At 53.1% G+C, this 60948-nt stretch overlaps 2 protein-coding genes across 2 annotated transcripts in view; both read right to left on the reverse strand.

Annotated features, from left to right (window-relative positions):
* The window catches only part of LOC148834068 (serine/threonine-protein kinase TAO2-like), an 87722-nt gene extending 83232 nt beyond the window's left edge, over positions 1–4490 (reverse strand). Inside the window, exons 1-2 of the mRNA XM_088917061.1 lie at positions 4148–4490; positions 1–5 (exon numbers count right to left, since the gene is read on the reverse strand). The exon at positions 1–5 is cut by the window's left edge and continues 136 nt beyond it. The gene's annotated coding sequence lies outside the window, so the exon portion shown is untranslated. The remainder of the gene's footprint in view (positions 6–4147) is intronic.
* A 5766-nt stretch (positions 4491–10256) lies between these two features.
* On the reverse strand, positions 10257–60516 carry nlk1 (nemo-like kinase, type 1). Its single transcript, XM_088917804.1, has 11 exons — positions 60206–60516; positions 57830–57959; positions 57677–57732; positions 55952–56058; positions 55558–55643; positions 54039–54248; positions 51878–51979; positions 27544–27630; positions 26333–26531; positions 22517–22613; positions 10257–17543 (listed from the first exon to the last, which is right to left on the reverse strand). Exons 1-11 carry the CDS (start codon positions 60514–60516, stop codon positions 17495–17497), a joined length of 1434 nt encoding a protein of 477 aa, XP_088773930.1. The 3' UTR covers positions 10257–17494.
* Between the last annotated feature and the right edge of the window lie 432 nt (positions 60517–60948).

Below are 60948 nucleotides of genomic sequence, written 5' to 3' on the forward strand. Positions count from 1 at the left end.
AGCGCCTGGACAGGAGGCACAGGGGCGAGGAGAGGGGGGGGGGGAGAGGGGAGAGAGAGGGGGGAGAGAGGGGAGAGAGAGGGGAGAGAGGGGAGAGAGGGGGGAGAGAGAGAGGGGGGAGAGAGAGAGAGGGGAGAGAGGAGAGAGGGGAGAGAGGGGGGAGAGGGGGGAGAGGGGGGAGAGGGGAGAGGGGAGAGAGGGGAGAGAGGGGAGAGAGAGGGGGGAGAGAGAGGGGAGAGGAGAGAGAGGGGAGAGGAGAGAGGGGGGAGAGAGAGGGGAGAGAGGAGAGAGGGGGGAGAGAGGAGAGAGAGGGGGGAGAGAGGAGAGAGAGGGGGGAGAGAGGGGGGAGAGAGAGGGGAGAGAGAGGGGGGAGAGAGGAGAGGGGGCAGAGAGGGGGGAGAGAGAGGGGGGAGAGAGAGGGGGGAGAGAGGGGAGAGAGAGGGGGGAGAGAGGGGGGAGAGAGGGGGAGAGAGAGAGAGAGGGGAGAGAGAATTGAATTGAATTGAATTGAATTGAGAGGGGAGAGAGAGGGGGAGAGAGAGGGGGAGAGAGGGGAGAGAGGGGAGAGAGGAGTTCATCATTTACACACCAGAGACAGCATCTCTCCCCCAGTATAGAGACACCAGAGACAGCGTCTCTCCCCCAGGAAAGAGACACCAGAGACAGCGTCTCTCCCCCAGGACAGAGACACCAGAGACAGCGTCTCTCCCCCAGGACAGAGACACCAGAGACAGTGTCTCTCCCCCAGGACAGAGACAGCGTCTCTCCTCCAGGAAAGAGACAGCAGAGACAGCATCTCTCCCCCAGGACAGAGACACCAGAGACAGCGTCTCTCCCCCAGGACAGAGACACCAGAGACAGCGTCTCTCCTCCAGGAAAGAGACAGCAGAGACAGCGTCTCTCCCCCAGGACAGAGACACCAGAGACAGCGTCTCTCCCCCAGGACAGAGACAGCGTCTCTCCCCCAGTACAGAGACACCAGAGACAGCGTCTCTCCTCCAGGACAGAGACAGCAGAGACAGCGTCTCTCCCCCAGGACAGAGACAGCAGAGACAGCGTCTCTCCCCCAGGACAGAGACACCAGAGACAGCGTCTCTCCCCCAGGACAGAGACAGCAGAGACAGCGTCTCTCCCCCAGTACAGAGACACCAGAGACAGCGTCTCTCCCCCAGGACAGAGACACCAGAGACAGCGTCTCTCCCCCAGTACAGACACACCAGAGACAGCGTCTCTCCCCCAGGACAGAGACAGCAGAGACAGCGTCTCTCCTCCAGGACAGAGACACCAGAGACAGCGTCTCTCCCCCAGGACAGAGACAGCAGAGACAGCGTCTCTCCCCCAGTACAGAGACACCAGAGACAGCGTCTCTCCCCCAGGACAGAGACACCAGAGACAGCGTCTCTCCCCCAGTACAGAGACAGCAGAGACAGCGTCTCTCCTCCAGGAAAGAGACAGCAGAGACAGCGTCTCTCCCCCAGGAAAGAGACACCAGAGACAGCGTCTCTCCCCCAGGACAGAGACACCAGAGACAGCGTCTCTCCCTCAGGACAGAGATACCAGAGACAGCGTCTCTCCCCCAGGACAGAGACACCAGAGACAGCGTCTCTCCCCCAGGACAGAGACACCAGAGACAGCGTCTCTCCTCCAGGAAAGAGACAGTAGAGACAGCGTCTCTCCCCCAGGACAGAGACACCAGAGACAGCGTCTCTCCTCCAGGAAAGAGACAGTAGAGACAGCGTCTCTCCCCCAAGAAAAAGACAGCAGAGACAGCGTCTCTCCTCCAGTACAGAGACACCAGAGACAGCGTCTCTCCCCCAGTACAGAGACAGCAGAGACAGCGTCTCTCCCCCAGAGTATAGCAGTATAGGGGTGCGGGCAGGGGGGTGTCAGCAGTATGGGGGTGATCGCAGGGGGGTGTCAGCAGTATGGGGGTGCGGGCAGGGGGGTGTCAGCAGTATGGGGGTGATCACAGGGGGGTGTCAGCAGTATGGGGGTGATCACAGGGGGGTGTCAGCAGTATGGGGGTGATCGCAGGGGGTGTCAGCAGTATGGGGGTGCAGGCAGGGGGGTGTCAGCAGTATGGGGGTGATCACAGGGGGGTGTCAGCAGTATGGGGGTGATCGCAGGGGGTGTCAGCAGTATGGGGGTGATCGCAGGGGGTGTCAGCAGTATGGGGGTGCAGGCAGGGGGGTGTCAGCAGTATGGGGGTGATCACAGGGGGGTGTCAGCAGTATCGGGGTGCGGGCAGGGGGGTGTCAGCAGTATGAGGGTGATCGCAGGGGGGTGTCAGCAGTATGGGGGTGATCACAGGGGGGTGTCAGCAGTATAGGGGTGATCACAGGGGGGTGTCAGCAGTATGGGGGTGCGGGCAGGGGGGTGTCAGCAGTATGGGGGTGATCGCAGGGGGGTGTCAGCAGTATGGGGGTGCGGGCAGGGGGGTGTCAGCAGTATCGGGGTGATCACAGGGGGGTGTCAGCAGTATGGGGGTGATCACAGGGGGGTGTCAGCAGTATAGGGGTGATCACAGGGGGGTGTCAGCAGTATGGGGGTGCGGGCAGGGGGGTGTCAGCAGTATGGGGGTGATCGCAGGGGGGTGTCAGCAGTATGGGGGTGCGGGCAGGGGGGTGTCAGCAGTATGGGGGTGATCGCAGGGGGGTGTCAGCAGTATGGGGGTGCGGGCAGGGGGGTGTCAGCAGTATCGGGGTGATCGCAGGGGGGTGTCAGCAGTATGGGGGTGCGGGCAGGGGGGTGTCAGCAGTATAGGGGTGATCACAGGGGGGTGTCAGCAGTATGGGGGTGCGGGCAGGGGGGTGTCAGCAGTATGGGGGTGATCGCAGGGGGGTGTCAGCAGTATGGGGGTGCGGGCAGGGGGGTGTCAGCAGTATCGGGGTGATCGCAGGGGGGTGTCAGCAGTATGGGGGTGCAGGCAGGGGGGTGTCAGCAGTATGGGGGTGATCACAGGGGGGTGTCAGCAGTATAGGGGTGATCGCAGGGGGGTGTCAGCAGTATCGGGGTGCGGGCAGGGGGGTGTCAGCAGTATGGGGGTGATCACAGGGGGGTGTCAGCAGTATGGGGGTGATTGCAGGGGGGTGTCAGCAGTATCGGGGTGATCGCAGGGGGGTGTCAGCAGTATGGGGGTGCAGGCAGGGGGGTGTCAGCAGTATGGGGGTGATCGCAGGGGGGTGTCAGCAGTATCGGGGTGCGGGCAGGGGGGTGTCAGCAGTATGAGGGTGATCACAGGGGGGTGTCAGCAGTATGGGGGTGATCACAGGGGGGTGTCAGCAGTATCGGGGTGATCGCAGGGGAGTGTCAGCAGTATAGGGGTGATCGCAGGGGGGTGTCAGCAGTATCGGGGTGCGGGCAGGGGGGTGTCAGCAGTATGAGGGTGATCACAGGGGGGTGTCAGCAGTATGGGGGTGATCGCAGGGGGTGTCAGCAGTATGGGGGTGATCACAGGGGGGTGTCAGCAGTATAGGGGTGATCGCAGGGGGGTGTCAGCAGTATCGGGGTGCGGGCAGGGGGGTGTCAGCAGTATGAGGGTGATCACAGGGGGGTGTCAGCAGTATGGGGGTGCGGGCAGGGGGGTGTCAGCAGTATGGGGGTGATCGCAGGGGGGTGTCAGCAGTATGGGGGTGCGGGCAGGGGAGTGTCAGCAGTATGGGGGTGATCGCAGGGGGGTGTCAGCAGTATGAGGGTGATCACAGGGGGGTGTCAGCAGTATGGGGGTGCAGGCAGGGGGGTGTCAGCAGTATGGGGGTGATCGCAGGGGGGTGTCAGCAGTATCGGGGTGATCACAGGGGGGTGTCAGCAGTATCGGGGTGCGGGCAGGGGGGTGTCAGCAGTATGGGGGTGCAGGCAGGGGGGTGTCAGCAGTATGGGGGTGATCGCAGGGGGGTGTCAGCAGTATGGGGGTGATCGCAGGGGGGTGTCAGCAGTATCGGGGTGCGGGCAGGGGGGTGTCAGCAGTATGAGGGTGATCACAGGGGGGTGTCAGCAGTATGGGGGTGCGGGCAGGGGGGTGTCAGCAGTATGGGGGTGATTGCAGGGGGGTGTCAGCAGTATCGGGGTGATCGCAAGGGGGTGTCAGCAGTATGGGGGTGATCGCAAGGGGGTGTCAGCAGTATCGGGGTGCGGGCAGGAGACTCACCGCGGTGGGGGTCTGACGATGTGTCCTGGGCGCCTCCTCTCAGTCGCCGCGGTCCATCCCGGCCTTGAGGAGCGCCGCGTCTCTCGCAGCCCGACAGCCCGACAGCTCTTCCTCCTCCTCCCTCTCCCTCTCCCTCTCTCTCCCTGCCCGCAGTGATCGGCGCTCGGGGTCCCGGCTCACGCCGTCGCCGCTCTCGTCGTCTGGGGCGCGGTGTCTCTGCCCTGCCGCTCGGCTCCCCTCATGTCCTGCCTGTTCGCGCCCGCCGGTCCAGGTTTCCTGCCTGTTTTTCCCCGCCGCGCTCTCGCTCTCTCGAGCTCGATCCCGTTTTTTTTTTGTTCAGAAATTCAAGATGGCGGCGCGGGCGGGAGCCGGCCGGAAACCGGAAGCGGAGGTCGCGGCCCTGGGACGCTGGTTTCCGGTAGTGGGGCGGACACGATCGAGGCCGTGACGTGGGCGTTCCGCCATTTTGAGAAGGTCGGTCTGCTCTGTATTCGGCAACATAGGCACAAGTGAGGAGACTCCCGCCTCAAAGGTCTTCTCAGGGTTGCGATTGAACACGAAAGTAACAGCTAAACAGCACAGTCCTGACAAATTAAGGGGAAACACTAATATAACACTATAAAAAATGAAATGCTGCAGTAACTGTACGCTCTAATGAATCATGGAATCACAGAAAAAACAGGGTAATATTAATGACTTTATTGCGTCTGAGGTGGAGTTTGACTACAACACCGTTTTGCAGAGATAAACAGAAAACAACTCAAATCCCGCCATTGCGGCTCAAAACAGTCTCCGCAGTCGTACACGGCGCTCCTCCACCGCGGAGCCAAAATGGCGTCGACGGGGCGGGGGGGGCTCCAACTCCGAGCACGAGCCGTTTCCATGGCGACGCCCGAACGTCCACGCGACTCGGGCGGAGGGGCTGCTGGGCCTCAGTCCAGTCTAATCGATCCGGCTGCTCCGAGCAGCGGCGAGAGTTTCAGCCCGCTCGCTGCTGCGCCCCTCGGGCAGGAGAGACACACGGCCGGACACGGTACCCACAGAGCGTGTCTCTCCCTGCGTCAGACAGACGGGTGGACAGCGGTGTGTCTGTGTGTCTCTCCCTGCGTCAGACAGACGGGTGGACAGCGGTGTGTCTGTGTGTCCCTGTGTCAGACAGACAGGTGAACACTGGTGTGCCTGTGTGTCCCTGTGTCAGACAGACGGGTGGACAGAGGTGTGTCTGTGTGTCCCTGTGTCAGACAGACGGGTGGACAGCGGTGTGTCTGTGTGTCTCTCCCTGTGTCCGACAGACGGGTGGACAGCGGTGTGTCTGTGTGTCCCTGTGTCAGACAGACAGGTGGACAGTGGTGTGTCTGTGTGTCCCTGTGTCAGACAGACAGGTGGACAGTGGTGTGTCTGTGTCTCTCTCCCTGTGTCAGACAGACAGGTGGACAGCGGTGTGTCTGTGTGTCCCTGTGTCAGACAGACAGGTGGACAGTGGTGTGCCTGTGTGTCCCTGTGTCAGACAGACAGGTGGACAGCGGTGTGTCTGTGTGTCCCTGGGTCAGACAGACGGGTGGACAGAGGTGTGTCTGTGTCTCTCTCCCTGTGTCAGACAGACAGGTGGACAGCAGTGTGTCTGTGTGTCCCTGTGTCAGACAGACGGGTGGACAGCGGTGTGTCTGTGTGTCCCTGTGTCCGACAGACAGGTGGACAGCGGTGTGTCTGTGTGTCCCTGTGTCCGACAGACAGGTGGACAGCGGTGTGTCTGTGTGTCCCTGTGTCAGACAGACGGGTGGACAGCGGTGTGTCTGTGTGTCCCTGTGTCCGACAGACAGGTGGACAGCGGTGTGTCTGTGTGTCCCTGTGTCCGACAGACAGGTGGACAGCGGTGTGTCTGTGTGTCTCTCCCTGTGTCCGACAGGCGGGTGGACAGTGGTGTGTCTGTGTGTCCCTGTGTCAGGCGGGTGGACAGTGGTGTGTCTGTGTGTCCCTGTGTCAGACAGACAGGTGGACAGTGGTGTGTCTGTGTGTCCCTGTGTCAGGCGGGTGGACAGTGGTGTGTCTGTGTGTCCCTGTGTCAGACAGACAGGTGAACACTGGTGTGCCTGTGTGTCCCTGTGTCAGACAGACGGGTGGACAGAGGTGTGTCTGTGTGTCCCTGTGTCAGACAGACGGGTGGACAGCGGTGTGTCTGTGTGTCTCTCCCTGTGTCCGACAGACGGGTGGACAGCGGTGTGTCTGTGTGTCCCTGTGTCAGACAGACAGGTGGACAGTGGTGTGTCTGTGTGTCCCTGTGTCAGACAGACAGGTGGACAGTGGTGTGTCTGTGTCTCTCTCCCTGTGTCAGACAGACAGGTGGACAGCGGTGTGTCTGTGTGTCCCTGTGTCAGACAGACAGGTGGACAGTGGTGTGCCTGTGTGTCCCTGTGTCAGACAGACAGGTGGACAGCGGTGTGTCTGTGTGTCCCTGGGTCAGACAGACGGGTGGACAGAGGTGTGTCTGTGTCTCTCTCCCTGTGTCAGACAGACAGGTGGACAGCAGTGTGTCTGTGTGTCCCTGTGTCAGACAGACGGGTGGACAGCGGTGTGTCTGTGTGTCCCTGTGTCCGACAGACAGGTGGACAGCGGTGTGTCTGTGTGTCCCTGTGTCCGACAGACAGGTGGACAGCGGTGTGTCTGTGTGTCTCTCCCTGTGTCCGACAGGCGGGTGGACAGTGGTGTGTCTGTGTGTCCCTGTGTCAGGCGGGTGGACAGTGGTGTGTCTGTGTGTCCCTGTGTCAGACAGACAGGTGGACAGTGGTGTGTCTGTGTGTCCCTGTGTCAGGCGGGTGGACAGTGGTGTGTCTGTGTGTCCCTGTGTCAGACAGACAGGTGGACAGCGGTGTGTCTGTGTGTCCCTGTGTCAGACAGACGGGTGGACAGCGGTGTGTCTGTGTGTCTCTCCCTGTGTCCGACAGACAGGTGGACAGCGGTGTGTCTGTGTGTCCCTGTGTCAGACAGACAGGTGGACAGCGGTGTGTCTGTGTGTCTCTCCCTGTGTCAGACAGACAGGTGGACAGCGGTGTGTCTGTGTGTCCCTGTGTCAGACAGACAGGTGGACAGTGGTGTGTCTGTGTCTCTCTCCCTGTGTCAGACAGACAGGTGGACAGCGGTGTGTCTGTGTGTCCCTGTGTCAGACAGACAGGTGGACAGTGGTGTGTCTGTGTGTCCCTGTGTCAGACAGACAGGTGGACAGCGGTGTGTCTGTGTGTCCCTGGGTCAGACAGACGGGTGGACAGAGGTGTGTCTGTGTCTCTCTCCCTGTGTCAGACAGACAGGTGGACAGCGGTGTGTCTGTGTGTCCCTGTGTCAGACAGACAGGTGGACAGCGGTGTGCCTGTGTGTCCCTGTGTCAGACAGACGGGTGGACAGCGGTGTGTCTGTGTGTCCCTGTGTCAGACAGACAGGTGGACAGTGGTGTGTCTGTGTGTCTCTCCCTGTGTCAGACAGACAGGTGGACAGTGGTGTGTCTGTGTGTCTCTCCCTGTGTCAGACAGACAGGTGGACAGTGGTGTGTCTGTGTGTCCCTGTGTCAGACAGACAGGTGGACAGCGGTGTGCCTGTGTGTCCCTGTGTCAGACAGACGGGTGGACAGCGGTGTGTCTGTGTGTCCCTGTGTCAGACAGACAGGTGGACAGTGGTGTGTCTGTGTGTCTCTCCCTGTGTCAGACAGACAGGTGGACAGCGGTGTGTCTGTGTGTCCCTGTGTCCGACAGACGGGTGGACAGCGGTGTGTCTGTGTGTCTCTCCCTGTGTCCGACAGACGGGTGGACAGCGGTGTGTCTGTGTGTCTCTCCCTGTGTCAGACAGACAGGTGGACAGTGGTGTGTCCGTGTGTCCCTGTGTCAGGCGGGTGGACAGTGGTGTGTCTGTGTGTCCCTGTGTCAGACAGACAGGTGGACAGTGGTGTGTCTGTGTGTCCCTGTGTCCGACAGACAGGTGGACAGCGGTGTGTCTGTGTGTCTCTCCCTGTGTCCGACAGACGGGTGGACAGCGGTGTGTCTGTGTGTCTCTCCCTGTGTCAGACAGACAGGTGGACAGCGGTGTGTCTGTGTGTCCCTGTGTCAGGCGGATGGACAGTGGTGTGTCTGTGTGTCCCTGTGTCAGACAGACAGACAGGTGGACAGCGGTGTGTCTGTGTTTCTCTCCCTGTGTCAGACAGACGGGTGGACAGTGGTGTGTCTGTGTCCCTGTGTCAGACAGACAGGTGGACAGTGGTGTGTCTGTGTGTCTCTCCCTGTGTCAGACAGACGGGTGGACAGCGGTGTGTCTGTGTGTCTCTCCCTGCGTCAGACAGACGGGTGGACAGTGGTGTGTCTGTTGTTCCCTGTGTCAGACAGACAGGTGGACAGCACTGTCACACCTGGAGCGGATCAGACTGCTGCGCACTGGGAGTCTGACAGCACTGTCACACCTGGAGCGGATCAGACTGCTGCACACTGGGAGTCTGACTGACAGCACTGTCACACCTGGAGTGGATCAGACTGCTGCGCACTGGGAGTCTGACAGCACTGTCACACCTGGAGCGGATCAGACCGCTGCGCACTGGGGGTCTGACAGCACTGTCACACCTGGAGCGGATCAGACTGCTGCGCACTGGGAGTCTGACTGACAGCACTGTCACACCTGGAGTGGATCAGACTGCTGCGCACTGGGAGTCTGACTGACAGCACTGTCACACCTGGAGTGGATCAGACTGCTGCGCACTGGGGGTCTGACAGCACTGTCACACCTGGAGTGGATCAGACTGCTGCGCACTGGGAGTCTGACTGACAGCACTGTCACACCTGGAGCGGATCAGACTGCTGCGCACTGGGGGTCTGACAGCACTGTCACACCTGGAGCGGATCAGACTGCTGCGCACTGGGAGTCTGACTGACAGCACTGTCACACCTGGAGCGGATCAGACTGCTGCGCACTGGGGGTCTGACAGCACTGTCACACCTGGAGCGGATCAGACTGCTGCGCACTGGGAGTCTGACTGACAGCACTGTCACACCTGGAGCGGATCAGACTGCTGCGCACTGGGGGTCTGACAGCACTGTCACACCTGGAGCGGATCAGACAGCTGCGCACTGGGAGTCTGACAGCACTGTCACACCTGGAGCGGATCAGACTGCTGTGCACTGGGAGTCTGACTGACAGCACTGTCACACCTGGAGCGGATCAGACTGCTGCGCACTGGGAGTCTGACAGCACTGTCACACCTGGAGCGGATCAGACTGCTGCGCACTGGGAGTCTGACTGACTGCACTGTCACACCTGGAGCGGATCAGACTGCTGCGCACTGGGAGTCTGACAGCACTCTCACACCTGGAGCAGATCAGACTGCTGCGCACTGGGAGTCTGACTGACAGCACTGTCACACCTGGAGCGGATCAGACTGCTGCACACTGGGAGTCTGACAGCACTGTCACACCTGGAGCAGATCAGACTGCTGCGCACTGGGAGTCTGACTGACAGCACTGTCACACCTGGAGTGGATCAGACTGCTGCGCACTGGGAGTCTGACAGCACTGTCACACCTGGAGCGGATCAGACTGCTGCGCACTGGGGGTCTGACAGCACTGTCACACCTAGAGCGGATCAGACTGCTGCGCACTGGGAGTCTGACAGCACTGTCACACCTGGAGCGGATCAGACTGCTGCGCACTGGGAGTCTGACAGCACTGTCACACCTGGAGCGGATCAGACTGCTGTGCACTGGGAGTCTGACAGCACTGTCACACCTGGAGCGGATCAGACTGCTGCGCACTGGGAGTCTGACTGACAGCACTGTCACACCTGGAGCGGATCAGACTGCTGCGCACTGGGGGTCTGACAGCACTGTCACACCTGGAGCGGATCAGACTGCTGCGCACTGGGAGTCTGACTGACAGCACTGTCACACCTGGAGCGGATCAGACTGCTGTTCACTGGGAGCTTCATTCCCAGTTCTTGCTCTCCTGTTCAGTCTCTCCAGATTCAAACTGCGTTATCCAGCCCCGAGTGCTGGGGGAGCTGGGGTCTATCCCAGCAGGCAGCAGGCAGCACACACCCTGGACGTGACGCCCGCTCCACCGCACAACTGACACACACTCGCTCCTTCATAGTCTCATTTATTTTTTTATTAAATTCAAGTATTCGCCGGGAAAAAATTAAAATACAATTAAAATAAAAACTTTACACTTAAAAACAAACAAAACCGACAATTCAGAAACCTTACGAACCGAAAACGACAGGAAATCTTCATCTATGCCCACTGGGGGAACTGCCCCCGAACCCCACTTTCACACCCCCCCACTGAGCGTCAGGAAAACACATGGTATCACCCAGTTCCATATCCTCCCGCCCACCCCCCCCCCCCCCCAAACTAGACAAGTCAAGTGGTACATCCCATTGGGGGGACCATATCTGGTCACATGATCTACAGACAACCAATCAGCTACCGCGAAGTCGCACACATTAAAAACACAGGAAGGGTGATCACAGCAGCAATGGGGCCAGTCGCGGTCCCTCTCACACAGAAACTCTCAGCAATTAAGGAAAACAAAAGGAAAATCCCGTCAGGATTAGTGGGATTTTAAATTCAAATCCAGTGTTAGGGTCTCAACAGCTGCACATCTGCAGATACCACCTCAGACACCCAGACTCTCAAACACACCGTCTCTTACTGCAGAAGGAGCTTGACCCTCTGAAAGCAGTGCCAGTGCTCAGACATGTCCCTGCCTCCAGTGACTGACTGTCTGTCTGTCTGTCTGTCTGTCTGTCTGTCTGTCCCCCTGCAGCCCAGTCTGGGGCACACTGTACCCCTGCAGCCCAGTCTGGGTCACACTGTACCCCTCCAGTCCAGAGATCACTGGTCCAGTCTGGGGCACACTGTACCCCTCCAGTCCAGTCTGGGTCACACTGTACCCCTCCAGTCCAGAGATCACTGGTCCAGTCTGGGGCACACTGTACCCCTCCAGTCCAGTCTGGGTCACACTGTACCCCTCCAGTCCAGAGATCACTGGTCCAGTCTGGGTCACACTGTACCCCTGCAGCCCAGTCTGGGTCACACTGTACCCCTGCAGCCCAGAGATCACTGGTCCAGTCTGGGTCACACTGTACCCCTGCAGCCCAGAGATCACTGGTCCAATCTGGGTCACACTGTACCCCTGCAGCCCAGTCTGGGGCACACTGTACCCCTCCAGTCCAGAGATCACTTGTCCAGTCTGGGTCACACTGTACCCCTCCAGTCCAGTCTGGGTCACACTGTACCCCTGCAGCCCAGAGATCACTGGTCCAGTCTGGGTCACACTGTACCCCTCCAGTCCAGTCTGGGTCACACTGTACCCCTGCAGCCCAGTCTGGGGCACACTGTACCCCTCCAGTCCAGTCTGGGGCACACTGTACCCCTGCAGCCCAGAGATCACTGGTCCAGTCTGGGTCACACTGTACCCCTCCAGTCCAGTCTGGGTCACACTGTACCCCTGCAGCCCAGTCTGGGGCACACTGTACCCCTGCAGCCCAGTCTGGGGCACACTGTACCCCTCCAGTCCAGAGATCACTGGTCCAGTCTGGGTCACACTGTACCCCTGCAGCTCAGTCTGGGTCACACTGTACCCCTCCAGTCCAGAGATCACTGGTCCAGTCTGGGGCACACTGTACCCCTCCAGTCCAGTCTGGGTCACACTGTACCCCTCCAGTCCAGAGATCACTGGTCCAGTCTGGGTCACACTGTACCCCTCCAGTCCAGTCTGGGTCACACTGTACCCCTGCAGCCCAGTCTGGGGCACACTGTACCCCTCCAGTCCAGAGATCACTGGTCCAGTCTGGGTCACACTGTACCCCTCCAGTCCAGAGATCACTGGTCCAGTCTGGGTCACACTGTACCCCTGCAGCTCAGTCTGGGTCACACTGTACCCCTCCAGTCCAGTCTGGGTCACACTGTACCCCTCCAGTCCAGAGATCACTGGTCCAGTCTGGGTCACACTGTACCCCTCCAGTCCAGTCTGGGTCACACTGTACCCCTCCAGTCCAGAGATCACTGGTCCAGTCTGGGTCACACTGTACCCCTCCAGTCCAGAGATCACTGGTCCAGTCTGGGTCACACTGTACCCCTGCAGCTCAGTCTGGGTCACACTGTACCCCTCCAGTCCAGTCTGGGTCACACTGTACCCCTCCAGTCCAGAGATCACTGGTCCAGTCTGGGTCACACTGTACCCCTCCAGTCCAGAGATCACTGGTCCAGTCTGGGTCACACTGTACCCCTCCAGTCCAGTCTGGGTCACACTGTACCCCTCCAGTCCAGAGATCACTGGTCCAGTCGAGTTCACACTGTACCCCTGCAGTCCAGAGATCACTGATCCAGTCTGGGTCACACTGTACCCCTCCAGTCCAGTCTGGGGCACACTGTACCCCTCCAGTCCAGAGATCACTGGTCCAGTCTGGGGCACACTGTACCCCTCCAGTCCAGAGATCACTGGTCCAGTCTGGGACACAATGTACCCCTCCAGTCCAGAGATCACTGGTCCAGTCTGGGTCACACTGTACCCCTCCAGTCAAGTCTGGGTCACACTGTACCCCTGCAGTCCAGAGATCACTGGTCCAGTCTGGGTCACACTGTACCCCTGCAGCTCAGTCTGGGGCACACTGTACCCCTCCAGTCCAGAGATCACTGGTCCAGTCTGGGGCACACTGTACCCCTCCAGTCCAGAGATCACTGGTCCAGTCTGGGTCACACTGTACCCCTCCAGTCCAGAGATCACTGGTCCAGTCTGGGGCACACTGTACCCCTCCAGTCCAGTCTGGGTCACACTGTACCCCTCCAGTCCAGAGATCACTGGTCCAGTCTGGGTCACACTGTACCCCTCCAGTCCAGTCTGGGGCACACTGTACCCCTGCAGCCCAGAGATCACTGGTCCAGTCTGGGTCACACTGTACCCCTCCAGTCCAGTCTGGGTCACACTGTACCCCTGCAGCCCAGTCTGGGGCACACTGTACCCCTGCAGCCCAGTCTGGGGCACACTGTACCCCTCCAGTCCAGAGATCACTGGTCCAGTCTGGGTCACACTGTACCCCTGCAGCTCAGTCTGGGTCACACTGTACCCCTCCAGTCCAGAGATCACTGGTCCAGTCTGGGGCACACTGTACCCCTCCAGTCCAGTCTGGGTCACACTGTACCCCTCCAGTCCAGAGATCACTGGTCCAGTCTGGGTCACACTGTACCCCTCCAGTCCAGTCTGGGTCACACTGTACCCCTGCAGCCCAGTCTGGGGCACACTGTACCCCTCCAGTCCAGAGATCACTGGTCCAGTCTGGGTCACACTGTACCCCTCCAGTCCAGAGATCACTGGTCCAGTCTGGGTCACACTGTACCCCTGCAGCTCAGTCTGGGTCACACTGTACCCCTCCAGTCCAGTCTGGGTCACACTGTACCCCTCCAGTCCAGAGATCACTGGTCCAGTCTGGGTCACACTGTACCCCTCCAGTCCAGTCTGGGTCACACTGTACCCCTCCAGTCCAGAGATCACTGGTCCAGTCTGGGTCACACTGTACCCCTCCAGTCCAGTCTGGGTCACACTGTACCCCTCCAGTCCAGAGATCACTGGTCCAGTCGAGTTCACACTGTACCCCTGCAGTCCAGAGATCACTGATCCAGTCTGGGTCACACTGTACCCCTCCAGTCCAGTCTGGGGCACACTGTACCCCTCCAGTCCAGAGATCACTGGTCCAGTCTGGGGCACACTGTACCCCTCCAGTCCAGAGATCACTGGTCCAGTCTGGGTCACACTGTACCCCTCCAGTCCAGTCTGGGTCACACTGTACCCCTGCAGCCCAGTCTGGGGCACACTGTACCCCTCCAGTCCAGTCTGGGGCACACTGTACCCCTGCAGCCCAGAGATCACTGGTCCAGTCTGGGTCACACTGTACCCCTCCAGTCCAGTCTAGGTCACACTGTACCCCTGCAGCCCAGTCTGGGGCACACTGTACCCCTGCAGCCCAGTCTGGGGCACACTGTACCCCTCCAGTCCAGAGATCACTGGTCCAGTCTGGGTCACACTGTACCCCTGCAGCTCAGTCTGGGTCACACTGTACCCCTCCAGTCCAGAGATCACTGGTCCAGTCTGGGGCACACTGTACCCCTCCAGTCCAGTCTGGGTCACACTGTACCCCTCCAGTCCAGAGATCACTGGTCCAGTCTGGGTCACACTGTACCCCTCCAGTCCAGTCTGGGTCACACTGTACCCCTGCAGCCCAGTCTGGGGCACACTGTACCCCTCCAGTCCAGAGATCACTGGTCCAGTCTGGGTCACACTGTACCCCTCCAGTCCAGAGATCACTGGTCCAGTCTGGGTCACACTGTACCCCTGCAGCTCAGTCTGGGTCACACTGTACCCCTCCAGTCCAGTCTGGGTCACACTGTACCCCTCCAGTCCAGAGATCACTGGTCCAGTCTGGGTCACACTGTACCCCTCCAGTCCAGTCTGGGTCACACTGTACCCCTCCAGTCCAGAGATCACTGGTCCAGTCTGGGTCACACTGTACCCCTCCAGTCCAGTCTGGGTCACACTGTACCCCTCCAGTCCAGAGATCACTGGTCCAGTCGAGTTCACACTGTACCCCTGCAGTCCAGAGATCACTGATCCAGTCTGGGTCACACTGTACCCCTCCAGTCCAGTCTGGGGCACACTGTACCCCTCCAGTCCAGAGATCACTGGTCCAGTCTGGGGCACACTGTACCCCTCCAGTCCAGAGATCACTGGTCCAGTCTGGGACACAATGTACCCCTCCAGTCCAGAGATCACTGGTCCAGTCTGGGTCACACTGTACCCCTCCAGTCAAGTCTGGGTCACACTGTACCCCTGCAGTCCAGAGATCACTGGTCCAGTCTGGGTCACACTGTACCCCTGCAGCTCAGTCTGGGGCACACTGTACCCCTCCAGTCCAGAGATCACTGGTCCAGTCTGGGGCACACTGTACCCCTCCAGTCCAGAGATCACTGGTCCAGTCTGGGTCACACTGTACCCCTCCAGTCCAGAGATCACTGGTCCAGTCTGGGGCACACTGTACCCCTCCAGTCCAGTCTGGGTCACACTGTACCCCTCCAGTCCAGAGATCACTGGTCCAGTCTGGGTCACACTGTACCCCTCCAGTCCAGTCTGGGGCACACTGTACCCCTGCAGCCCAGAGATCACTGGTCCAGTCTGGGTCACACTGTACCCCTCCAGTCCAGTCTGGGTCACACTGTACCCCTGCAGCCCAGTCTGGGGCACACTGTACCCCTGCAGCCCAGTCTGGGGCACACTGTACCCCTCCAGTCCAGAGATCACTGGTCCAGTCTGGGTCACACTGTACCCCTGCAGCTCAGTCTGGGTCACACTGTACCCCTCCAGTCCAGAGATCACTGGTCCAGTCTGGGGCACACTGTACCCCTCCAGTCCAGTCTGGGTCACACTGTACCCCTCCAGTCCAGAGATCACTGGTCCAGTCTGGGTCACACTGTACCCCTCCAGTCCAGTCTGGGTCACACTGTACCCCTCCAGTCCAGAGATCACTGGTCCAGTCGAGTTCACACTGTACCCCTGCAGTCCAGAGATCACTGATCCAGTCTGGGTCACACTGTACCCCTCCAGTCCAGTCTGGGGCACACTGTACCCCTCCAGTCCAGAGATCACTGGTCCAGTCTGGGGCACACTGTACCCCTCCAGTCCAGAGATCACTGGTCCAGTCTGGGACACAATGTACCCCTCCAGTCCAGAGATCACTGGTCCAGTCTGGGTCACACTGTACCCCTCCAGTCAAGTCTGGGTCACACTGTACCCCTGCAGTCCAGAGATCACTGGTCCAGTCTGGGTCACACTGTACCCCTGCAGCTCAGTCTGGGGCACACTGTACCCCTCCAGTCCAGAGATCACTGGTCCAGTCTGGGGCACACTGTACCCCTCCAGTCCAGAGATCACTGGTCCAGTCTGGGTCACACTGTACCCCTCCAGTCCAGAGATCACTGGTCCAGTCTGGGGCACACTGTACCCCTCCAGTCCAGTCTGGGTCACACTGTACCCCTCCAGTCCAGAGATCACTGGTCCAGTCTGGGTCACACTGTACCCCTCCAGTCCAGTCTGGGTCACACTGTACCCCTGCAGCCCAGTCTGGGGCACACTGTACCCCTCCAGTCCAGAGATCACTGGTCCAGTCTGGGTCACACTGTACCCCTGCAGCTCAGTCTGGGTCACACTGTACCCCTCCAGTCCAGAGATCACTGGTCCAGTCTGGGGCACACTGTACCCCTCCAGTCCAGTCTGGGTCACACTGTACCCCTCCAGTCCAGAGATCACTGGTCCAGTCTGGGTCACACTGTACCCCTCCAGTCCAGTCTGGGTCACACTGTACCCCTGCAGCCCAGTCTGGGGCACACTGTACCCCTCCAGTCCAGAGATCACTGGTCCAGTCTGGGTCACACTGTACCCCTCCAGTCCAGAGATCACTGGTCCAGTCTGGGTCACACTGTACCCCTGCAGCTCAGTCTGGGTCACACTGTACCCCTCCAGTCCAGTCTGGGTCACACTGTACCCCTCCAGTCCAGAGATCACTGGTCCAGTCTGGGTCACACTGTACCCCTCCAGTCCAGTCTGGGTCACACTGTACCCCTGCAGTCCAGAGATCACTGATCCAGTCTGGGTCACACTGTACCCCTCCAGTCCAGTCTGGGGCACACTGTACCCCTCCAGTCCAGAGATCACTGGTCCAGTCTGGGGCACACTGTACCCCTCCAGTCCAGAGATCACTGGTCCAGTCTGGGACACAATGTACCCCTCCAGTCCAGAGATCACTGGTCCAGTCTGGGTCACACTGTACCCCTCCAGTCAAGTCTGGGTCACACTGTACCCCTGCAGTCCAGAGATCACTGGTCCAGTCTGGGTCACACTGTACCCCTGCAGCTCAGTCTGGGGCACACTGTACCCCTCCAGTCCAGAGATCACTGGTCCAGTCTGGGGCACACTGTACCCCTCCAGTCCAGAGATCACTGGTCCAGTCTGGGGCACACTGTACCCCTCCAGTCCAGTCTGGGTCACACTGTACCCCTCCAGTCCAGAGATCACTGGTCCAGTCTGGGTCACACTGTACCCCTCCAGTCCAGTCTGGGTCACACTGCATCAGTGCAGTTCTGTGTGTGTGTGTGTGTGAGTTAGAGCAAAGTGTCAGATGTGCAGAACTTCCTAGTGCCAGCTCAAGCGTATCCCAGCATCCTCTGCCAGCCACAGCCCTCCTCGAACCCGAGTCCACGAGTCTCAGTCCACGAGCAGCACAGCCCTCCTCTCCCCCTCGCACAGCACGAAGGGCACCGAGCCCTCCTCTTCCTCATCTCTCCTCCTTCCGTGAGACTTTGGAGGAGTGCCAGGCTGTGGACCTGGGAGAGCGAGACAGGAGAGAGTGAGACAGGGGAGAGAGGGAGACAGGAGAGAGTGAGACAGGGCAGAGAGGGAGACAGGGGAGAGAGGCATGAGAGAGAGGGAGAGAGGTGCACTTCCTACTGCACTGGGACAGATACTCTGGGATTAGAGAAACAGTCTTCCCGAAACTCAGAAATTTAGTCCCAGAGTTCCCACACCTGCCAGAATCACAACGGGTCCCAATCCTACTGGGAGAGGGAGGAGGGAACTCAGTTGAACTGGCAGCCCAGTATGTGATCTCCTGTCACAGCCTGAGGAACAGACAGCGAGCCTGTCTCTCAATAATAATAATACAGTGTGTGATCTCCTGTCCCAGTCTGAGGAACAGACAGTGAGTCTGTCTCTCAATAATAATAATACAGTGTGTGATCTCCTGTCCCAGCCTGAGGAACAGACAGTGAACCTGTCTCTCAATAATAATAATACAGTGTGTGATCTCCTGTCCCAGCCTGAGGAACAGTGAGCCTGTCTCTCAATAATAATAATACAGTGTGTGATCTCCTGTCCCAGCCTGAGGAACAGTGAGCCTGTCTCTCAATAATAATAATACAGTGTGTGATCTCCTGTCCCAGCCTGAGGAACAGTGAGTCTGTCTCCCAATAATGCTCCAGCCGCCTACAGTATATGTCAATATTGTATAATATGTCTTTGTTGTAAATGTCTGTAATATGTCTGTAGATTTTATTTTACTTCTATTTTTGTTTTGTTTCATGTAAATATCATTACTTTCATTTGCTTTGGCAACACTGATTGTACCCATCGGTCATGCTAATAAAGCACCTTGAATTGAATTGAATTGACAGGAGGGAGAGACATGAGAGAGAGGGAGACAGAGGAGAGAGAGAGTGAGACAGGAGGGAGAGGGAGACAGGAGAGAGGGAGGGAGACTGTGTGTGCGTGTGTCTGAGTGTGTGTGTGTGTGTGTCAGTACCTGATGAAGGTCTTGAAGGCGGTACTGTGGGGGTTGATACACAGAGGGAGAGAGAGACAGTGTGTGTGTGTGTGTGTGTGTCAGTACCTGATGAAGGTCTTGAAGGCGGTACTGTGGGGGTTGATACACAGAGGGAGAGAGAGACAGTGTGTGTGTGTGTGTGTGTGTGTCAGTACCTGATGAAGGTCTTGAAGGCGGTACTGTGGGGGTTGATACACAGAGGGAGAGAGAGACAGTGTGTGTGTGTGTGTGTGTATGTGTGTCAGTACCTGATGAAGGTCTTGAAGGCGGTACTGCGGGGGTTGATACACAGGAGAGAGAGAGACAGTGTGTGTGTGTGTGTGTGTGTCAGTACCTGATGAAGGTCTTGAAGGCGGTACTGTGGGGGTTGATACACAGGGGAGAGAGAGACAGTGTGTGTGTGTGTGTGTGTGTCAGTACCTGATGAAGGTCTTGAAGGCGGTACTGTGGGGGTTGATACACAGAGGAGAGAGAGACAGTGTGTGTGTGTGTGTGTGTGTGTCAGTACCTGATGAAGGTCTTGAAGGCGGTACTGTGGGGGTTGATACACAGAGGAGAGAGAGACAGTGTGTGTGTGTGTGTGTGTGTGTCAGTACCTGATGAAGGTCTTGAAGGCGGTACTGTGGGGGTTGATACACAGAGGGAGAGAGAGACAGTGTGTGTGTGTGTGTGTGTCAGTACCTGATGAAGGTCTTGAAGGCGGTACTGTGGGGGTTGATACACAGAGGAGAGAGAGACAGTGTGTGTGTGTGTGTGTGTGTGTCAGTACCTGATGAAGGTCTTGAAGGCGGTACTGTGGGGGTTGATACACAGAGGAGAGAGAGAGACAGTGTGTGTGTGTGTGTGTGTGTGTGTCAGTACCTGATGAAGGTCTTGAAGGCGGTACTGTGGGGGTTGATACACAGAGGAGAGAGAGACAGTGTGTGTGTGTGTGTGTCAGTACCTGATGAAGGTCTTGAAGGCGGTACTGTGGGGGTTGATACACAGAGGAGAGAGAGACAGTGTGTGTGTGTGTGTGTGTGTGTGTGTGTCAGTACCTGATGAAGGTCTTGAAGGCGGTACTGTGGGGGTTGATACACAGAGGAGAGAGAGACAGTGTGTGTGTGTGTGTGTGTCAGTACCTGATGAAGGTCTTGAAGGCGGTACTGTGGGGGTTGATACACAGAGGAGAGAGAGACAGTGTGTGTGTGTGTGTGTGTGTGTGTGTGTGTCAGTACCTGATGAAGGTCTTGAAGGCGGTACTGCGGGGGTTGATACACAGGAGAGAGAGAGACAGTGTGTGTGTGTGTGTGTGTGTGTCAGTACCTGATGAAGGTCTTGAAGGCGGTACTGTGGGGGTTGATACACAGAGGAGAGAGAGAGACAGTGTGTGTGTGTGTGTGTGTGTCAGTACCTGATGAAGGTCTTGAAGGCGGTACTGTGGGGGTTGATACACAGAGGAGAGAGACAGTGTGTGTGTGTGTGTGTGTGTGTGTGTCAGTACCTGATGAAGGTCTTGAAGGCGGTACTGTGGGGGTTGATACACAGAGGAGAGAGAGACAGTGTGTGTGTGTGTGTGTGTCAGTACCTGATGAAGGTCTTGAAGGCGGTACTGTGGGGGTTGATACACAGGGGAGAGAGAGACAGTGTGTGTGTGTGTGTGTGTGTGTGTGTCAGTACCTGATGAAGGTCTTGAAGGCGGTACTGTGGGGGTTGATACACAGAGGAGAGAGAGACAGTGTGTGTGTGTGTGTGTGTGTCAGTACCTGATGAAGGTCTTGAAGGCGGTACTGTGGGGGTTGATACACAGAGGAGAGAGAGAGACAGTGTGTGTGTGTGTGTGTGTGTGTCAGTACCTGATGAAGGTCTTGAAGGCGGTACTGTGGGGGTTGATACACAGAGGAGAGAGAGAGACAGTGTGTGTGTGTGTGTGTGTCAGTACCTGATGAAGGTCTTGAAGGCGGTACTGTGGGGGTTGATACACAGAGGGAGAGAGAGACAGTGTGTGTGTGTGTGTGTGTATGTGTGTCAGTACCTGATGAAGGTCTTGAAGGCGGTACTGTGGGGGTTGATACACAGAGGAGAGAGAGAGACAGTGTGTGTGTGTGTGTGTGTGTGTGTGTCAGTACCTGATGAAGGTCTTGAAGGCGGTACTGTGGGGGTTGATACACAGAGGGAGAGAGAGACAGTGTGTGTGTGTGTGTGTGTCAGTACCTGATGAAGGTCTTGAAGGCGGTACTGTGGGGGTTGATACACAGAGGAGAGAGAGAGACAGTGTGTGTGTGTGTGTGTGTGTGTCAGTACCTGATGAAGGTCTTGAAGGCGGTACTGTGGGGGTTGATACACAGAGGAGAGAGAGAGACAGTGTGTGTGTGTGTGTGTGTGTGTGTCAGTACCTGATGAAGGTCTTGAAGGCGGTACTGTGGGGGTTGATACACAGAGGAGAGAGAGAGACAGTGTGTGTGTGTGTGTGTGTGTGTGTGTGTCAGTACCTGATGAAGGTCTTGAAGGCGGTACTGTGGGGGTTGATACACAGAGGAGAGAGAGAGACAGTGTGTGTGTGTGTGTGTGTGTGTCAGTACCTGATGAAGGTCTTGAAGGCGGTACTGTGGGGGTTGATACACAGGAGAGAGAGAGACAGTGTGTGTGTGTGTGTGTGTCTGAGTGAGTGTGTGGTGTGTGTCAGTACCTGATGAAGGTCTTGAAGGCGGTACTGTGGGGGTTGATACACAGAGGAGAGAGAGACAGTGTGTGTGCGTGTGTCTGAGTGTGTGTGTGTGTGTGTCAGTACCTGATGAAGGTCTTGAAGGCGGTACTGCGGGGGTTGATACACAGGAGAGAGAGAGACAGTGTGTGTGTGTGTGTGTGTGTGTGTGTGTCAGTACCTGATGAAGGTCTTGAAGGCGGTACTGTGGGGGTTGATACACAGAGGAGAGAGAGACAGTGTGTGTGTGTGTGTGTGTCAGTACCTGATGAAGGTCTTGAAGGCGGTACTGTGGGGGTTGATACACAGGAGAGAGAGAGAGACAGTGTGTGTGTGTGTGTGTGTGTGTGTGTCAGTACCTGATGAAGGTCTTGAAGGCGGTACTGTGGGGGTTGATACACAGAGGGAGAGAGAGACAGTGTGTGTGTGTGTGTGTGTGTGTGTGTATGTGTGTCAGTACCTGATGAAGGTCTTGAAGGCGGTACTGTGGGGGTTGATACACAGAGGAGAGAGAGAGACAGTGTGTGTGTGTGTGTGTGTGTGTGTGTGTCAGTACCTGATGAAGGTCTTGAAGGCGGTACTGTGGGGGTTGATACACAGAGGAGAGAGAGAGACAGTGTGTGTGTGTGTGTGTGTGTGTGTCAGTACCTGATGAAGGTCCTGAAGGCGGTACTGTGGGGGTTGATACACAGAGGAGAGAGAGAGACAGTGTGTGAGTGTGTGTGTGTGTGTGTCAGTACCTGATGAAGGTCTTGAAGGCGGAACTGTGGGGGTTGATACACAGAGGAGAGAGAGACAGTGTGTGTGTGTGTGTGTGTGTCAGTACCTGATGAAGGTCTTGAAGGCGGTACTGTGGGGGTTGATACACAGAGGAGAGAGAGACAGTGTGTGTGTGTGTGTGTGTGTGTGTGTCAGTACCTGATGAAGGTCTTGAAGGCGGTACTGTGGGGGTTGATACACAGAGGAGAGAGAGAGACAGTGTGTGTGTGTGTGTGTGTGTGTGTCAGTACCTGATGAAGGTCTTGAAGGCGGTACTGTGGGGGTTGATACACAGAGGAGAGAGAGAGACAGTGTGTGAGTGTGTGTGTGTGTGTCTGAGTGAGTGTGTGGTGTGTGTCAGTACCTGATGAAGGTCTTGAAGGCGGTACTGTGGGGGTTGATACACAGAGGAGAGAGAGAGACAGTGTGTGTGTGTGTGTGTGTCAGTACCTGATGAAGGTCTTGAAGGCGGTACTGTGGGGGTTGATACACAGAGGAGAGAGAGAGACAGTGTGTGTGTGTGTGTGTGTCAGTACCTGATGAAGGTCTTGAAGGCGGTACTGTGGGGGTTGATACACAGAGGGACGCTGCGTCTGCCCTGCTGCTGCTCAGTGATGAACCGATGGATGAGCTCTGGAAGAGACACAGACAGAGGTCAGCAGACACCCCTCAGACACCCCTGTACCCCTCTCCCCGTCCCTCTGCACTCCCTCCTCTCTCTCCTGCTGCTGTGAGTGTGTCTCCTGTCTCTCTCTCTCTCCTGCCACACAGAGCCCAGGCTGTGCTGTACTGTACTGCTGCTGTGAGTGTGTCTCCTGTCACTCTCACCTTTGCCCTGCCACACAGAGCCCAGGCTGTGCTGTACTGCTGCTGTGAGTGTGTCTCCTGTCTCTCACCTTTGCCCTGCCACACAGAGCCCAGGCTGTGCTGTACTCTGCTGTGAGTGTGTCTCCTGTCTCTATCTGTCTTCCCACACAGAGCCCAGGCTGTGCTGTACTGCTGCTGTGAGTGTGTCTCCTGTCTCTCACCTTTGCCCTGCCACACAGAGCCCAGGCTGTGCTGTACTGCTGCTGTGAGTGTGTCTCCTGTCACTCTCACCTTTGCCCTGCCACACAGAGCCCAGGCTGTGCTGTACTCTGCTGTGAGTGTGTCTCCTGTCTCTCACCTTTGCCCTGCCACACAGAGCCCAGGCTGTGCTGTACTCTGCTGTGAGTGTGTCTCCTGTCTCTCTCTGTCTTCCCACACAGAGCCCAGGCTGTGCTGTACTGCTGCTGTGAGTGTGTCTCCTGTCTCTCTCTGTCTTCCCACACAGAGCCCAGGCTGTGCTGTACTGCTGCTGTGAGTGTGTCTCCTGTCTCTCACCTTTGCCCTGCCACACAGAGCCCAGGCTGTGCTGTACTGCTGCTGTCAGTGTGTCTCCTGTCTCTCACCTTTGCCCTGCCACACAGAGCCCAGGCTGTGCTGTACTGCTGCTGTGAGTGTGTCTCCTGTCTCTCACCTTTGCCCTGCCACACAGAGCCCAGGCTGTGCTGTACTGCTGCTGTCAGTGTGTCTCCTGTCTCTCACCTTTGCCCTGCCACACAGAGCCCAGGCTGTGCTGTACTGCTGCTGTGAGTGTGTCTCCTGTCTCTCACCTTTGCCCTGCCACACAGAGCCCAGGCTGTGCTGTACTGCTGCTGTCAGTGTGTCTCCTGTCTCTCACCTTTGCCCTGCCACACAGAGCCCAGGCTGTGCTGTACTGCTGCTGTGAGTGTGTCTCCTGTCTCTCACCTTTGCCCTGCCACACAGAGCCCAGGCTGTGCTGTACTGCTGCTGTGAGTGTGTCTCCTGTCTCTCACCTTTGCCCTGCCACACAGAGCCCAGGCTGTGCTGTACTGCTGCTGTCAGTGTGTCTCCTGTCTCTCACCTTTGCCCTGCCACACAGAGCCCAGGCTGTGCTGTACTGCTGCTGTGAGTGTGTCTCCTGTCTCTCACCTTTGCCCTGCCACACAGAGCCCAGGCTGTGCTGTACTGCTGCTGTGAGTGTGTCTCCTGTCTCTCACCTTTGCCCTGCCACACAGAGCCCAGGCTGTGCTGTACTGCTGCTGTCAGTGTGTCTCCTGTCTCTCACCTTTGCCCTGCCACACAGAGCCCAGGCTGTGCTGTACTGCTGCTGTGAGTGTGTCTCCTGTCTCTCACCTTTGCCCTGCCACACAGAGCCCAGGTTGTGCTTTACTCTGCTGTGAGTGTGTCTCCTGTCTCTCACCTTTGCCCTGCCACACAGAGCCCAGGCTGTGCTGTACTCTGCTGTGAGTGTGTCTCCTGTCTCTCACCTTTGCCCTGCCACACAGAGCCCAGGTTGTGCTGTACTCTGCTGTGAGTGTGTCTCCTGTCACTCTCACCTTTGCCCTGCCACACAGAGCCCAGGTTGTGCTTTACTCTGCTGTGAGTGTGTCTCCTGTCTCTCACCTTTGCCCTGCCACACAGAGCCCAGGTTGTGCTTTACTCTGCTGCCAGTGTGTCTCCTGTCTCTCACCTTTGCCCTGCCACACAGAGCCCAGGTTGTGCTGTACTCTGCTGTGAGTGTGTCTCCTGTCACTCTCACCTTTGCCCTGCCACACAGAGCCCAGGCTGTGCTGTACTGCTGCTGTCAGTGTGTCTCCTGTCTCTCACCTTTGCCCTGCCACACAGAGCCCAGGCTGTGCTGTACTGCTGCTGTGAGTGTGTCTCCTGTCTCTCACCTTTGCCCTGCCACACAGAGCCCAGGCTGTGCTGTACTGCTGCTGTCAGTGTGTCTCCTGTCTCTCACCTTTGCCCTGCCACACAGAGCCCAGGCTGTACTGTACTGCTGCTGTGAGTGTGTCTCCTGTCACTCTCACCTTTGCCCTGCCACACAGAGCCCAGGTTGTGCTTTACTCTGCTGTGAGTGTGTCTCCTGTCTCTCACCTTTGCCCTGCCACACAGAGCCCAGGTTGTGCTTTACTCTGCTGCCAGTGTGTCTCCTGTCTCTCACCTTTGCCCTGCCACACAGAGCCCAGGTTGTGCTGTACTCTGCTGTGAGTGTGTCTCCTGTCACTCTCACCTTTGCCCTGCCACACAGAGCCCAGGTTGTGCTTTACTCTGCTGTGAGTGTGTCTCCTGTCTCTCACCTTTGCCCTGCCACACAGAGCCCAGGCTGTGCTGTACTGCTGCTGTGAGTGTGTCTCCTGTCTCTCACCTTTGCCCTGCCACACAGAGCCCAGGCTGTGCTGTACTGCTGCTGTCAGTGTGTCTCCTGTCTCTCACCTTTGCCCTGCCACACAGAGCCCAGGCTGTGCTGTACTGCTGCTGTGAGTGTGTCTCCTGTCACTCTCACCTTTGCCCTGCCACACAGAGCCCAGGTTGTGCTTTACTCTGCTGTGAGTGTGTCTCCTGTCTCTCACCTTTGCCCTGCCACACAGAGCCCAGGTTGTGCTTTACTCTGCTGCCAGTGTGTCTCCTGTCTCTCACCTTTGCCCTGCCACACAGAGCCCAGGTTGTGCTGTACTCTGCTGTGAGTGTGTCTCCTGTCACTCTCACCTTTGCCCTGCCACACAGAGCCCAGGTTGTGCTTTACTCTGCTGTGAGTGTGTCTCCTGTCTCTCACCTTTGCCCTGCCACACAGAGCCCAGGCTGTGCTGTACTGCTGCTGTGAGTGTGTCTCCTGTCTCTCACCTTTGCCCTGCCACACAGAGCCCAGGCTGTGCTGTACTGCTGCTGTCAGTGTGTCTCCTGTCTCTCACCTTTGCCCTGCCACACAGAGCCCAGGTTGTGCTTTACTCTGCTGTGAGTGTGTCTCCTGTCTCTCACCTTTGCCCTGCCACACAGAGCCCAGGCTGTGCTGTACTGCTGCTGTGAGTGTGTCTCCTGTCTCTCACCTTTGCCCTGCCACACAGAGCCCAGGCTGTGCTGTACTGCTGCTGTCAGTGTGTCTCCTGTCTCTCACCTTTGCCCTGCCACACAGAGCCCAGGCTGTGCTGTACTGCTGCTGTGAGTGTGTCTCCTGTCACTCTCACCTTTGCCCTGCCACACAGAGCCCAGGTTGTGCTTTACTCTGCTGTCAGTGTGTCTCCTGTCTCTCACCTTTGCCCTGCCACACAGAGCCCAGGTTGTGCTGTACTCTGCTGTGAGTGTGTCTCCTGTCACTCTCACCTTTGCCCTGCCACACAGAGCCCAGGTTGTGCTTTACTCTGCTGTGAGTGTGTCTCCTGTCTCTCACCTTTGCCCTGCCACACAGAGCCCAGGTTGTGCTTTACTCTGCTGTCAGTGTGTCTCCTGTCTCTCACCTTTGCCCTGCCACACAGAGCCCAGGTTGTGCTGTACTCTGCTGTGAGTGTGTCTCCTGTCACTCTCACCTTTGCCCTGCCACACAGAGCCCAGGTTGTGCTCGTACTGGTCCTGGAAGGTCCGGGCGGCGGGCGGCTCGAAGTCGTGGGTGTAGATGCGGCCGCTGGGCACGGAGTAGCAGCACTGGCACATGCAGGTGTGGTAGCGGAGACGCCCCTCCTCCAGGTAGGGATGGGAGAGGGCGTCACTCCCGGAGATCCTCTTCGCCTGGGAGAGAGACATCACAGACCCCAGCAGTGTTAATGTACTGGAGTGTCCAGTCAGTGTGTCTGTATTAACCCCTCTCTCTCTCTCAGTGCAGTGTTAATGTACTGGAGTGTCCAGTCAGTGTGTGTATTAACCCCTCTCTCTCTCAGTGCAGTGTTAATGTACTGGAGTGTCCAGTCAGTGTGTGTGTATTAACCCCTCTCTCTCTCTCAGTGCAGTGTTAATGTACTGGAGTGTCCAGTCAGTGTGTCTGTATGAACCCCTCTCTCTCTCTCAGTGCAGTGTTAATGTACTGGAGTGTCCAGTCAGTGTGTCTGTATAAACCCCTCTCTCTCTCTCAGTGCAGTGTTAATGTACTGGAGTGTCCAGTCAGTGTGTGTGTATTAACCCCTCTCTCTCTCTCATACAGTGTTAATGTACTGGAGTGTCCAGTCAGTGTGTCTGTATTAACCCCTCTCTCTCTCAGTGCAGTGTTAATGTACTGGAGTGTCCAGTCAGTGTGTGTATTAACCCCTCTCTCTCTCAGTGCAGTGTTAATGTACTGGAGTGTCCAGTCAGTGTGTCTGTATTAACCCCTCTCTCTCTCAGTGCAGTGTTAATGTACTGGGGTGTCCAGTCAGTGTGTCTGTATTAACCCCTCTCTCTCTCTCATACAGTGTTAATGTACTGGAGTGTCCAGTCAGTGTGTCTGTATTAACCCCTCTCTCTCTCAGTGCAGTGTTAATGTACTGGAGTGTCCAGTCAGTGTGTGTATTAACCCCTCTCTCTCTCAGTGCAGTGTTAATGTACTGGAGTGTCCAGTCAGTGTGTCTGTATTAACCCCTCTCTCTCTCAGTGCAGTGTTAATGTACTGGGGTGTCCAGTCAGTGTGTCTGTATTAACCCCTCTCTCTCTCAGTGCAGTGTTAATGTACTGGGGTGTCCAGTCAGTGTGTCTGTATTAACCCCTCTCTCCCTCTCAGTTTTGAACTGTCAGGTGAGGAAGATGACACTGTGGTCTGTTTCTCTCTTACCGGGTCAAACACCAGCATCCGACACAGCAGGTGGACGGCCTCATGGGTAGCTCCATCAGACAGCATGTACAGCACAGAGAGAGAGGGCTGAGAGACCAACACAGAGACAGAAATTCAGAAATGACAAACACAGTAAGACAGTGTCTCTGCTGGGATCAGTGTGTGTGTTAAACTGAGTGTGAGACAGCGTGTCTCTGCTGGGATCAGTGTGTGTGTTAAACTGAGTGTGAGACAGTGTGTCTGCTGGGATCAGTGTGTGTGTTAAACTGAGTGTGAGACAGTGTCTCTGCTGGGATCAGTGTGTGTGTTAAACTGTGTGTGAGACAGCGTGTCTCTGCTGGGATCAGTGTGTGTGTTAAACTGAGTGTGAGACAGCGTGTCTCTGCTGGGATCAGTGTGTGTTAAACTGAGTGTGAGACAGTGTCTCTGCTGGGATCAGTGTGTGTGTGTTAAACTGAGTGTGAGACAGTGTCTCTGCTGGGATCAGTGTGTGTGTTAGAGGGCGAGACAGTGTCTCTGCTGGGATCAGTGCTGTGTGTTAAACTGAGTGTGAGACAGCGTGTCTCTGCTGGGATCAGTGTGTGTGTTAAACTGAGTGTGAGACAGCGTGTCTCTGCTGGGATCAGTGTGTGTTAAACTGAGTGTGAGACAGTGTCTCTGCTGGGATCAGTGCTGTGTGTTAAACTGAGTGTGAGACAGTGTCTCTGCTCGGATCAGTGTGTGTGTTAAACTGAGTGTGAGACAGTGTGTCTGCTGGGATCAGTGTGTGTGTTAAACTGAGTGTGAGACAGTGTCTCTGCTGGGATCAGTGTGTGTGTTAAACTGAGTGTGAGACAGTGTCTCTGCTGGGATCAGTGCTGTGTGTTCAACTGAGTGTGAGACAGTGTCTCTGCTGGGATCAGTGTGTGTGTTAAACTGAGTGTGAAACAGCGTGTCTCTGCTGGGATCAGTGTGTGTGTGTTAAACTGAGTGTGAGACAGTGTCTCTGCTGGGATCAGTGTGTGTGTTAAACTGAGAGTGAGACAGCGTCTCTGCTGGGATCAGTGTGTGTGTTAAACTGAGTGTGAGACAGCGTGTCTCTGCTGGGATCAGTGTGTGTGTTAAACTGAGTGTGAGACTGTCTCTGCTGGGATCAGTGCTGTGTGTTAAACTGAGTGTGAGACAGTGTCTCTGCTGGGATCAGTGTGTGTGTTAAACTGAGTGTGAGACAGTGTCTATGCTGGGATCAGTGTGTGTGTTAAACTGAGTGTGAGACAGTGTCTCTGCTGGGATCAGAGCTGTGTGTTAAACTGAGTGTGAGACAGTGTCTCTGCTGGGATCAGCGCTGTGTGTTAAACGGAGTGTGAGACAGTGTCTCTGCTGGGATCAGTGCTGTGTGTTAAACTGAGTGTGAGACAGTGTCTCTGCTGGGATCAGTGTGTGTGTTAAACTGAGTGTGAGACAGCGTGTCTCTGCTGGGATCAGTGTGTGTGTTAAACTGAGTGTGAGACAGTGTCTCTGCTGGGATCAGTGTGTGTGTTAAACTGAGTGTGAGACAGTGTCTATGCTGGGATCAGTGTGTGTGTTAAACTGAGTGTGAGACAGTGTCTCTGCTGGGATCAGAGCTGTGTGTTAAACTGAGTGTGAGACAGTGTCTCTGCTGGGATCAGCGCTGTGTGTTAAACGGAGTGTGAGACAGTGTCTCTGCTGGGATCAGTGTGTGTGTTAAACTGAGTGTGAGACAGTGTCTCTGCTGGGATCAGTGTGTGTGTTAAACTGAGTGTGAGACAGTGTCTCTGCTGGGATCAGTGTGTGTGTTAAACTGAGTGTGAGACAGTGTGTCTCTGCTGGGATCAGTGTGTGTGTTAAACTGAGTGTGAGACAGTGTCTCTGCTGGGATCAGTGTGTGTGTTAAACTGAGTGTGAGACAGCGTGTCTGCTGGGATCAGCGCTGTGTGTTAAACTGAGTGTGAGACAGTGTCTCTGCTGGGATCAGTGTGTGTGTTAAACTGAGAGTGAGACAGCGTCTCTGCTGGGATCAGTGTGTGTGTTAAACTGAGTGTGAGACAGCGTGTCTCTGCTGGGATCAGTGTGTGTGTTAAACTGAGTGTGAGACAGCGTGTCTCTGCTGGGATCAGTGTGTGTGTTAAACTGAGTGTGAGACTGTCTCTGCTGGGATCAGTGCTGTGTGTTAAACTGAGTGTGAGACAGTGTCTCTGCTGGGATCAGTGTGTGTGTTAAACTGAGTGTGAGACAGTGTCTATGCTGGGATCAGTGTGTGTGTTAAACTGAGTGTGAGACAGTGTCTCTGCTGGGATCAGAGCTGTGTGTTAAACGGAGTGTGAGACAGTGTCTCTGCTGGGATCAGCGCTGTGTGTTAAACGGAGTATGAGACAGTGTCTCTGCTGGGATCAGCGCTGTGTGTTAAACGGAGTGTGAGACAGTGTCTCTGCTGGGATCAGTGTGTGTGTTAAACTGAGTGTGAGACAGTGTCTCTGCTGGGATCAGTGTGTGTGTTAAACTGAGTGTGAGACAGTGTCTCTGCTGGGATCAGTGTGTGTGTTAAACTGAGTGTGAGACAGTGTCTCTGCTGGGATCAGTGTGTGTGTTAAACTGAGTGTGAGACAGTGTCTCTGCTGGGATCAGTGCTGTGTGTTAAACTGAGTGTGAGACAGTGTGTCTCTGCTGGGATCAGTGTGTGTGTTAAACTGAGTGTGAGACAGTGTCTCTGCTGGGATCAGCGCTGTGTGTTAAACTGAGTGTGAGACAGCGTGTCTGCTGGGATCAGCGCTGTGTGTTAAACTGAGTGTGAGACAGTGTCTCTGCTGGGATCAGTGTGTGTGTTAAACTGAGTGTGAGACGGTGTCTCTGCTGGGATCAGTGTGTGTGTTAAACTGAGTGTGAGACAGCGTGTCTCTGCTGGGATCAGTGTGTGTGTTAAACTGAGTGTGAGACAGCGTGTCTCTGCTGGGATCAGTGTGTGTGTTCAACTGAGTGTGAGACAGCGTGTCTCTGCTGGGATCAGTGCTGTGTGTTAAACTGAGTGTGAGACAGCGTGTCTCTGCTGGGATCAGTGTGTGTGTTAAACTGAGTGTGAGACAGTGTCTCTGCTGGGATCAGTGTGTGTGTTAAACTGAGTGTGAGACAGTGTCTCTGCTGGGATCAGTGTGTGTGTTAAACTGAGTGTGAGACAGTGTCTCTGCTGGGATCAGTGTGTGTGTTAAACTGAGTGTGAGACAGTGTCTCTGCTGGGATCAGTGTGTGTGTTAAACTGAGTGTGAGACAGTATCTCTGCTGGGATCAGTGTGTGTGTTAAACTGAGTGTGAGACAGTGTCTCTGCTGGGATCAGTGCTGTGTGTTAAACTGAGTGTGAGACAGTGTCTCTGCTGGGATCAGTGTGTGTGTTAAACTGAGTGTGAGACAGTGTCTCTGCTGGGATCAGTGTGTGTGTTAAACTGAGTGTGAGACAGTGTGTCTGCTGGGATCAGTGTGTGTGTTAAACTGAGTGTGAGACAGTGTCTCTGCTGGGATCAGTGTGTGTGTTAAACTGAGTGTGAGACAGTGTCTCTGCTGGGATCAGTGTGTGTGTTAAACTGAGTGTGAGACAGTGTGTCTGCTGGGATCAGTGTGTGTGTTAAACTGAGTGTGAGACAGTGTCTCTGCTGGGATCAGTGTGTGTGTTAAACTGAGTGTGAGACAGTGTCTCTGCTGGGATCAGTGCTGTGTGTTAAACTGAGTGTGAAACAGCGTGTCTCTGCTGGGATAAGTGTGTGTGTGTGTTAAACTGAGTGTGAGACAGTGTCTCTGCTGGGATCATAGTGTGTGTTAAACTGAGTGTGAGACAGTGTCTCTGCTGGGATCAGTGTGTGTGTTAAACTGAGTGTGAGACAGTGTCTCTGCTGGGATCAGTGTGTGTGTTAAACTGAGTGTGAGACAGCGTGTCTCTGCTGGGATCAGTGTGTGTGTTAAACTGAGTGTGAGACAGCGTGTCTCTGCTGGGATCAGTGTGTGTTAAACTGAGTGTGAGACAGTGTCTCTGCTGGGATCAGTGTGTGTGTGTTAAACTGAGTGTGAGACAGTGTCTCTGCTGGGATCAGTGTGTGTGTTAGAGGGCGAGACAGTGTCTCTGCTGGGATCAGTGTGTGTGTTAGAGGGCGAGACAGTGTCTCTGCTGGGATCAGTGCTGTGTGTTAAACTGAGTGTGAGACAGCGTGTCTCTGCTGGGATCAGTGTGTGTGTGTTAAACTGAGTGTGAGACAGTGTCTCTGCTGGGATCAGTGTGTGTGTTAAACTGAGAGTGAGACAGCGTCTCTGCTGGGATCAGTGTGTGTGTTAAACTGAGTGTGAGACAGCGTGTCTCTGCTGGGATCAGTGTGTGTGTTAAACTGAGTGTGAGACAGCGTGTCTCTGCTGGGATCAGTGTGTGTGTTAAACTGAGTGTGAGACTGTCTCTGCTGGGATCAGTGTGTGTGTTAAACTGAGTGTGAGACAGTGTCTCTGCTGGGATCAGTGTGTGTGTTAAACTGAGTGTGAGACAGTGTCTATGCTGGGATCAGTGTGTGTGTTAAACTGAGTGTGAGACAGTGTCTCTGCTGGGATCAGAGCTGTGTGTTAAACTGAGTGTGAGACAGTGTCTCTGCTGGGATCAGCGCTGTGTGTTAAACGGAGTGTGAGACAGTGTCTCTGCTGGGATCAGTGTGTGTGTTAAACTGAGTGTGAGACAGCGTGTCTCTGCTGGGATCAGTGTGTGTGTTAAACTGAGTGTGAGACAGTGTCTCTGCTGGGATCAGTGTGTGTGTTAAACTGAGTGTGAGACAGTGTCTATGCTGGGATCAGTGTGTGTGTTAAACTGAGTGTGAGACAGTGTCTCTGCTGGGATCAGAGCTGTGTGTTAAACTGAGTGTGAGACAGTGTGTCTCTGCTGGGATCAGTGTGTGTGTTAAACTGAGTGTGAGACAGTGTCTCTGCTGGGATCAGCGCTGTGTGTTAAACGGAGTGTGAGACAGTGTCTCTGCTGGGATCAGTGTGTGTGTTAAACTGAGTGTGAGACAGTGTCTCTGCTGGGATCAGTGTGTGTGTTAAACTGAGTGTGAGACAGTGTCTCTGCTGGGATCAGTGTGTGTGTTAAACTGAGTGTGAGACAGTGTCTCTGCTGGGATCAGTGTGTGTGTTAAACTGAGTGTGAGACAGTGTCTCTGCTGGGATCAGTGCTGTGTGTTAAACTGAGTGTGAGACAGTGTGTCTCTGCTGGGATCAGTGTGTGTGTTAAACTGAGTGTGAGACAGTGTCTCTGCTGGGATCAGTGTGTGTGTTAAACTGAGTGTGAGACAGTGTGTCTGCTGGGATCAGTGTGTGTGTTAAACTGAGTGTGAGACAGTGTCTGCTGGGATCAGTGTGTGTGTTAAACTGAGTGTGAGACAGCGTGTCTGCTGGGATCAGCGCTGTGTGTTAAACTGAGTGTGAGACAGTGTCTCTGCTGGGATCAGTGTGTGTGTTAAACTGAGAGTGAGACAGCGTCTCTGCTGGGATCAGTGTGTGTGTTAAACTGAGTGTGAGACAGCGTGTCTCTGCTGGGATCAGTGTGTGTGTTAAACTGAGTGTGAGACAGCGTGTCTCTGCTGGGATCAGTGTGTGTGTTAAACTGAGTGTGAGACTGTCTCTGCTGGGATCAGTGCTGTGTGTTAAACTGAGTGTGAGACAGTGTCTCTGCTGGGATCAGTGTGTGTGTTAAACTGAGTGTGAGACAGTGTCTCTGCTGGGATCAGAGCTGTGTGTTAAACTGAGTGTGAGACAGTGTCTCTGCTGGGATCAGCGCTGTGTGTTAAACGGAGTGTGAGACAGTGTCTCTACTGGGATCAGTGCTGTGTGTTAAACTGAGTGTGAGACAGCGTGTCTCTGCTGGGATCAGTGTGTGTGTTAAACTGAGTGTGAGACAGCGTGTCTCTGCTGGGATCAGTGTGTGTGTTAAACTGAGTGTGAGACAGCGTGTCTCTGCTGGGATAAGTGTGTGTGTTCAACTGAGTGTGAGACAGCGTGTCTCTGCTGGGATCAGTGCTGTGTGTTAAACTGAGTGTGAGACAGCGTGTCTCTGCTGGGATCAGTGTGTGTGTTAAACTGAGTGTGAGACAGTGTCTCTGCTGGGATCAGTGTGTGTGTTAAACTGAGTGTGAGACAGTGTCTCTGCTGGGATCAGTGTGTGTGTTAAACTGAGTGTGAGACAGTGTCTCTGCTGGGATCAGTGTGTGTGTTAAACTGAGTGTGAGACAGTGTCTCTGCTGGGATCAGTGTGTGTGTTAAACTGAGTGTGAGACAGTATCTCTGCTGGGATCAGTGTGTGTGTTAAACTGAGTGTGAGACAGTGTCTCTGCTGGGATCAGTGCTGTGTGTTAAACTGAGTGTGAGACAGTGTCTCTGCTGGGATCAGTGTGTGTGTTAAACTGAGTGTGAGACAGTGTCTCTGCTGGGATCAGTGTGTGTGTTAAACTGAGTGTGAGACAGTGTCTCTGCTGGGATCAGTGCTGTGTGTTAAACTGAGTGTGAGACAGCGTGTCTCTGCTGGGATCAGTGTGTGTGTTAAACTGAGTGTGAGACAGTGTCTCTGCTGGGATCAGTGTGTGTGTTAAACTGAGTGTGAGACAGTGTCTCTGCTGGGATCAGTGTGTGTGTTAAACTGAGTGTGAGACAGTGTCTCTGCTGGGATCAGTGTGTGTGTTAAACTGAGTGTGAGACAGTGTGTCTGCTGGGATCAGTGTGTGTGTTAAACTGAGTGTGAGACTGTCTCTGCTGGGATCAGTGTGTGTGTTTAACTGAGTGTGAGACAGCGTGTCTCTGCTGGGATCAGTGTGTGTGTTAAACTGAGTGTGAGACAGCGTGTCTCTGCTGGGATCAGTGTGTGTGTTAAACTGAGTGTGAGACAGTGTCTCTGCTGGGATCAGTGTGTGTGTTAAACTGAGTGTGAGACAGTGTCTCTGCTGGGATCAGTGCTGTGTGTTAAACTGAGTGTGAAACAGCGTGTCTCTGCTGGGATAAGTGTGTGTGTGTGTTAAACTGAGTGTGAGACAGTGTCTCTGCTGGGATCATAGTGTGTGTTAAACTGAGTGTGAGACAGTGTCTCTGCTGGGATCAGTGTGTGTGTTAAACTGAGTGTGAGACAGTGTCTCTGCTGGGATCAGTGTGTGTGTTAAACTGAGTGTGAGACAGCGTGTCTCTGCTGGGATCAGTGTGTGTGTTAAACTGAGTGTGAGACAGCGTGTCTCTGCTGGAATCAGTGCTGTGTGTTAAACTGAGTGTGAGACAGTGTCTCTGCTGGAATCAGTGCTGTGTGTTAAACTGAGTGTGAGACAGTGTCTCTGCTGGGATCAGTGTGTGTGTTAAACTGAGTGTGAGACAGTGTCTCTGCTGGGATCAGTGTGTGTGTTAAACTGAGTGTGAGACAGTGTCTCTGCTGGGATCAGTGTGTGTGTTAAACTGAGTGTGAGACAGTGTCTCTGCTGGGATCAGTGCTGTGTGTTAAACTGAGTGTGAGACAGTGTCTCTGCTGGGATCAGTGCTGTGTGTTAAACTGAGTGTGAGACAGTGTCTCTGCTGGGATCAGAGCTGTGTGTTAAACTGAGTGTGAGACAGTGTCTCTGCTGGGATCAGAGCTGTGTGTTAAACTGAGTGTGAGACAGTGTCTCTGCTGGGATCAGCGCTGTGTGTTAAACGGAGTGTGAGACAGTGTCTCTGCTGGGATCAGTGTGTGTGTTAAACTGAGTGTGAGACAGTGTCTCTGCTGGGATCAGTGTGTGTGTTAAACTGAGTGTGAGACAGTGTCTCTGCTGGGATCAGTGTGTGTGTTAAACTGAGTGTGAGACAGTGTCTCTGCTGGGATCAGTGCTGTGTGTTAAACTGAGTGTGAGACAGCGTGTCTGCTGGGATCAGCGCTGTGTGTTAAACGGAGTGTGAGACAGTGTCTCTGCTGGGATCAGTGTGTGTGTTAAACTGAGTGTGAGACGGTGTCTCTGCTGGGATCAGTGTGTGTGTTAAACTGAGTGTGAGACGGTGTCTCTGCTGGGATCAGTGTGTGTGTTAAACTGAGTGTGAGACAGTGTGTCTGCTGGGATCAGTGTGTGTGTTAAACTGAGTGTGAGACAGTGTCTCTGCTGGGATCAGTGTGTGTGTTAAACTGAGTGTGAGACAGTGTCTCTGCTGGGATCAGTGTGTGTGTTAAACTGAGTGTGAGACAGTGTCTCTGCTGGGATCAGTGTGTGTGTTAAACTGAGTGTGAGACAGTGTCTCTGCTGGGATCAGTGTGTGTGTTAAACTGAGTGTGAGACAGTATCTCTGCTGGGATCAGTGTGTGTGTTAAACTGAGTGTGAGACAGTGTCTCTGCTGGGATCAGTGCTGTGTGTTAAACTGAGTGTGAGACAGTGTCTCTGCTGGGATCAGTGTGTGTGTTAAACTGAGTGTGAGACAGTGTCTCTGCTGGGATAAGTGTGTGTGTGTGTTAAACTGAGTGTGAGACAGTGTCTCTGCTGGGATCATAGTGTGTGTTAAACTGAGTGTGAGACAGTGTCTCTGCTGGGATCAGTGTGTGTGTTAAACTGAGTGTGAGACGGTGTCTCTGCTGGGATCAGTGTGTGTGTTAAACTGAGTGTGAGACAGCGTGTCTCTGCTGGGATCAGTGTGTGTGTTAAACTGAGTGTGAGACAGCGTGTCTCTGCTGGGATCAGTGTGTGTGTTCAACTGAGTGTGAGACAGCGTGTCTCTGCTGGGATCAGTGCTGTGTGTTAAACTGAGTGTGAGACAGCGTGTCTCTGCTGGGATCAGTGTGTGTGTTAAACTGAGTGTGAGACAGTGTCTCTGCTGGGATCAGTGTGTGTGTTAAACTGAGTGTGAGACAGTGTCTCTGCTGGGATCAGTGTGTGTGTTAAACTGAGTGTGAGACAGTGTCTCTGCTGGGATCAGTGTGTGTGTTAAACTGAGTGTGAGACAGTGTCTCTGCTGGGATCAGTGTGTGTGTTAAACTGAGTGTGAGACAGTATCTCTGCTGGGATCAGTGTGTGTGTTAAACTGAGTGTGAGACAGTGTCTCTGCTGGGATCAGTGCTGTGTGTTAAACTGAGTGTGAGACAGTGTCTCTGCTGGGATCAGTGTGTGTGTTAAACTGAGTGTGAGACAGTGTCTCTGCTGGGATCAGTGTGTGTGTTAAACTGAGTGTGAGACAGTGTGTCTGCTGGGATCAGTGTGTGTGTTAAACTGAGTGTGAGACAGTGTCTCTGCTGGGATCAGTGTGTGTGTTAAACTGAGTGTGAGACAGTGTCTCTGCTGGGATCAGTGTGTGTGTTAAACTGAGTGTGAGACAGTGTGTCTGCTGGGATCAGTGTGTGTGTTAAACTGAGTGTGAGACAGTGTCTCTGCTGGGATCAGTGTGTGTGTTAAACTGAGTGTGAGACAGTGTCTCTGCTGGGATCAGTGCTGTGTGTTAAACTGAGTGTGAGACAGCGTGTCTCTGCTGGGATCAGTGCTGTGTGTTAAACTGAGTGTGAAACAGCGTGTCTCTGCTGGGATAAGTGTGTGTGTGTGTTAAACTGAGTGTGAGACAGTGTCTCTGCTGGGATCATAGTGTGTGTTAAACTGAGTGTGAGACAGTGTCTCTGCTGGGATCAGTGTGTGTGTTAAACTGAGTGTGAGACAGTGTCTCTGCTGGGATCAGTGTGTGTGTTAAACTGAGTGTGAGACAGCGTGTCTCTGCTGGGATCAGTGTGTGTGTTAAACTGAGTGTGAGACAGCGTGTCTCTGCTGGGATCAGTGTGTGTTAAACTGAGTGTGAGACAGTGTCTCTGCTGGGATCAGTGTGTGTGTGTTAAACTGAGTGTGAGACAGTGTCTCTGCTGGGATCAGTGTGTGTGTTAGAGGGCGAGACAGTGTCTCTGCTGGGATCAGTGTGTGTGTTAGAGGGCGAGACAGTGTCTCTGCTGGGATCAGTGCTGTGTGTTAAACTGAGTGTGAGACAGCGTGTCTCTGCTGGGATCAGTGTGTGTGTTAAACTGAGTGTGAGACAGCGTGTCTCTGCTGGGATCAGTGTGTGTTAAACTGAGTGTGAGACAGTGTCTCTGCTGGGATCAGTGCTGTGTGTTAAACTGAGTGTGAGACAGTGTCTCTGCTCGGATCAGTGTGTGTGTTAAACTGAGTGTGAGACAGTGTGTCTGCTGGGATCAGTGTGTGTGTTAAACTGAGTGTGAGACAGTGTCTCTGCTGGGATCAGTGTGTGTGTTAAACTGAGTGTGAGACAGTGTCTCTGCTGGGATCAGTGCTGTGTGTTAAACTGAGTGTGAGACAGTGTCTCTGCTGGGATCAGTGTGTGTGTTAAACTGAGTGTGAAACAGCGTGTCTCTGCTGGGATCAGTGTGTGTGTGTTAAACTGAGTGTGAGACAGTGTCTCTGCTGGGATCAGTGTGTGTGTTAAACTGAGAGTGAGACAGCGTCTCTGCTGGGATCAGTGTGTGTGTTAAACTGAGTGTGAGACAGCGTGTCTCTGCTGGGATCAGTGTGTGTGTTAAACTGAGTGTGAGACAGCGTGTCTCTGCTGGGATCAGTGTGTGTGTTAAACTGAGTGTGAGACTGTCTCTGCTGGGATCAGTGTGTGTGTTAAACTGAGTGTGAGACAGTGTCTCTGCTGGGATCAGTGTGTGTGTTAAACTGAGTGTGAGACAGTGTCTATGCTGGGATCAGTGTGTGTGTTAAACTGAGTGTGAGACAGTGTCTCTGCTGGGATCAGAGCTGTGTGTTAAACTGAGTGTGAGACAGTGTCTCTGCTGGGATCAGCGCTGTGTGTTAAACGGAGTGTGAGACAGTGTCTCTGCTGGGATCAGTGTGTGTGTTAAACTGAGTGTGAGACAGCGTGTCTCTGCTGGGATCAGTGTGTGTGTTAAACTGAGTGTGAGACAGTGTCTCTGCTGGGATCAGTGTGTGTGTTAAACTGAGTGTGAGACAGTGTCTATGCTGGGATCAGTGTGTGTGTTAAACTGAGTGTGAGACAGTGTCTCTGCTGGGATCAGAGCTGTGTGTTAAACTGAGTGTGAGACAGTGTGTCTCTGCTGGGATCAGTGTGTGTGTTAAACTGAGTGTGAGACAGTGTCTCTGCTGGGATCAGCGCTGTGTGTTAAACGGAGTGTGAGACAGTGTCTCTGCTGGGATCAGTGTGTGTGTTAAACTGAGTGTGAGACAGTGTCTCTGCTGGGATCAGTGTGTGTGTTAAACTGAGTGTGAGACAGTGTCTCTGCTGGGATCAGTGTGTGTGTTAAACTGAGTGTGAGACAGTGTCTCTGCTGGGATCAGTGTGTGTGTTAAACTGAGTGTGAGACAGTGTCTCTGCTGGGATCAGTGCTGTGTGTTAAACTGAGTGTGAGACAGTGTGTCTCTGCTGGGATCAGTGTGTGTGTTAAACTGAGTGTGAGACAGTGTCTCTGCTGGGATCAGTGTGTGTGTTAAACTGAGTGTGAGACAGTGTGTCTGCTGGGATCAGTGTGTGTGTTAAACTGAGTGTGAGACAGTGTCTGCTGGGATCAGTGTGTGTGTTAAACTGAGTGTGAGACAGCGTGTCTGCTGGGATCAGCGCTGTGTGTTAAACTGAGTGTGAGACAGTGTCTCTGCTGGGATCAGTGTGTGTGTTAAACTGAGAGTGAGACAGCGTCTCTGCTGGGATCAGTGTGTGTGTTAAACTGAGTGTGAGACAGCGTGTCTCTGCTGGGATCAGTGTGTGTGTTAAACTGAGTGTGAGACAGCGTGTCTCTGCTGGGATCAGTGTGTGTGTTAAACTGAGTGTGAGACTGTCTCTGCTGGGATCAGTGCTGTGTGTTAAACTGAGTGTGAGACAGTGTCTCTGCTGGGATCAGTGTGTGTGTTAAACTGAGTGTGAGACAGTGTCTCTGCTGGGATCAGAGCTGTGTGTTAAACTGAGTGTGAGACAGTGTCTCTGCTGGGATCAGCGCTGTGTGTTAAACGGAGTGTGAGACAGTGTCTCTACTGGGATCAGTGCTGTGTGTTAAACTGAGTGTGAGACAGCGTGTCTCTGCTGGGATCAGTGTGTGTGTTAAACTGAGTGTGAGACAGCGTGTCTCTGCTGGGATCAGTGTGTGTGTTAAACTGAGTGTGAGACAGCGTGTCTCTGCTGGGATAAGTGTGTGTGTTCAACTGAGTGTGAGACAGCGTGTCTCTGCTGGGATCAGTGCTGTGTGTTAAACTGAGTGTGAGACAGCGTGTCTCTGCTGGGATCAGTGTGTGTGTTAAACTGAGTGTGAGACAGTGTCTCTGCTGGGATCAGTGTGTGTGTTAAACTGAGTGTGAGACAGTGTCTCTGCTGGGATCAGTGTGTGTGTTAAACTGAGTGTGAGACAGTGTCTCTGCTGGGATCAGTGTGTGTGTTAAACTGAGTGTGAGACAGTGTCTCTGCTGGGATCAGTGTGTGTGTTAAACTGAGTGTGAGACAGTATCTCTGCTGGGATCAGTGTGTGTGTTAAACTGAGTGTGAGACAGTGTCTCTGCTGGGATCAGTGCTGTGTGTTAAACTGAGTGTGAGACAGTGTCTCTGCTGGGATCAGTGTGTGTGTTAAACTGAGTGTGAGACAGTGTCTCTGCTGGGATCAGTGTGTGTGTTAAACTGAGTGTGAGACAGTGTCTCTGCTGGGATCAGTGCTGTGTGTTAAACTGAGTGTGAGACAGCGTGTCTCTGCTGGGATCAGTGTGTGTGTTAAACTGAGTGTGAGACTGTCTCTGCTGGGATCAGTGCTGTGTGTTAAACTGAGTGTGAGACAGTGTCTCTGCTGGGATCAGTGTGTGTGTTAAACTGAGTGTGAGATAGTGTCTGCTGGGATCAGTGTGTGTGTTAAACTGAGTGTGAGACAGTGTCTCTGCTGGGATCAGTGTGTGTGTTAAACTGAGTGTGAGACAGTGTCTCTGCTGGGATCAGTGTGTGTGTTAAACTGAGTGTGAGACAGTGTCTCTGCTGGGATCAGTGTGTGTGTTAAACTGAGTGTGAGACAGTGTGTCTGCTGGGATCAGTGTGTGTGTTAAACTGAGTGTGAGACTGTCTCTGCTGGGATCAGTGTGTGTGTTTAACTGAGTGTGAGACAGCGTGTCTCTGCTGGGATCAGTGTGTGTGTTAAACTGAGTGTGAGACAGCGTGTCTCTGCTGGGATCAGTGTGTGTGTTAAACTGAGTGTGAGACAGTGTCTCTGCTGGGATCAGTGTGTGTGTTAAACTGAGTGTGAGACAGTGTCTCTGCTGGGATCAGTGTGTGTGTTAAACTGAGTGTGAGACAGTGTCTCTGCTGGGATCAGTGCTGTGTGTTAAACTGAGTGTGAAACAGCGTGTCTCTGCTGGGATAAGTGTGTGTGTGTGTTAAACTGAGTGTGAGACAGTGTCTCTGCTGGGATCATAGTGTGTGTTAAACTGAGTGTGAGACAGTGTCTCTGCTGGGATCAGTGTGTGTGTTAAACTGAGTGTGAGACAGTGTCTCTGCTGGGATCAGTGTGTGTGTTAAACTGAGTGTGAGACAGCGTGTCTCTGCTGGGATCAGTGTGTGTGTTAAACTGAGTGTGAGACAGCGTGTCTCTGCTGGAATCAGTGCTGTGTGTTAAACTGAGTGTGAGACAGTGTCTCTGCTGGAATCAGTGCTGTGTGTTAAACTGAGTGTGAGACAGTGTCTCTGCTGGGATCAGTGTGTGTGTTAAACTGAGTGTGAGACAGTGTCTCTGCTGGGATCAGTGTGTGTGTTAAACTGAGTGTGAGACAGTGTCTCTGCTGGGATCAGTGTGTGTGTTAAACTGAGTGTGAGACAGTGTCTCTGCTGGGATCAGTGCTGTGTGTTAAACTGAGTGTGAGACAGTGTCTCTGCTGGGATCAGTGCTGTGTGTTAAACTGAGTGTGAGACAGTGTCTCTGCTGGGATCAGAGCTGTGTGTTAAACTGAGTGTGAGACAGTGTCTCTGCTGGGATCAGAGCTGTGTGTTAAACTGAGTGTGAGACAGTGTCTCTGCTGGGATCAGCGCTGTGTGTTAAACGGAGTGTGAGACAGTGTCTCTGCTGGGATCAGTGTGTGTGTTAAACTGAGTGTGAGACAGTGTCTCTGCTGGGATCAGTGTGTGTGTTAAACTGAGTGTGAGACAGTGTCTCTGCTGGGATCAGTGTGTGTGTTAAACTGAGTGTGAGACAGTGTCTCTGCTGGGATCAGTGCTGTGTGTTAAACTGAGTGTGAGACAGCGTGTCTGCTGGGATCAGCGCTGTGTGTTAAACTGAGTGTGAGACAGTGTCTCTGCTGGGATCAGTGTGTGTGTTAAACTGAGTGTGAGACGGTGTCTCTGCTGGGATCAGTGTGTGTGTTAAACTGAGTGTGAGACGGTGTCTCTGCTGGGATCAGTGTGTGTGTTAAACTGAGTGTGAGACAGTGTGTCTGCTGGGATCAGTGTGTGTGTTAAACTGAGTGTGAGACAGTGTCTCTGCTGGGATCAGTGTGGTGTTAAACTGAGTGTGAGACAGTGTCTCTGCTGGGATCAGTGTGTGTGTTAAACTGAGTGTGAGACAGTGTCTCTGCTGGGATCAGTGTGTGTGTTAAACTGAGTGTGAGACAGTGTCTCTGCTGGGATCAGTGTGTGTGTTAAACTGAGTGTGAGGACAGTGTCTCTGCTGGGATCAGTGTGTGTGTTAAACTGAGTGTGAGAACAGTGTCTCTGCTGTCAGTGCTGTGTGTTAAACTGAGTGTGAGACAGTGTCTCTGCTGGGATCAGTGTGTGTGTTAAACTGAGTGTGAGACAGTGTCTCTGCTGGGATAAGTGTGTGTGTGTGTTAAACTGAGTGTGAGACAGTGTCTCTGCTGGGATCATAGTGTGTGTTAAACTGAGTGTGAGACAGTGTCTCTGCTGGGATCAGTGTGTGTGTTAAACTGAGTGTGAGACAGTGTCTATGCTGGGATCAGTGTGTGTGTTAAACTGAGTGTGAGACAGTGTCTCTGCTGGGATCAGAGCTGTGTGTTAAACTGAGTGTGAGACAGTGTCTCTGCTGGGATCAGCGCTGTGTGTTAAACGGAGTGTGAGACAGTGTCTCTGCTGGGATCAGTGTGTGTGTTAAACTGAGTGTGAGACAGCGTGTCTCTGCTGGGATCAGTGTGTGTGTTAAACTGAGTGTGAGACAGTGTCTCTGCTGGGATCAGTGTGTGTGTTAAACTGAGTGTGAGACAGTGTCTATGCTGGGATCAGTGTGTGTGTTAAACTGAGTGTGAGACAGTGTCTCTGCTGGGATCAGAGCTGTGTGTTAAACTGAGTGTGAGACAGTGTGTCTCTGCTGGGATCAGTGTGTGTGTTAAACTGAGTGTGAGACAGTGTCTCTGCTGGGATCAGCGCTGTGTGTTAAACGGAGTGTGAGACAGTGTCTCTGCTGGGATCAGTGTGTGTGTTAAACTGAGTGTGAGACAGTGTCTCTGCTGGGATCAGTGTGTGTGTTAAACTGAGTGTGAGACAGTGTCTCTGCTGGGATCAGTGTGTGTGTTAAACTGAGTGTGAGACAGTGTCTCTGCTGGGATCAGTGTGTGTGTTAAACTGAGTGTGAGACAGTGTCTCTGCTGGGATCAGTGCTGTGTGTTAAACTGAGTGTGAGACAGTGTGTCTCTGCTGGGATCAGTGTGTGTGTTAAACTGAGTGTGAGACAGTGTCTCTGCTGGGATCAGTGTGTGTGTTAAACTGAGTGTGAGACAGTGTGTCTGCTGGGATCAGTGTGTGTGTTAAACTGAGTGTGAGACAGTGTCTGCTGGGATCAGTGTGTGTGTTAAACTGAGTGTGAGACAGCGTGTCTGCTGGGATCAGCGCTGTGTGTTAAACTGAGTGTGAGACAGTGTCTCTGCTGGGATCAGTGTGTGTGTTAAACTGAGAGTGAGACAGCGTCTCTGCTGGGATCAGTGTGTGTGTTAAACTGAGTGTGAGACAGCGTGTCTCTGCTGGGATCAGTGTGTGTGTTAAACTGAGTGTGAGACAGCGTGTCTCTGCTGGGATCAGTGTGTGTGTTAAACTGAGTGTGAGACTGTCTCTGCTGGGATCAGTGCTGTGTGTTAAACTGAGTGTGAGACAGTGTCTCTGCTGGGATCAGTGTGTGTGTTAAACTGAGTGTGAGACAGTGTCTCTGCTGGGATCAGTGTGTGTGTTAAACTGAGTGTGAGACAGTGTCTCTGCTGGGATCAGAGCTGTGTGTTAAACTGAGTGTGAGACAGTGTCTCTGCTGGGATCAGCGCTGTGTGTTAAACGGAGTGTGAGACAGTGTCTCTGCTGGGATCAGTGCTGTGTGTTAAACTGAGTGTGAGACAGTGTCTCTGCTGGGATCAGTGTGTGTGTTAAACTGAGTGTGAGACAGCGTGTCTCTGCTGGGATCAGTGTGTGTGTTAAACTGAGTGTGAGACAGTGTCTCTGCTGGGATCAGTGTGTGTGTTAAACTGAGTGTGAGACAGTGTCTATGCTGGGATCAGTGTGTGTGTTAAACTGAGTGTGAGACAGTGTCTCTGCTGGGATCAGAGCTGTGTGTTAAACTGAGTGTGAGACAGTGTCTCTGCTGGGATCAGCGCTGTGTGTTAAACGGAGTGTGAGACAGTGTCTCTGCTGGGATCAGTGTGTGTGTTAAACTGAGTGTGAGACAGTGTCTCTGCTGGGATCAGTGTGTGTGTTAAACTGAGTGTGAGACAGTGTCTCTGCTGGGATCAGTGTGTGTGTTAAACTGAGTGTGAGACAGTGTCTCTGCTGGGATCAGTGTGTGTGTTAAACTGAGTGTGAGACAGTGTCTCTGCTGGGATCAGTGCTGTGTGTTAAACTGAGTGTGAGACAGTGTGTCTCTGCTGGGATCAGTGTGTGTGTTAAACTGAGTGTGAGACAGTGTCTCTGCTGGGATCAGCGCTGTGTGTTAAACTGAGTGTGAGACAGCGTGTCTGCTGGGATCAGCGCTGTGTGTTAAACTGAGTGTGAGACAGTGTCTCTGCTGGGATCAGTGTGTGTGTTAAACTGAGTGTGAGACGGTGTCTCAGCTGGGATCAGTGCTGTGTGTTAAACTGAGTGTGAGACAGCGTGTCTCTGCTGGGATCAGTGTGTGTGTTAAACTGAGTGTGAGACAGTGTCTCTGCTGGGATCAGTGTGTGTGTTAAACTGAGTGTGAGACAGTGTCTCTGCTGGGATCAGTGTGTGTGTTAAACTGAGTGTGAGACAGTGTCTCTGCTGGGATCAGTGTGTGTGTTAAACTGAGTGTGAGACAGTATCTCTGCTGGGATCAGTGTGTGTGTTAAACTGAGTGTGAGACAGTGTCTCTGCTGGGATCAGCGCTGTGTGTTAAACTGAGTGTGAGACAGCGTGTCTGCTGGGATCAGCGCTGTGTGTTAAACTGAGTGTGAGACAGTGTCTCTGCTGGGATCAGTGTGTGTGTTAAACTGAGTGTGAGACGGTGTCTCTGCTGGGATCAGTGTGTGTGTTAAACTGAGTGTGAGACAGCGTGTCTCTGCTGGGATCAGTGTGTGTGTTAAACTGAGTGTGAGACAGCGTGTCTCTGCTGGGATCAGTGTGTGTGTTCAACTGAGTGTGAGACAGCGTGTCTCTGCTGGGATCAGTGCTGTGTGTTAAACTGAGTGTGAGACAGCGTGTCTCTGCTGGGATCAGTGTGTGTGTTAAACTGAGTGTGAGACAGTGTCTCTGCTGGGATCAGTGTGTGTGTTAAACTGAGTGTGAGACAGTGTCTCTGCTGGGATCAGTGTGTGTGTTAAACTGAGTGTGAGACAGTGTCTCTGCTGGGATCAGTGTGTGTGTTAAACTGAGTGTGAGACAGTGTCTCTGCTGGGATCAGTGTGTGTGTTAAACTGAGTGTGAGACAGTGTCTCTGCTGGGATCAGTGTGTGTGTTAAACTGAGTGTGAGACAGTGTCTCTGCTGGGATCAGTGTGTGTGTTAAACTGAGTGTGAGACAGTGTCTCTGCTGGGATCAGTGTGTGTGTTAAACTGAGTGTGAGACAGTGTCTCTGCTGGGATCAGTGTGTGTGTTAAACTGAGTGTGAGACAGTGTGTCTGCTGGGATCAGTGTGTGTGTTAAACTGAGTGTGAGACTGTCTCTGCTGGGATCAGTGCTGTGTGTTAAACTGAGTGTGAAACAGCGTGTCTCTGCTGGGATAAGTGTGTGTGTGTTAAACTGAGTGTGAGACAGTGTCTCTGCTGGGATCATAGTGTGTGTTAAACTGAGTGTGAGACAGTGTCTCTGCTGGGATCAGTGCTGTGTGTTAAACTGAGTGTGAGACAGTGTCTCTGCTGGGATCAGTGTGTGTGTTAAACTGAGTGTGAGACAGTGTCTCTGCTGGGATCAGTGTGTGTGTTAAACTGAGTGTGAGACAGCGTGTCTCTGCTGGGATCAGTGTGTGTGTTAAACTGAGTGTGAGACTGTCTCTGCTGGAATCAGTGCTGTGTGTTAAACTGAGTGTGAGACAGTGTCTCTGCTGGGATCAGTGTGTGTGTTAAACTGAGTGTGAGACAGTGTCTCTGCTGGGATCAGTGTGTGTGTTAAACTGAGTGTGAGACAGTGTCTCTGCTGGGATCAGTGTGTGTGTTAAACTGAGTGTGAGACAGTGTCTCTGCTGGGATCAGAGCTGTGTGTTAAACTGAGTGTGAGACAGTGTCTCTGCTGGGATCAGCGCTGTGTGTTAAACGGAGTGTGAGACAGTGTCTCTGCTGGGATCAGTGTGTGTGTTAAACTGAGTGTGAGACAGTGTCTCTGCTGGGATCAGTGTGTGTGTTAAACTGAGTGTGAGACAGTGTCTCTGCTGGGATCAGTGTGTGTGTTAAACTGAGTGTGAGACAGTGTGTCTCTGCTGGGATCAGTGTGTGTGTTAAACTGAGTGTGAGACAGTGTCTCTCTGCTGGGATCAGCGTGTGTGTTAAACTGAGTGTGAGACAGTGTCTCTGCTGGGATCAGCGCTGTGTGTTAAACTGAGTGTGAGACAGCGTGTCTGCTGGGATCAGCGCTGTGTGTTAAACTGAGTGTGAGACAGTGTCTCTGCTGGGATCAGTGTGTGTGTTAAACTGAGTGTGAGACGGTGTCTCTGCTGGGATCAGTGTGTGTGTTAAACTGAGTGTGAGACAGCGTGTCTCTGCTGGGATCAGTGTGTGTGTTAAACTGAGTGTGAGACAGCGTGTCTCTGCTGGGATCAGTGTGTGTGTTCAACTGAGTGTGAGACAGCGTGTCTCTGCTGGGATCAGCGCTGTGTGTTAAACTGAGTGTGAGACAGCGTGTCTGCTGGGATCAGCGCTGTGTGTTAAACTGAGTGTGAGACAGTGTCTCTGCTGGGATCAGTGTGTGTGTTAAACTGAGTGTGAGACGGTGTCTCTGCTGGGATCAGTGTGTGTGTTAAACTGAGTGTGAGACAGTGTCTCTGCTGGGATCAGTGCTGTGTGTTAAACTGAGTGTGAGACAGTGTCTCTGCTGGGATCAGTGTGTGTGTTAAACTGAGTGTGAGACAGTGTCTCTGCTGGGATCAGTGTGTGTGTTAAACTGAGTGTGAGACAGTGTGTCTGCTGGGATCAGTGTGTGTGTTAAACTGAGTGTGAGACTGTCTCTGCTGGGATCAGTGCTGTGTGTTAAACTGAGTGTGAAACAGCGTGTCTCTGCTGGGATCAGTGTGTGTGTGTGTTAAACTGAGTGTGAGACAGTGTCTCTGCTGGGATCAGTGCTGTGTGTTAAACTGAGTGTGAGACAGTGTCTCTGCTGGGATCAGTGCTGTGTGTTAAACTGAGTGTGAGACAGTGTGTCTCTGCTGGGATCAGTGTGTGTGTTAAACTGAGTGTGAGACAGTGTCTCTGCTGGGATCAGTGCTGTGTGTTAAACTGAGTGTGAGACAGTGTCTCTGCTGGGATCAGTGTGTGTGTTAAACTGAGTGTGAGACAGTGTCTCTGCTGGGATCAGTGTGTGTGTTAAACTGAGTGTGAGACAGCGTGTCTCTGCTGGGATCAGTGTGTGTGTTAAACTGAGTGTGAGACTGCGTGTCTCTGCTGGGATCAGTGTGTGTGTTAAACTGAGTGTGAGACTGTCTCTGCTGGGATCAGTGTGTGTGTTAAACTGAGTGTGAGACAGTGTCTCTGCTGGGATCAGTGTGTGTGTTAAACTGAGTGTGAGACAGTGTCTCTGCTGGGATCAGTGCTGTGTGTTAAACTGAGTGTGAGACAGTGTCTCTGCTGGGATCAGTGCTGTGTGTTAAACTGAGTGTGAGACAGTGTCTCTGCTGGGATCAGTGTGTGTGTTAAACTGAGTGTGAGACAGTGTCTCTGCTGGGATCATTGTGTGTGTTAAACTGAGTGTGAGACAGTGTGTCTGCTGGGATCAGTGTGTGTGTTAAACTGAGTGTGAGACAGTGTCTCTGCTGGGATCAGTGTGTGTGTTAAACTGAGTGTGAGACGGTGTGTCTGCTGGGATCAGTGTGTGTGTTAAACTGAGTGTGAGACAGTGTCTCTGCTGGGATCAGTGTGTGTGTTAAACTGAGTGTGAGACGGTGTGTCTGCTGGGATCAGTGTGTGTGTTAAACTGAGTGTGAGACAGCGTGTCTCTGCTGGGATCAGTGTGTGTGTTAAACTGAGTGTGAGACAGTGTCTCTGCTGGGATCAGTGTGTGTGTTAAACTGAGTGTGAGACAGCGTGTCTCTGCTGGGATCAGTGCTGTGTGTTAAACTGAGTGTGAGACAGCGTGTCTCTGCTGGGATCAGTGTGTGTGTTAAACTGAGTGTGAGACAGTGTCTCTGCTGGGATCATTGTGTGTGTGTTAAACTGAGTGTGAGACAGCGTGTCTCTGCTGGGATCAGTGTGTGTGTTAAACTGAGTTTGAGACAGCGTGTCTCTGCTGGGATCAGTGTGTGTGTTAAACTGAGTGTGAGACTGTCTCTGCTGGGATCAGTGTGTGTGTTAAACTGAGTGTGAGACAGTGTCTCTGCTGGGATCAGTGTGTGTTAAACTGAGTGCGAGACAGTGTCTCTGCTGGGATCAGTGTGTGTGTTAAACTGAGTGTGAGACAGCGTGTCTCTGCTGGGATCAGTGTGTGTGTTAAACTGAGTGTGAGACAGTGTCTCTGCTGGGATCAGTGTGTGTGTTAAACTGAGTGTGAGACAGCATGTCTCTGCTGGGATCAGTGCTGTGTGTTAAACTGAGTGTGAGACTGTCTCTGCTGGGATCATTGTGTGTGTTAAACTGAGTGTGAGACAGCGTGTCTCTGCTGGGATCAGTGTGTGTGTTAAACTGAGTTTGAGACAGCGTGTCTCTGCTGGGATCAGTGTGTGTGTTAAACTGAGTGTGAGACAGCATGTCTCTGCTGGGATCAGTGCTGTGTGTTAAACTGAGTGTGAGACAGTGTCTCTGCTGGGATCAGTGTGTGTGTTAAACTGAGTGTGAGACAGCGTGTCTCTGCTGGGATCAGTGTGTGTGTTAAACTGAGTGTGAGACAGTGTGTCTGCTGGGATCAGTGTGTGTGTTAAACTGAGTGTGAGACAGCGTGTCTCTGCTGGGATCAGTGTGTGTGTTAAACTGAGTGTGAGACAGTGTGTCTGCTGGGATCAGTGTGTGTGTTAAACTGAGTGTGAGACAGCGTGTCTCTGCTGGGATCAGTGTGTGTGTTAAACTGAGTGTGAGACAGTGTCTCTGCTGGGATCAGTGCTGTGTGTTAAACTGAGTGTGAGACAGTGTCTCTGCTGGGATCAGTGTGTGTGTTAAACTGAGTGTGAGACAGTGTCTCTGCTGGGATCATAGTGTGTGTTAAACTGAGTGTGAGACAGTGTGTCTGCTGGGATCAGTGTGTGTGTTAAACTGAGTGTGAGACAGTGTCTCTGCTGGGATCAGTGTGTGTGTTAAACTGAGTGTGAGACGGTGTGTCTGCTGGGATCAGTGTGTGTGTTAAACTGAGTGTGAGACAGCGTGTCTCTGCTGGGATCAGTGTGTGTGTTAAACTGAGTGTGAGACAGTGTCTCTGCTGGGATCAGTGTGTGTGTTAAACTGAGTGTGAGACAGTGTCTCTGCTGGGATCAGTGTGTGTGTTAAACTGAGTGTGAGACAGTGTCTCTGCTGGGATCAGTGCTGTGTGTTAAACTGAGTGTGAGACGGTGTGTCTGCTGGGATCAGTGTGTGTGTTAAACTGAGTGTGAGACAGTGTCTCTGCTGGGATCAGTGTGTGTGTTAAACTGAGTGTGAGACGGTGTGTCTGCTGGGATCAGTGTGTGTGTTAAACTGAGTGTGAGACAGTGTCTCTGCTGGGATCAGTGTGTGTGTTAAACTGAGTGTGAGACAGCGTGTCTCTGCTGGGATCAGTGTGTGTGTTAAACTGAGTGTGAGACAGCGTGTCTCTGCTGGGATCAGTGTGTGTGTTAAACTGAGTGTGAGACAGTGTCTCTGCTGGGATCAGTGCTGTGTGTTAAACTGAGTGTGAGACAGTGTCTCTGCTGGGATCAGTGTGTGTGTTAAACTGAGTGTGAGACAGTGTCTCTGCTGGGATCATTGTGTGTGTTAAACTGAGTGTGAGACAGTGTCTCTGCTGGGATCAGTGTGTGTGTTAAACTGAGTGTGAGACAGTGTCTCTGCTGGGATCAGTGTGTGTGTTAAACTGAGTGTGAGACAGTGTCTCTGCTGGGATCAGTGCTGTGTGTTAAACTGAGTGTGAGACAGTGTGTCTGCTGGGATCAGTGTGTGTGTTAAACTGAGTGTGAGACAGTGTCTCTGCTGGGATCAGTGTGTGTGTTAAACTGAGTGTGAGACGGTGTGTCTGCTGGGATCAGTGTGTGTGTTAAACTGAGTGTGAGACAGTGTCTCTGCTGGGATCAGTGTGTGTGTTAAACTGAGTGTGAGACGATGTGTCTGCTGGGATCAGTGTGTGTGTTAAACTGAGTGTGAGACAGCGTGTCTCTGCTGGGATCAGTGTGTGTGTTAAACTGAGTGTGAGACAGTGTCTCTGCTGGGATCAGTGTGTGTGTTAAACTGAGTGTGAGACAGTGTCTCTGCTGGGATCAGTGTGTGTGTTAAACTGAGTGTGAGACAGTATCTCTGCTGGGATCAGTGTGTGTGTTAAACTGAGTGTGAGACAGTGTCTCTGCTGGGATCAGTGTGTGTGTTAAACTGAGTGTGAGACAGTGTCTCTGCTGGGATCAGTGCTGTGTGTTAAACTGAGTGTGAGACAGTGTCTCTGCTGGGATCAGTGTGTGTGTTAAACTGAGTGTGAGACGGTGTCTCTGCTGGGATCAGTGTGTGTGTTAAACTGAGTGTGAGACAGCGTGTCTCTGCTGGGATCAGTGTGTGTGTTAAACTGAGTGTGAGACAGCGTGTCTCTGCTGGGATCAGTGTGTGTGTTCAACTGAGTGTGAGACAGCGTGTCTCAGCTGGGATCAGTGCTGTGTGTTAAACTGAGTGTGAGACAGCGTGTCTCTGCTGGGATCAGTGTGTGTGTTAAACTGAGTGTGAGACAGTGTCTCTGCTGGGATCAGTGTGTGTGTTAAACTGAGTGTGAGACAGTGTCTCTGCTGGGATCAGTGTGTGTGTTAAACTGAGTGTGAGACAGTGTCTCTGCTGGGATCAGTGTGTGTGTTAAACTGAGTGTGAGACAGTGTCTCTGCTGGGATCAGTGTGTGTGTTAAACTGAGTGTGAGACAGTATCTCTGCTGGGATCAGTGTGTGTGTTAAACTGAGTGTGAGACTGTCTCTGCTGGGATCAGTGTGTGTGTTAAACTGAGTGTGAGACAGTGTCTCTGCTGGGATCAGTGTGTGTGTTAAACTGAGTGTGAGACGATGTGTCTGCTGGGATCAGTGTGTGTGTTAAACTGAGTGTGAGACAGCGTGTCTCTGCTGGGATCAGTGTGTGTGTTAAACTGAGTGTGAGACAGTGTCTCTGCTGGGATCAGTGTGTGTGTTAAACTGAGTGTGAGACAGTGTCTCTGCTGGGATCAGTGTGTGTGTTAAACTGAGTGTGAGACAGTGTCTCTGCTGGGATCAGTGTGTGTGTTAAACTGAGTGTGAGACAGCGTGTCTCTGCTGGGATCAGTGTGTGTGTTAAACTGAGTGTGAGACAGTGTCTCTGCTGGGATCAGTGCTGTGTGTTAAACTGAGTGTGAGACAGCGTGTCTCTGCTGGGATCAGTGTGTGTGTTAAACTGAGTGTGAGACAGTGTCTCTGCTGGGATCAGTGTGTGTGTTAAACTGAGTGTGAGACAGTGTCTCTGCTGGGATCAGTGTGTGTGTTAAACTGAGTGTGAGACAGTGTCTCTGCTGGGATCAGTGTGTGTGTTAAATAAATAAATGTGCAGACAGATTTAATCTAAACCACAGGGGGACAATACTGAGGACTGCTTACCGGTTTGTGGGGTCCTCTCAGTATATGGGCTCTGGCTCCTTCACAAGCTGACACCATTGCTGAGAGAGGTGGGGTACCCAGGAGATCTGTGATGAGATCCAGCTGAGAGAGAGAGGGGTTAATACAGACACACTGACTGGACACTCCAGTACATTAACACTGCACTGAGAGAGAGAGGGGTTAATACACACACACTGACTGGACACTCCAGTACATTAACACTGCACTGAGAGAGAGAGGGGTTCATACACACACACTGACTGGACACTCCAGTACATTAACACTGCACTGAGAGAGAGAGGGGTTAATACACACACACACTGACTGGACACTCCAGTACATTAACACTGCACTGAGAGAGAGAGAGGGGTTAATACACACACACTGACTGGACACTCCAGTACATTAACACTGCACTGAGAGAGAGGGGGGTTAATACACACACACTGACTGGACACTCCAGTACATTAACACTGCACTGAGAGAGAGGGGGGTTAATACACACACACTGACTGGACACTCCAGTACATTAACACTGCACTGAGAGAGAGAGGGGTTAATACAGACACACTGACTGGACACTCCAGTACATTAACACTGCACTGAGAGAGAGGGGGGTTAATACACACACACTGACTGGACACTCCAGTACATTAACACTGCACTGAGAGAGAGGGGGGTTAATACACACACACTGACTGGACACTCCAGTACATTAACACTGCACTGAGAGAGAGAGAGGGGTTAATACACACACACTGACTGGACACTCCAGTACATTAACACTGCACTGAGAGAGAGAGGGGTTAATACACACACACTGGCTGGACACTCCAGTACATTAACACTGCACTGAGAGAGAGAGGGGTTAATACACACACACTGGCTGGACACTCCAGTACATTAACACTGCACTGAGAGAGAGAGGGGTTAATACACACACACACTGACTGGACACTCCAGTACATTAACACTGCACTGAGAGAGAGAGAGGGGTTAATACACACACACTGACTGGACACTCCAGTACATTAACACTGCACTGAGAGAGAGAGGGGTTAATACACACACACTGACTGGACACTCCAGTACATTAACACTGCACTGAGAGAGAGGGGGGTTAATACACACACACTGACTGGACACTCCAGTACATTAACACTGCACTGAGAGAGAGAGGGGTTAATACACACACACTGACTGGACACTCCAGTACATTAACACTGCACTGAGAGAGAGGGGGGTTAATACACACACACTGACTGGACACTCCAGTACATTAACACTGCACTGAGAGAGAGGGGTTAATACAGACACACTGACTGGACACTCCAGTACATTAACACTGCACTGAGAGAGAGGGGTTAATACACACACACTGACTATATACTCCAGTACATTAACACTGCACTGAGAGAGAGAGGGGTTAATACACACACACTGACTGGACACTACAGTACATTAACACTGCAGTGAGAGAGAGGGGTTAATACACACACACTGACTGGACACTCCAGTACATTAACACTGCACTGAGAGAGAGGGGTTAATACACACACACTGACTGGACACTCCAGTACATTAACACTGCACTGAGAGAGAGAGGGGTTAATACACACACACTGACTGGACACTCCAGTACATTAACACTGCACTGAGAGAGAGAGAGGGGTTAATACAGACACACTGACTGGACACTCCAGTACATTAACACTGCACTGAGAGAGAGAGGGGTTAATACACACACACTGACTGGACACTCCAGTACATTAACACTGCACTGAGAGAGAGAGGGGTTAATACACACACACTGACTGGACACTCCAGTACATTAACACTGCACTGAGAGAGAGGGGGGTTCAGACAGACACACTGGCTGGACACTCCAGTACATTAACACTGCACTGAGAGAGAGAGGGGTTAATACACACACACTGGCTGGACACTCCAGTACATTAACACTGCACTGAGAGAGAGAGGGGTTAATACACACACACTGGCTGGACACTCCAGTACATTAACACTGCACTGAGAGAGAGAGGGGTTAATACACACACACACTGACTGGACACTCCAGTACATTAACACTGCACTGAGAGAGAGAGGGGTTCAGACAGACACACTGGCTGCAGGTCCGAGGGCTCTTCTCTGCTGGACTGACCTGCTGAATGGGGCTCTGCGCCTGGAACAGGATCCTCCGGCCCAGCAGCTCAGCGAAGATGCAGCCCACTGACCAGATGTCGATGGAGCTGCTGTAGTGCCTGCTGCCCATGAGGATCTCGGGGGCGCGGTAGTACTGGGTCACGACCTCCTGCGTCATGTGACGAGACTCGTCCAGCTCCTCCATCCGCGCCAGCCCGAAGTCACAGATCTGAGCGGACAGTGGGGGCACAGCTGACTCCGACTGCGCCTCTGCGCCCAGTCCGGTCAGCCCAGTCCAGCCTGGAGAGCCTCAGACTGCTCTGTCAGTGTCAGTGGAGTCTGATTATAATCCCAGTGAAGAACTAATCCAGCTCCCAGTCCAGTCAGTCCAGTCCAGCCTGGAGAGTCTCAGACTGCTCTGTCAGTGTCAGTGGAGTCTGATTATAATCCCAGTGAAGAACTAATCCAGCTCCCAGCCCAGTCAGTCCAGTCCAGCCTGGAGAGTCTCAGACTGCTCTGTCAGTGTCAGTGGAGTCTGATTATAATCCCAGTTCATCACTAATCCAGCTCCCAGTCCAGTCAGTCCAGTCCAGCCTGGAGAGTCTCAGACTGCTCTGTCAGTGTCAGTGGAGTCTGATTATAATCCCAGTGAAGAACTAATCCAGCTCCCAGTCCAGTCCAGTCCAGCCTGGAGAGTCTCAGACTGCTCTGTCAGTGTCAGTGGAGTCTGATTATAATCCCAGTGAAGAACTAATCCAGCTCCCAGTCCAGTCAGCCCAGTCCAGCCTGGAGAGTCTCAGACTGCTCTGTCAGTGTCAGTGGAGTCTGATTATAATCCCAGTTCAGAACTAATCCAGCTCCCAGTCCAGTCAGTCCAGTCCAGCCTGGAGAGTCTCAGACTGCTCTGTCAGTGTCAGTGGAGTCTGATTATAATCCCAGTGAAGAACTAATCCAGCTCCCAGTCCAGTCAGCCCAGTCCAGCCTGGAGAGTCTCAGACTGCTCTGTCAGTGTCAGTGGAGTCTGATTATAATCCCAGTGAAGAACTAATCCAGCTCCCAGTCCAGTCAGTCCAGTCCAGCCTGGAGAGTCTCAGACTGCTCTGTCAGTGTCAGTGGAGTCTGATTATAATCCCAGTGAAGAACTAATCCAGCTCCCAGTCCAGTCAGTCCAGTCCAGCCTGGAGAGTCTTGGACTGCTCTGTCAGTGTCAGTGGAGTCTGATTATAATCCCAGTGAAGAACTAATCCAGCTCCCAGTCCAGTCAGACCAGTCCAGCCTGGAGAGTCTCAGACTGCTCTGTCAGTGTCAGTGGAGTCTGATTATAATCCCAGTGAAGAACTAATCCAGCTCCCAGTCCAGTCAGTCCAGTCCAGCCTGGAGAGCCTCAGACTGCTCTGTCAGTGTCAGTGGAGTCTGATTATAATCCCAGTGAAGAACTAATCCAGCTCCCAGTCCAGTCAGTCCAGTCCAGCCTGGAGAGTCTAGACTGCTCTGATTACTATCTCGGTCCGGCCCGGTCCGGTCCGGTCCAGGAGTACCTTGAGCAGGCAGTTGCTGTTGACCAGCAGGTTGCCAGGCTTGATGTCTCTGTGCAGGATACCAGCTGAGTGGAGGTATTTCAGGCCTGTGAGGAGAGCAGGGGCAACATCAGGGCAGAGAGACAGACAGGACACCCCGAGGGCAGACAGAGGGACAGACAGACAGAGGGACAGGACACCCCGAGGGCAGACAGAGGGACAGACAGGACACCCTGAGGACAGACAGAGGGACAGACAGACAGGACACCCCGAGGACAGACTGAAGGACAGGACACCCCAAGGGCAGAGGAACAGACAGACAGCCAGACAGACAGACAGGACTGACGCAGTGACTGGCCCGGGACAGGACTGACGCAGTGAGAGGACAGAGAAATGGACAGCCAGAGACACTGACCTCTCAGGATCTGGTAGAGGAAGACCTTGATGTGGTCAGTGGTCAGGGCCTGGGGGGACACGATGACCTTGTGCAGGTCACTCTGCATCAGCTCTGTGATCACGTAGCTGAGAGGAAGAGGGCTGAGGACAACACAGCGCAGCTGAGACACAGCACACACTCACACTCACACTCACACTCACACTCACACTCACACTCACACTCACACTCACACTCACACTCACACTCACACTCACACCCACACAGGTCAGGTCACTCTGCATCAGCTCTGTGATCACGTAGCTGAGAGGAAGAGGGCTGAGGACAACACAGCGCAGCTGAGACACAGCACACACTCACACTCACACTCACACTCACACTCACACTCACACTCACACCCACACCCACACAGGTCAGGTCACTCTGCATCAGCTCTGTGATCACGTAGCTGAGAGGAAGAGGGCTGAGGACAACACAGCGCAGCTGAGACACAGCACACACCCACACCCACACTCACACCCACACTCACACCCACACTCACACTCACACTCACACAGGTCAGGTCACTCTGCATCAGCTCTGTGATCACGTAGCTGAGAGGAAGAGGGCTGAGGACAACACAGCGCAGCTGAGACACAGCACACACTCACACTCACACTCACACTCACACTCACACTCACACTCACACTCACACCCACACAGGTCAGGTCACTCTGCATCAGCTCTGTGATCACGTAGCTGAGAGGAAGAGGGCTGAGGACAACACAGCGCAGCTGAGACACAGCACACACCCACACCCACACTCACACCCACACTCACACTCACACCCACACCCACACCCACACCCACACCCACACAGGTCAGGTCACTCTGCATCAGCTCTGTGATCACGTAGCTGAGAGGAAGAGGGCTGAGGACAACACAGCGCAGCTGAGACACAGCACACACCCACACCCACACTCACACCCACACTCACACCCACACTCACACTCACACTCACACTCACACTCACACTCACACTCACACTCACACTCACACCCACACTCACACTCACACTCACACTCACACTCACACCCACACCCACACCCACACCCACACCCACACTCACACTCACACCCACACCCACACTCACACCCACACTCACACCCACACTCACACCCACACCCACACTCACACCCACACAGGTCAGGTCACTCTGCATCAGCTCTGTGATCACGTAGCTGAGAGGAAGAGGGCTGAGGACAACACAGCGCAGCTCAGACACAGCACACACTCACACTCACACTCACACTCACACCCACACTCACACTCACACTCACACTCACACTCACACTCACACTCACACCCACACTCACACCCACACTCACACCCACACCCACACCCACACTCACACCCACACTCACACCCACACTCACACCCACACCCACACCCACACTCACACCCACACCCACACAGGTCAGGTCACTCTGCATCAGCTCTGTGATCACGTAGCTGAGAGGAAGAGGGCTGAGGACAACACAGCGCAGCTCAGACACAGCACACACTCACACTCACACTCACACTCACACTCACACTCACACTCACACTCACACTCACACAGCGCACACAGCACACAGCACACAGCACACAGCACACAGCACACAGCACACAGCACACAGCACACAGCACACAGCACACAGCACACAGCACACACACAGCGCACACAGCACACAGATCCCACACACACGGCGCACTGATGAAGGATACATCTCTTCGAAGAAGTCGATCTGTGGAGGCTGCAGGATATCCAGAGCTGACAGCACCTGGAACACAACAGGGACAGAGCGTTAACGTCCAGCCTGCGTCCGGCACACCGCGGCGCCAGACCAGTGTCCAGCCGGTCCTCACACACAGACTCACGTTGTCGTGCTTGAAGAAACACAGCATCCTGAGCTCTCTGAAGACCCTCTTACAGGACACCAGGTTCTGAAAGACATTGGGCATCTTCTTCAGGGCCACCCTGCGTCCATCACGAGGGTCAGTCACTGACCTGAGAGACAAACAGAGAGAGGGGTCAATACAGACACACTGACTGGACACTCCAGTACATTAACACTGCACTGAGAGAGAGAGGGGTTCATACACACACACTGACTGGACACTCCAGTACATTAACACTGCACTGAGAGAGAGAGGGGTTAATACAGACACACTGACTGGACACTCCAGCACATTAACACTGCACTGAGAGAGAGAGGGGTTAATACAGACACACTGACTGGACACTCCAGTACATTAACACTGCACTGAGAGAGAGAGAGGGGTTAATACAGACACACTGACTGGACACTCCAGTACATTAACACTGCACTGAGAGAGAGAGGGGTTAATACAGACACACTGACTGGACACTCCAGTACATTAACACTGCACTGAGAGAGAGAGAGGGGTTAATACAGACACACTGACTGGACACTCCAGTACATTAACACTGCACTGAGAGAGAGAGGGGTTAATACACACACACTGACTGGACACTCCAGTACATTAACACTGCACTGAGAGAGAGGGGGGTTAATACACACACACTGACTGGACACTCCAGTACATTAACACTGCACTGAGAGAGAGAGGGGTTAATACACACACACTGACTGGACACTCCAGTATATAAACACTGCACTGAGAGAGAGAGGGGTTAATACACACACACTGACTGGACACTCCAGTACATTAACACTGCACTGAGAGAGAGAGGGGTTAATACACACACACTGACTGGACACTCCAGTACATTAACACTGCACTGAGAGAGAGAGGGGTTAATACACACACACTGACTGGACACTCCAGTATATAAACACTGCACTGAGAGAGAGAGGGGTTAATACACACACACTGACTGGACACTCCAGTACATTAACACTGCACTGAGAGAGAGAGGGGTTAATACAGACACTGACTGGACACTCCAGTACATTAACACTGCACTGAGAGAGAGAGGGGTTAATACACACACACTGACTGGACACTCCAGTACATTAACACTGCACTGAGAGAGAGAGGGGTTAATACACACACACTGACTGGACACTCCAGTACATTAACACTGCACTGAGAGAGAGAGAGAGAGAGAGAGGGGTTCATACAGACACACTGACTGGACACTCCAGTACATTAACACTGCACTGAGAGAGAGAGAGGGGTTAATACACACACACTGACTGGACACTCCAGTACATTAACACTGCACTGAGAGAGAGAGAGGGGTTAATACACACACACTGACTGGACACTCCAGTACATTAACACTGCACTGAGAGAGAGAGGGGTTAATACACACACACTGACTGGACACTCCAGTACATTAACACTGCACTGAGAGAGAGGGGTTAATACAGACACACTGACTGGACACTCCAGTACATTAACACTGCACTGAGAGAGAGAGAGGGGTTAATACAGACACACTGACTGGACACTCCAGTACATTAACACTGCACTGAGAGAGAGAGGGGTTCATACAGACACACTGACTGGACACTCCAGTACATTAACACTGCACTGAGAGAGAGAGAGAGGGGTTAATACAGACACACTGACTGGACACTCCAGTACATTAACACTGCACTGAGAGAGAGAGGGGTTAATACAGACACACTGACTGGACACTCCAGTACATTAACACTGCACTGAGAGAGAGAGGGGTTCATACAGACACCCTGACTGGACACTCCAGTACATCAACACTGCACTGAGAGAGAGAGGGGTTCATACAGACACACTGACTGGACACTCCAGTACATTAACACTGCACTGAGAGAGAGAGAGGGGTTAATACAGACACACTGACTGGACACTCCAGTACATTAACACTGCACTGAGAGAGAGGGGTTAATACACACACACTGACTGGACACTCCAGTACATTAACACTGCACTGAGAGAGAGAGAGGGGTTAATACAGACACACTGACTGGACACTCCAGTACATTAACACTGCACTGAGAGAGAGAGGGGTTAATACACACACACTGACTGGACACTCCAGTACATTAACACTGCACTGAGAGAGAGAGAGGGGTTAATACAGACACACTGCAAGCGACCTCAGTTTTTGGAAAGGGTTGTGTTTGAGCGTCTCCGGTTCCTCGTCACTGAGAGCACCGTACCAAGAGGTGTGGGAAACACAGTCACGGAACTGAGTTAGTGGAAGAAGCCGCAGCACGGAGGTCTATATTCCAGCCTGACAACGTTATTGTAAAGAAAGGCGATAAAAATAAATAAAGCACCCACCACACCACACCGAAAGCGCCGTAGCCGATGGGCCGGTCGGGCTCGACGTCCGCCGGGCTCGGCACCTCGCTGCCCGGGTTGCTGTGCTGCTGCGGGACGGCCGCCCCGCCGCCGGTGCCGGCTCCGAGCGCCGGCGGGTGCCGAGGCGTGCCGGCCGCGGCGCTGGGCCCACTCGAGGCCGGGGTCGCGCTGAGGCCTTTCGCCGGTCCCGGCGCTGAGGCGCTCGCCGGCATCGGGAAGAATTTCGGGCCCAGTTCCGGGAAGAGATTCCCGCAGACCGACTGCGGGTGGCTCGTTCCGTGAAATGCCATTTTTTTAAAAAAAAAGATTATAACAGTAGCAACGACAGTAATATAAAAGGTAACCTAAAAACCATGTAAACACTCGCTTTCCAAGACGCGGTATGAGGTAGCTGCCGAGATTCGTCAGGGGGTCGTTAAAAAAATCACCCCCTCATCTCGTCGTCTTCTTTTTTCACCCAAACCAAAAAAAAAAAACAACTATTACATTTATTATTATTATTTTTTTTAAAAAATCTCTTTTTAACGAAGTAAAAGCCGGACAGCAACCATGGTCCGGGCGGGCCGGTCAGTCAGACTCGCACGTCCGAAAACGAAAACAACAACAATAAAAACAAAAAAAAACCAAAAACCAAAAAGAGGGACTAAAATAAATAAATTCACACCAAAAACCCCAGCAGCAGCAGCAGCAGCAGCCGCCGCCAGAACAGCGGCGGTGAAAGC

Source organism: Atractosteus spatula, chromosome 5, assembly GCF_055471065.1.
Source record: "Atractosteus spatula isolate fAtrSpa1 chromosome 5, fAtrSpa1.hap1, whole genome shotgun sequence".
Taxonomy (NCBI): Eukaryota; Metazoa; Chordata; class Actinopteri; order Semionotiformes; family Lepisosteidae; genus Atractosteus; species Atractosteus spatula.

Bases quoted from the DNA above. Each gene is read 5' to 3' on its own strand.
- nlk1 (XM_088917804.1), bottom strand. From the start codon at position 60,516: ATGGCATTTCACGGAACGAGCCACCCGCAGTCGGTCTGCGGGAATCTC. The intron at 54,249-55,557 runs GTACTCCTGGAC...CTGTCCGCTCAG, and splicing joins ACAGCAACTGCCTGCTCAAG to ATCTGTGACTTCGGGCTGGC. The intron at 17,544-22,516 runs GTACTGACACAC...TCGCTCTCCCAG, and splicing joins GCCTTCAAGACCTTCATCAG to GTCCACAGCCTGGCACTCCT.